Source organism: Argiope bruennichi, chromosome 1 (assembly GCF_947563725.1).
Source record: "Argiope bruennichi chromosome 1, qqArgBrue1.1, whole genome shotgun sequence".
Lineage (NCBI taxonomy): Eukaryota > Metazoa > Arthropoda > Arachnida > Araneae > Araneidae > Argiope > Argiope bruennichi.
In genome coordinates this window covers 49,807,456-49,879,544 of record NC_079151.1, presented here as the reverse complement: position 1 = coordinate 49,879,544, position 72,089 = coordinate 49,807,456, and the positions used below count along the sequence as shown (strand labels likewise).

Genomic DNA, 72,089 nt, shown 5'->3' with positions numbered 1-72,089 from the left:
GGTATTTGAATTAATTTGTAAGATAATCTGTTAATTTTTCCCTATTCAGTGTAATAAAATTTTAAATTTAAATAGAGCCCTTTTACATGAGTTGGCTTTTTTTATATAGCTATAATATTTCTATAAACACGCATTATGTCAACCACCAGGAAAGCAGCGTTTTAGCCGTACATTTTCCTAAGAAAACATATTTCTAAGTTTTGTCAATTTATTCTACGTCTAAGTCAATTTATTTGCCAATAAACTCAATAAGTCAAAAAACAAATTTTCAGAATGAATAAATTTTTCTACTTGATTTCCATTCCAAAATTAAATATTATATATTTTTACAAAATATATAAAAAAAAATATTTAATGGATATAATTTTGCATGAGTTTGTTTCATTTCGCGGAATGCAAAAATTTATTTTTGATAAAGTGGAAAAATTAAAAATTAAAATGACTTAATTTTTTTTTGAAAAATTTATAAGTGATGTATTTCTAATTTTTAAAAACTATCATATATAACTATTTTCAAATGAATATATAAAAAAAGTTCATAAATTTAAGATAATTTAAAAACAAATCTTAGTTGATGTCATTGCTATCCGAAAATGAAACTCTTGTATAATGTAATTTAAATTTCGGTTTTCTTTAAACTGAAATAGAATTTCAATTGAAATGTTATTATTAACTTATACATTTTAAACCAATGAATTCAAGTATGTTAAAATATACTTATTTTTCAGATCATAATTATTTGAAATTGGAAAATTACTGAGACAGTTACTTACTCACTAGTAAGTAATTACCTTCGCATAAGTAATTTTATTTATACCAGAAAATACATATTTTCTTTCCAGAAATACTTTTCTTATACTGCAGTTTTTTGATTTCCTGTTGATTTTTTTTGCATTTTTAAAAAAGGTTAAAAAAAATTATTTGCATTTTTTATCAATAGTATTTTAAATGTAGTAAAATAGCTTATAGTTTGTAATTATCTAACTATTGCATGCTTTGACTGAGTTGATTTCTAAAAGTTTCTCTAGATATTTTTTTTAGAAAAATGGAATACGAATGGGATTCAGTTACCCCAAAATCCACTCGGAAAGGCAAGGTGCCTCCATTTATTGGAGGTAAATCAACTCATTTTTACCTCACCTTATTAGCAGGAAAAGAATCATAAAAATGTTGTTCGAGATCCTAATAATATTGCCCTGTATTAAGAATATCGTGTTATATACATTTTGTTCGAACAACATATATCTTTATATCATACTAATTAGGCTATATAGCAGAAAATGCTTTGGTTCTACAAGATGGTTTTTATATAAAAAAAATTGCTTCTTTTCCTTTTTGTTATGAATTCTGAATTTATTGATATGGGTAATGCATCACGGAAAACATTTAATAAATTCAAAATATGAATTCCATAAAAACTTGGTAAAACTCGGTAATTTCACTTTGGTGTTACATATTTGCCAAAACACAATTTTTTGAGTTAATCGAAATTTGTTGATGTCTCTTGGAATGTTCCTAATGCTTGAATTTTTTGGTTAAAAACGTAGATTTTAATTTTTTTAAAGACACCTTATTAAAAAGTTAATTTCAAGTATAAAAATATAAAGTTTAGAATGTTAATTCACAGTAAAAATATTATATCTGTGTGAGGTAAAATTAGACTACCTCGGATTAGCAGAAAAATCATTGATTTTTCGCAAAATGAAGATCTATTGTTGACGTGCTTTGTCATTTGCTTCTAGTCTACTTTTTAATTACCAATTCACTTGCAATAGTACAAATGAAAGCAATTTCAAAATTGAGAAGCGTTTCCGAGAACCACCTTATTTTTTAGTTTATGAAATTCGACTTATTTGTATTGTAAGAGAAATAAAAGCAAGTAAAACTTGAAATTAAAAAATAATTTTACTAATAAATGTTTGTATGTCTGAATTATCCATAAGAAAGATTATATAAGGAAAAATAAAACAAAATTTTCTCCGAAACAGAAATGTAAAAATTAGAATTATATTTGTCAATAGGAAAATTAAATCGGTCATCCCAAATTTTGTATATCTCCTGAAGTTGTACAAAGATCTTATTTTTTTTACCAATATGCATATTTCTAAATCTTCCAACCCATACTGTAGGTTCATATCAATACCTTTATATATTGTCTATATTTCAGCACAGATTTTTGAAATGACATAACATTTATTTTGGGAGATGATAAATAAGTAATAAGTATCAGGTGTAAATAAAATTGAACCCCTTTTCTCTTGGAGATAGGTGTTAGAAAGTATTTCCTTTTTTTCTTCAGAATATGGCCGGAATATAACTGGAGTTTATCTAGCAAACGCTCTTTTGTAGGATATGTAACGCTAGAAAATCAGCCAGCAGTAAGAGAATAATCAAATGCTTTTCGTGAAATATCTGCATGATAATAGTTCAACTCCCACTTAATAAATAATTTTAATTAATTCAAATAAATTTTCGATTAATAATTAATTTATATTTCGGAAAGATGGGACAATTTGTAAAGAATTTGTAAGAGTTTAATCTGTTAGGATATGTATACACATTTCTTCTATACAAGAAATACACATATTTGATAGAAAAATTTGATTCAGCATATTTTGAATACAATTCTAGAAAACAGTTCCTGAAAGACATAGTTTCATCAATACTAAAATTTAGGAAAGAAATTTGAATTAATATAAATAATATTATAGCTCTTGGTTTGAGGATATGGTAACAAATATTGGAGCCTCTGATGGATGAATTTCATTGTTAGAAAATACTTAAAACTCCTCATGACAAACACAGATTTACTTATTTCATTTTAACGAATTTTCTCGCAGGATTGGTATTGTCATTTTCTATATCAAACTTTTGGACTTACATCCTTTAATCGAAAAAAGAAATGTTAAAAAAGGATTTTTTTTTTAAACTTTCGTTTTTTTTTCTTCAAAAAGAATCTTAATTTCATAACATTAAAAATAAAAAGGATCTAGTGAGCACCTTTCAGTTTTGAAATAGTTTTCAACTTTATTGTTACAAGTAATTAGTTAATTAAAAAGTAGACTAGAAGCAAATGAAATCGCCAACAATAGATTTTTATTTTGCAAAAATCAATCATTTTGTTGTTAAACCGGAAAATCTAAATTTTGCGTGACACAAATCTAATTATTTTTACTTTGAATTAACACTCTAAATTTTACATTCTTATACTTGAAAATAGAAATTTATTTTCTACTAATGCTTTTTCAAAAAATGGAAAAAGTCTATGTTTTTGATTCAAAAATTCAATTTGACGAAAAACATTTTTTCATATACATGTGACCACCTTGACGCCTTTTTTTTAATTCAAATTTTCAATTAAAAAAAAAACGTTTTTTTGTTACATTCGCTACTAGAAATTTGCTTCAGGTATACTTGATCAAGTAAGATTAAATTCACCACTACCATGTGAAGTAATCTTTATATGATAGTAAGTCGTGGATACAATTTTTAGAATTATTTCTTATAAAATGTCGATTAATTCAAAATTGGCCTTTTCTAGGATGTTTTGATAATGCTCTACTGCTCTAATAATATCTTTCCTATGTTCCAGCATTTTTGTTTTTTAGTCACTGGAACAATGTATGTAGTATACAGTCACAATAATTAATGCAAAATTTTAATACTCATTATTGCTTAGAAATTTTTGTGTATTATTCTCTACGAAAAATTTATATAGTATCAATTTGGATATCAGAATTATATATAAAAATGAATTAAATTTATTTTAATAGGGAAATAAAAGAATTATTTTTGTTAGTCCTTTCTTTTGAAATTAGGTATACATTTTGACTGTTTATGATTTTAGAACGTAAGATCAAGCATTGGGAAAAAAATATACTGTGGCTCGAAAACCATTTGTACGCTTTTCAAATTTGAAGAAAAAGAGTTTTAGCATAGAATTGTATTCGAATATGAAGTTCGAGAGTTTTCTATATAATTTCTCCTTGAGATTTCATCTTTCTATGAAAAAAACCCCCATTAAATTTAGCTTGATTTGATAAATTTTCGAATACTGTCTAAACTAAAGCTATTGTCTATTACTTTTTTAATTTCTTCTTTTTCATATACAATCTTTTTGCATTTGTATTCTATCTGTAAAACAATTTATCTGCTTGTTCCGTTGATACTTCAAAATAAAAATGTAGCAAATTTTTTTTAATTCATTTATTTTAAAGTTAAAATATTTACCTCCTCCTCATTGGGAAATTTCGACAATATGTGCCGTTGTTTGTTACAGGCAAAATATAATTAACCTTACTACATATTATTAAAATTTATCAAGCACTGCATTAATTGATTTTATTGTTTACCATTAATTAATGGTTGATTTTGAGTATTCCATTTTGCTGTTTAAATATAGTAGCTATTGCGCCTGTTGCTCTGGAAGTACCATTTTACAAAATACCTTTTTACAAGTACAAAAAAACCTTTTTATCCCACAAGATTTTGAATCTTTAAAAAGTTTTTGGTTAAAAATTCTCTTATTAATGATTTCTAACTGATCATTCTTTCAGAACTTCCGAGTAAAATTTTCTGAAAAATTGTTTGAAATTTGATTAAAAATAAAACAGAAAATACATGGAAATGACAAAGGTGTCTCTGAAAAGCTAGTTGTTTGTTGAATTTCAAGTTGCCATTAGAAAATTTGCATGATGATATCTTTCAAAATTATTAAGAAAAAAAAAGTCTTCTATCTCAATTTCCCCAGAAATAATTTTGCGAGTGCTTTGATCAACTGTATTACATAGACTCTCAGCCCGCAATTTTTGTTGTTGTTAATGTAAAGAATATAAAACTTTGGTTTTCTTTCACCACTTCAATGATAAATACACCTGAAACGTATTGGAACCATATCTTATTTGCAGATGAAAGCAAGTTCAACATTTTGGTTTCTGATGGTCATATAATTTTATAGAGAGAGAAAAAAAAACGAGGAGCTTAATACAAAGAATTTTGTTGGAACTGTAAAACATGACGGCATAATTGTTCTTGTGTAAGGATGCATGTCGGTATCTTTATATTCTATTTTATCACACTCTTTATTTAAATATTTTTAAACAAAATTAAACTATAAGCCCACAATTCGGGTTTTAGAAACTGCTTTTTAAAAAATCATAATAACAATCCTAAGCACACTTCTTTATACATTCGGTTCTGGTATCTTTATAAATGTCTAGAAACACCACCTCAGTTGCCAGATTTAAATGCAATAGAACATATTTGGGGAGAACTAAAAATTAGAGCACCAAAATTAATGCAAAAACCGAACTAACAAAACTAATTTACTCTATGGCCAGACTTCTAAAAGATTTTGTGTATGCTGCAGGATGACTTACTAAATACTATATGACTGAAATATGGCAATATTTATTAATATGCAAATATTTCTTTTACGTATACGGATACTTTTGTGAAATGATTTTTTATTTGCTTTTGCTTATTTATTTTTCATGAAAGAGTGCTTTGTGTATATCCTTAAAATATTTAACGAAATTTTATTCAGAATCAATTAGATATATCATTAAATAATTCGCACTCTAACATATTAATTTTTGATATTGAGCAGAACAGTATGTTATTAAAACTCGTAACTATATGAACTCTTTTTGAAGCTATTGCAATTACTATTTAAGATTCAAATGTTCATTAAAATCATTTGACAAGTATTAAAACATGAAATTGTATTTATTCAATTGAATATTGCAGAACAAATTTGCATTAATTAGTTATTCATGGTTACGAACATTAGCAGTTATCCTTGGTTATGAACGATACTTAAGAAACCATGTTCTTTTAAAAAATTCTATGAATCTTCAGAACGATTTTGTTACTATTTGGCGATTTATTAATTTCAATTGCCATGACTTTCATGAACTCTTCAAATTTCAAGTAATTACAACTTAGTAGCAATTGATGTTTTTTTTATTAAATTTAACAAACTCTTACAACTGTCAAAAAAAATCTTGTAAAAGTTCTGTTTTTTTTCCCATGAACAATTTGTACGGCATAATTCAAGGTTGGATCACAAATAGCTTTGGAACGATATGTTAGGTTTAATAGATGTTCTTTAAAACTGATCTTCAGTGTCAAGCGATTACAAATTACTGTTGATCTTTACTTTTCTCTAAAATTGATTAAAACCCTGGCTGCAGAGCAATCCTTAATATGTCATAGGTTTTTATAAAAAGCTATATTAAGTCTAATTCAAATCTGGATCCTACCTATCAGTTTTTCTTGATTCAAGAAGATGATAGCCCAATAAATATTTACATGCAAACATTGTATTAATTTAATTGCTGCAACCATTAACTAATATTGTGTTTTATTGAGAAACACGTGTTTATTTGCATATATATATTACTGCAAACATTTATTGATTCCATTGATTGATTTTTCATATTTTACCTTTTCTTGTGTATGCCTTTCTCTTCTAATAAACTTTATTAATATTTATAGCATATCTCAATGTTTTTTGCAAGATTTAGTAATCAAATAAAACAAAAAAAATTGCTTATAATTGAAGCAATATAATTTATAAATATTATCATAGAATTATTTGTAAATATTATAATCAGGTAATTTATAAATATTATCATAGAATTATTTTATAAATATTATCATAGAATTATTTATAAATATTATAATCAGGTAATTTATAAATATTATCATAGAATTATTTATAAATATTATAATCAGGTAATTTATAAATATTATAATCAGGTAATTTCTAAATAATATAATCAGGTAATTTCTAAATATTATAATCAGGTAATTTAAAAATATTATCATAAATTAACATAGAGCATAGATAATTAGATGAATCTATGTATTACAGGGTAGCTAAAAATTGTATTCAACTCTGATTTTAAAGAAATGGATTATTTCTATTTCGATATGGTGCGTAGCTCATTTTAGCTAAAATTGTTAATCCACTCTGATATTTTTAGAGTAGTAATTATGTTCTGCAATCATGAAGATAAATTTCTTGAAATATTTACCATCTATGTCAGTTTCCTAATTATATTCTAGAAATATGTCAAAACATCGCATTATTAACCACACCAAAATAACCACGTTGTTTATGTTCTTATTGTATTAATATGTAAGTGGGAAATTTAATTCTTAACAAAATTTTCCATATACTTGTTAAGTAAAATTTTAATTTGAAATTGGTATTTTTATATTAGTTTTTTTTTTTCATACCCATAAAATGTTTAGCAATATATATTACTTCAAAAGCAAGCACAGTAGTTTTTTATGTTACTTTATGGAAAATACAGAAAGAGATAGTACTGTAATCATTAATCATATAGATTTTGTTGATTTTTTTTTGTTTTTGATCATTTGACTGTTAAATTATACAATTTTCAAGCATGTCAACCTATTTATTTATGTACAAAATAAACTAAAATCGAAAAATCGACAAAATGTGTCATGCTACTTTTGCATCAAAATTGACTATTACCTGGAAATATGAAGGAAAAAAAATCCTGAAAGTAATTTTTTCAAAAATATAGTTTACAAATGAACAGAATGTTTTAAAATGTACAGGGTACGCCATAAATTCATTCAAAAGTTTAAACAAAAATTATAATAGAAAAGTATTGTCGAAAAAAAATTGCGTTTTGTAGGAATATGTTCAAAAATTCTTAGGATTTTCCCATTGAATTCAAAAATGAGTGATAGATGGCGCTAACAAGTCAAACCGAGACGGTTTAAGCAAATCAGGATAACTATAAAAAAGAAGGCTAGAAATTGATCTGTCATTTGATATCAGCAACATGCTATCGTTGCTGTTGAACGACATCTTTCGCTTTTGCGAAACCATGTTGTGTATACTTTGCAGCAAAGACATGCATTCCTAGCAGTCATTTTCATGCAGGATGGTGCCACGTCTCACATTGCTTTTTTTATCAAGACATTACTCCTAGACACATTCACTGAGTACGGATTGATAAGGTGAGAATGTAGGATTAGATGACCCTCACGATCGCCAGAACTTACACCAGCGGACTTTTGTCTGTAGAGATACCTAAAGTCTCGTAGATACCGGGATCTCTAGCTACCTTGATGAAACTGCAAGATGTCATTTAACAGGTTGTTGGTGGCACCGATGCCGACATTTAACTGAAATAGGCATAGTTGTGCGCCTCACTTGCTAGATACCTTGTGGTGACGGTCATGTTGAACATCTTTTTATTTAAAATAAAATGCAATGTGTTAAATTACTAAGCACTGTTCTTCTGATTTGTATAAAACCATCTCAGTTTGACGTGTGAACGCCATCTGTCGGTCATTTTTTGAATAATTTTAATGGGAAAAATCTAAAGGCTTTTTGAGCCTATTTCCACATACTGAAATTTTTTTTTCTATCATTCCTTCTTTATTATGATTTTTTAAAGTTTGCACGAAATTATGGCGCAACTTTATTTCTGACAGTGTAAAGTAAAATGAAAAAAAAAAAATGAAACAAACACTCATGGGATTTTATGTTCTAAATTAGAATGTGTTAAAATTTAAAAACAAACGTCTTCGTTTATATTTTTAAAAATATCTTATAAGGCATCTCAATGTGTATAAAATTTCATAATTTTAAGCCAATTATTTAAAAATTATCTCAGCAGAGTCTATTGTTCTTTAATTTTTCTAATCTTTCTAATGTTAACCAAGTTTCAATTTTCCTCCAACTAAAGTAACTCTTTGAAATGAGTAGTTGTTTGCTGAATTTTGCACTTCAAACCAATGAAATTAATGCTCAACAATGGCATGCTAGTGTATAATTATTTTTTGATCATAATTATTTCAAGTAGGAAAATTAAAGGAGTTCACAAGTAATAAATTTGCTTGGCATTAATACTTTTATTTATATTACAAAATATGAGTTTTCTTTAAAAGAATACTTCTCTCGATACGTGAAACAATTGTAATGAAGTACATTTTTCATCTTGATATCCAAATCATTATTTTTTATGCATACACAAGGTTATATTTCTAATTTTCAGATTCAAGTGAAGAGGAATTTTGTTTATTTCTTAATTTTTGGAGTTTCATTGTGAAGGTATTAATATCCCTCTTTATTTCTTCTACTATTCTGCGGGATCTGAAAAAAAAAAGGAAGTATATATATAGTTATACAATTATATTCATAAGAAATCTGATGTAATTTCAAAATATTTAATTTTCTCAGTATAAACCGTATTTAAGCGTATTTTCTAAAAAAATTTAATATAATGGTTTATTTTAATTACTTATATAATATTATTAAATTAAAATGTTTTTTGAAATTTTTCAAAGAATTAAAAGCAGTAAGTGATTAATTTGGAAGAAAATAAGATCTTACGCTCTTTAAAATGTTAAAGAGAAAGTTTATATCCCAAACGCTCTGCCTCCAAGGCAACCCTCTATTTGTTTGGCTAACAGAAGAGTTTATTTCTAATTTGCAATTATATACAAATTTGTTTGGTTAACGGAAATAATAAATATTAAAAATTTTCTTTAAATAATAAATTTTCTTGAGGGAGGTTAAAATTCAAATTTTTAAAATTTGTATTGTAATTTACTGTGGGTTAAGTTTGATTCTTTAGATTCCAAATATGTTACAGAGATAAAAATAAATTCTTTTTTTTTTTTTGCAGAATTAATATATCTACTATGAAATTATAGTGTAGTAACAATTTCATGCATTTCTTAGAACATATTTTGCCTTTTTATTGAATTTTTTATCGTTCATAAATAAAGAATTCAGACAGAAATGTATTAAATATGTATTTATCAAATTCACAGTGTTTATGGAAGACAATTTCTGTATTAAAAGTGGGATTAATTCTAAAGTGTGTTTTAAAAATATACTTTTTACATAGTGTGACGATTAAAGGCAACATAATATTTCAAGAAATTCTTCTAAGGGTTAATTAGAGTTTTAATATTGCTATTTAGTAAAATAATATTCTTCGTTTCATCTGAGCAAAGATCTAAGAATGTTTCTATTTTATTTTAAAGCCATTTGATATACAAAATAAATACGTTCTTTTTTTCCATAGAAAGAACAAAAATCTATTTTTTACTCAAACATGTATTTCTTTGAAACAACAATATTTTCATCTTATTTATACTCTAATTTATTAATTATTCAGGCGAATTTTCGCGGTGCCAACAGTCATTAGCACTCTAGTTAAATTATCATATGGCTCCATAAGAATCTGAACAGCATTCTATGCTTTCGGGAATAGTGAACTCATGATAGTTTTTTAGGGATAATGTAGTACCACTAAATTTCGTTTAGTTCTATTTACATCCCGTTTTAAGCCAAATCTAGGGATATTTTGGGACGGACCGCTAAATTTTGAAATGCTGTCGGATGACGACACCTGAGTTGGAATCCCCCTCATCGAGCGTCCACACCACAACAGTTGGGCCATGTTTGGCAACGGCGGATTTAATATGCACCGGGCCCGCTTACACGATGGTGGAATCGAGTCTCGAACCCGAAACCTTCCCGTTCCGAAGCTGAGACCTTATCACCAGGCCGCCGCGATCCCTGCTACTCAATTAAAAAATTAAGCTTAAACATCTATAGGAGCATTGTTCTTTGGCTGTATTTCTTGCTTCCAAAAATCAGCGCTTGTTGTGAATTGCTTGCATACCCTTATGCACAAAAACTAACGAAAAAGTGAAAGTGAGAAAATTATTTTATCCTGACTGTTGATAGTTCGCGGTGTACAATTCTTTATTTTTCAGACTAATAATAATCAATTTTTGATTTCAATTTCTTTTAAATGATAATTATTTTTCATTGCATTGAAAGAAAGGATATAAATTTAAAAAAAATATTACTTATTTTTTCGTGAATGTTAATACTATTTTTGTTATACAATTCGCATAAGAATCCAGTTTTAGAACATTCATTTTCAAGCCCTGATCCTGTTCATTCATTAATATTTAAATGAATAATCGATTATATTTGAAATAAAAAGGATAGCTTAAGTGAGTTGAAAATGCTTATAAACTGATGTTTCAGGTTAGATTTTGGAAATAGATTTTTTTAAAAAATTATTGTAGCTTTAAAAAAATTTCAGGAAGTTAAAATTATATAAAAAAAATTCCCGGACATTTTGAATGAAGTATCCGTGAAATGGATTCTTTGGAATATGTAATTTCTTCGAATAATTATATAATTTTTTTTTAATTTGAAGGATTTATAAAAAAAAATATAGTACTTACTTTTCTTCTGATCTTAGAGCCTTGATAAGATAATTAGAATTGATCATTAGTTCATTTATTTATTTAGTTATTTATAAATTCAATCTAGTTATTTTTATTATACGCTTCTCATAAAGACTTTGTTTTTGAACATTCAGTTTCAAAGACTGTTCTTAATCATTCATTATTATTCAAGCCATCATTAATATTCAATCAAACCTTCTATTCATATTAGAAATAGATAATATAACTTACTGTGGATGAATTTCTTCAATAGATAGAAAAATACTTATAAAATAACATTTCAGGCAAATTTTTTAAAATAAATTTATTTTATAATTGTTTTAAATAAATTTTAATAACTTAAGGTCATAAAAAAATTAGCAGGCATTTTGAATCAAAAAAATTTCTTAGAATGTGGAATTAATTTATTTGAATAATTATGTATTCATCTTGTTAATTAGGAGCATTTTTTTTAATTATAGGACTTACTTTTCTTCTACTGTTAGGTAAATTCTTTTCGTTCATATCTTCGTCCTTTTTCATTTGTGGAGTATGATGACGTTCACCATAAATGTGATGATGATAATGAACATGAGGGGAGCCATCACTTTGTGGAGAACCATCATTTCCGGAATAAAATTCACTATTTTCATCGAAACTATCAATATTTACATTTAAATAATTATGCATTCAGTTTGTTTATTAGGAGAACTTTAAAAAAAATTATAGGACTTACTTTTCTTCTAATGTCGGGGAGTTATATTCTTTCGCTTTTCCGTCATTTTCATTTTGTGGAGTATGATGACGTTCGCCATAAATGTGATGATGATAATGAACATGAGGGGAACCATCGCTTTGTGGAGAACTATCATTTCCGGAATAAAATTCACTATTTTCTTCGGAACTATCATGACTTGGTGGATAAAGTTTAGTTTTGGTGTCATAATCATAAATTTTAGGATAATGCATAGCATAATGTTGCAAGAAATTTCTGATAAGATTCTTATTATATTCATTTTCATTAGTATCCTCTGCATTTGTTGCTACCCATTGCAAAAGAAAGGTAAAAAGTAAAATCTCCAAATTCATTATCCTCTGTAGTCTTCAAAATAGCAAAGGGAATGATGCTGCACAATATAACAAAAATTGGGAAAAAGCATAATCAATATTTACATTGATATAAAAAAGTAACAATTATATATAATATTTAGAAAATATGAATATTAAATGGTAGAGATACTTAGCAATCAATCTCTACTAATTCGAAAATATTAAGAAAATGTAGTGTAAAAGTCTGAGAATTTTTTCAGAATTAGGTAGTCAAATATTTTTTTTCTAAAGAATTGAACCTTATTCTTAAAAATATACTTGATACAGAACGAAAAATGATAAAATTTGATGTTTTTAAGTTTTATTTATTGAAAATGTATATAATTAGGACTATAAACTTTTATGGTACAGTCCATAATTAAACTATTGTGGATGGTTATTATTTAATTAATCATATAACGGTAAACTATTTGACGTTATTTTCCTAAATAAATGTGGTTCGCTCTTTGTAAATATAGAATTTAAAAAGCTGGTCTTCATGTTTTATAATGAAATTATTTTATTTAAATAAGACAAAATATTAAAGAAATAGTTACATTTTTAATAGATAAAAAATTTGAATGATTCAAAATTAATTTTGTTATTAAAGTTATTAAAAAATTCTTCATTTAAACCTTTTTTACATTAGGGAAAACAGTTCATAATTCCTACCGAATCTGCACACAGAAAAAAAAACACTTTTAAAGTCATCGTTGAATTGAATTATAGACAACTTTGGATTTTTGTAGAAGAAAATTATAACTTAAAAACTATAACTTAAGTTCTTCTTAAATATTAAAGTTCAATACATTGATGACAAATTGAATTATATCATAAATATTAGTTTTTTTTTTTTTTTTTTACTAAATTGAATTAAGAAAATTTGGCTGTAACATGAATGAGTAATTGGGAACTAGAACTAATTGAGAACGATGGCTATAGAATCCAATGTGAGACCTCAGTTAACTGAAAAGTATGTGCTTTGATTGAAAAATTCTGGAGGAAGAAAAAAAGAACTCTTTTGTTTTTCGTACTGTTATCTGATGACATTTATTTTATTTCATTGAAACTGTTGTAAAAAATGAAATCAAATCTTATGTAAGTTTTATTGTCTGTTTCTTAATCTAGCTATATTTTTATAATAAATTTAAGTTATTTATTTCTTAGATGCATATGATATAATGTTTATGAACAGACTTCAATTTTCTTTTTCTGAGTTTTTTCCTGAGACACAGGCTAATGTTTTTAATAAAAACTTATTCGCCGGTTAATTGGAAAAAAGATTTAATATGACAAAAATCAGCATTTTTTCTTCTTTGAATTTTTTTTGTATTAAAAATACATGACTTAGTGAACTCTGTAAGATGTGGTTATGCTCTCATAAAAAATATAAATCTTTTCTTAAATTCATTTTATTTTAAATATAAAAAAAAGACAATATCTGCATAATTCTTCCCCAATTACCTTAAATAGATCTTCTTGTAATGAATGCATTAATGAAAAATGAATACTGTTATAAAAAGTAAACATTTTAAAGGCAAATACCAATAAACATTTTTCATTTCTTACTGCTTTAAGGAATAATATAAAAAAGTAAAAAAAAACTATAAATAAATTTAATAAATAATATAATTATAATTCCAAATAAAATATAATCATTTTTGCAGTAATTTTAGTAAATAAGTTATTTTAATAAAGAATAAAGCAGTATTATGCGATAAAACTAAAATTGCAACTACTACTGTAGCGATTATGCAATTTTAAAAGCAGCAATTATGCAATAAAACTACAAACTAAAAGATAAAATTCAAATATAATTTTTTAAATGAATGAAAAATTTGTATTGCTCCTTTGACCAAACTTATTTTGACTTTAATGTCCCGCAAAATTAGAAACCTTAAAATCATTCACTTACTATCATGTGGACAGTCGCTATAATAAAATATATTAAAGAAAATAATTTTGAAATGTAACCAATCTTTAGAAGGTTTTAGCTATCCCATCGAATTACTCAAAATTAAATTGAATTTTAAAAGGCATTTTAATATTATTTTATTAGAAGGAAAAAAATTAGATTTTCCTGAATTATTCGAATTAGCTAATTGCAATAAAAAGAATTATCAATGAATATTTTGTCGAATACGTATAATTGGACAAATAGATAATAGCTTATTTCTTGAAATAAACACTTTTTAGCATTTTCAATAACATATTTCATTTCTTAGCGAAGATTATATGAAAATCTTTTTTGAAATTAATCATTTAATTTTTTTATTGCATTTAAAATTTTTTTAAGGAATTAAAAGAACGGGGATTTAATTTTTATTTCTAAATCTCATTTAATTTTCATGGTAAATATTATATAACTCAAAATTCGCTACACTAATTTTTTTTTTTGGGGGGGGGGTTAAAAAATTGAAATAGTATATTATTTTTATCTATACTATCATTGAAACGAGTATAAAATGTTGAAAAAATTATTAGTAATTCTTTTCTATTTTTATAAGACTAATTTTAATTTATTATCAGGTAATAAGAAAGCAAAAACTTTAATCGTTGGGAAGTTAAGGAATTGAATGTGATAATAAAATCCAAATGTAGTGTTTTCAATGCATACATGAAGCAGTTCTTCAAAATCCCTTTGTTTTCTAATAAAATAAAACTTGCAATATTTTTAAATTACAATATTTTCAAAAACTTATTTTAAACATCTATCTAAGAATAAAATACTTACGGTATATGAAGTAAATTTCTAAGCAGTTCTAAGTTTTAAAATCAGAAAGGAAAATATTGCAAGATCCCACTCCTTTTTATCAGTTTCAACTTTTTATTTATTACAAAATTGAGATTCCTATTGTTAGTTTTTTTTTTTGCAGAGATTCTGAAAGAATACGAAGGGATTATGTATGTGGATTTTAAATTGGCTTCAAATATTCAATCAAATATTTTAGGCAATTAAATATTGAATTCGGATTTGAAATTGCGTATGTTTCTTGGAATTAATGAACCGCCAATTAATATTATCATCATCAAAGGAATATATTCACATTTTAATGATGCATTTATGCGTTAATGATATGTTTTCCTTAATAATGTTTGAATTTCTTCAAGAAAGATTTTACGCAAACATGATATTATTCTTCATGCAGCGTGTTTTTCTTTAAAAAGACATTTAATGAATTGTCTTGAAATTTGAATTAGTTGACACAACTCGTAAGAGACGATTTAATAGAATAAAATCATTGTTAAACGGTTTAATCCATCCTGAATCAGAAGAAAAAAAAATTTTGGAACTATATCAATATTGGAAGAATTTTTTCAATCGAAAGTTTGTCTACCAATCCCTTTGGATACATTTAAGTACGACAGCTTAAAAACCATAATAAACTGAAAAATTGAAATATGGCCATCAGTTTTATTTTTAGAATTTTAAATCTATATCATCGTTTGGATGAAATTCATGTATGGTTTGAATGTCTGTCATTTTTTTTGTATTGAATGCGAGTTCGTTAGTTTAACAAAGGAGTAAATTAAATAAATGTAACTTAGAAAAATTGTATATGCATTTAAATTTTCTAATAAATGATATTATTAGAAACAGTTCCAAATTCATTGTGGTTTTTTTTACTATTCTAGGAAGTTAAAATAACAATGCATAATACTATGTAAATATTTGAGAAAGGCGATATGAAAGCAAACTTGCTGATTAAGTTTTTCCATTTTCTGTTGTCTATGATTGAGCGGAATGGAATTTTACCTCAGAAAATAATTTTTGGGATATTTATTTATAAAAAAATGGATGAATCTGAGCTTAAGACAGGATTGTTTAAACGGTTATTAGCAATTATTTAATAAAGTTTTGAATTTTTACGCTCATAAATGTGCAAATATTAAAAGTTCTCTAATTGTTTTAGCCTCTTTGATGCTTCATAATAGATATATATTAAAATACATTTGTAATAATCTTGTTAGATTTTAAAATATAATTCATTTTAATCTTATAACACAATGTATGCGATATATTTTTTAATTTCATTTTGAGTTTCTTACTTTGAAAAATTCCTAAATTTTGTGTTGTAGTCAGTATTACACAATAAATATTCCAACAAAATTGTTAAACGTTGCATTCAGCTTCAAGGGTAAAGACTTAAGCTAATTAGCAAATTGATTAAATGTTTATTCTAGCGAACTGAACCAAGGAATTAAATATTTACTTTATTGATAAAATGTATCTACATCGGTCTTTATTTTGTTCAGACAATTCGCTGAATTATTCACAGTGATTTCTATTGGTTTAAGTATCTAGCGATGCAAAAATTTCTATCTAGTAAGAAAGCAGCAAAAAACACAAAAGCTTTAGTTACAGAAATATTTTTTTTATTTCATATAATGTAGTTTTATAGTTGTCGATTATTTGTCTTAGATCTGTTTTTTCTTGTAATTATATTTGTAATAATAGATTCATTATATATACAAATATTTATATAATCTTGATATCTTTCTTCATTGTTGATACATTTTTTAAAATTTTAGTTCTTGAATTTTACCTAAAAGAAAAATAATTATAATTAAAAATATCTTATATTGGGAAACAGAAATGTTGAAACATCCGTATTAATAAACTACATTTAGAATATATCAGAAAAGCAAAGTGAATAAGATTTTGATTTTAAATTCTGAATTACAAAGCAATTCTTAGAATATTTAAAAACAATGAAAAGTGAATGCTGCTTTTATTTAAAATTATAATTTATAATCACTATCATGTTTCATGTTCGCAAAGATGTAATTTTTAAGATGTAATCGATTTTACATTTTACTCTCGTTTCCAAATATGCCAGTGTTTCAAGTTTTCTGTTAATTTCTATATTTTTGAAGAAAATTTACAATTTTAATATTTTCAGAACTTAAATCATCAGTTAATCAATTAGCATAAGTAAATAATGATTTCCCTATCGCGTGGTTATTTAGATGCAAATTTGTGGAAAAATATATTACAATATACCATATTATTTATAACAAAGACTTAAAAATGAAGGATAAAAAGAAAACGGATAATTTTTAGATTTAAAATTCTTTTTCAATCTACTTATAAAAGTGCATTTTTAAAACCTGTTTCTATACTGTTTATATCATTAATTCTTATTTTATGTTTTGATTATCAATGAAATTAGATTTTTCAATTCAGTAATAACAATATTTTTAAGCAATTATATTTGCTAGAATTCGTGATAGTAATCTATTTCCTTATCAATAAAACTGAATTTTAAAGTGTTTTTTACCATAAAAAAGGAATTATTAGATATTTTAAATTATAACTTTTAACAACAGAACGGTAAATAGAGATAACTGTTAACTGAAGCATTTTAAAAATACAATGTTAATTGAAAAATACAAATTCGAGACTAATAAGGCATGTTTTTTACTTCTCATATATATTTTCATTCAATTTTCTTACTATTTTTCATAGGAATCTGTAAATTTATTAATGATTAGATTTAAGCAAATTGTTTTAAAATTAATTTTTAATTAATCTAAGAAAGATTCAGAAAAAAAGCATTAACAACAATATGTGTAAACTTTTTCAAATTGGAAATACTCCACTGTAACTTTTTAACATTTCCGAACTCCCATAATACCTGCATAATCACAAAGTGTTTATTCCAATTGTAATATTGAATTCAGGATAATCGTTAAAATGGTGACTGCCTAGATAAAAGACAAAGATATTGCTAATAAGTTCATTGTTTCTTCTTTACCTCATACATATTTGTTCATCTCCAACTATTACTAAATGGTTTTCCGATTGTGGTAAAGACGATCGTGCCTTAAATTTATTATCGCCAAATTTCCAGTAATTGGCATCGTGCTCGAGTCGGGGAAAAGATGAAAAAGCAAGTATCATCTGTGTTATTTGGTTGCGGTTTAATATTGCGAGGTTCATTACAAAATAGTTTCGATATTTCTACAAAAAAGAAACATCAAAATAACCAAACCTAAATTAGAAATTTCTTGGAACTTTCATTTTGCAGTTGTAAGACATCAGCCAAAATCTTAAAACTTGAAAAATCAGTTAAATTTTTGGCAACAGCGCTTCATGTACTATATGCCTGCTCTTTGCGCCTGTACTTTATAACATTGGGAAATATAAAAGCCTGTATTTTATATAGCCAGATGCCAATTTATCTCGACTTCTACTATTTCTGATTACTTATCTTATACTCATTACTTATCTTCTTATATTCTCAGAGTTGATTGTTTTTTAACTTTTTTTTTATTTGTTAAAATTATTTTTTTATGTTTATTAAAGTTATATTTCATTATTCATAATGTATTGAATAGGTTCTTCAAAATCGTGAAATATGCAGTATTCACGCAATTGCCATGACTAGTTTGTAGCCCTTGCCTGTACTCTTGGATTGAAATGTGTTCACAATCTCCATTGGTATACAGAATTTATTATGGGATATAAAGATATGTACTCACAACGGTGACTTCATGAATTACAAATATTTTTATAAAGCATCTTCAGAAAAAATCCCTTGTCATATATTTATAGGTATAGAAAATTTTACAGAAAAACTTATTCAACTTAACTTAAAATAAACAACTCACTTATCGACATGTATGGAAATTTGCTGTTAAATACTTACTATTTTTACATACTCTTTCGCATTCTTCTTCAGTTTTGAAATTATTGTCATTTCCCATGCATCCTCCATAAATAAAATAAACGCATTCATTTTTTTCATGATCGAAATAGTATCTTGGAAAGGACGCTTTGCAATATCCGACTTGTTTAGGAAGTCTGCATACATCTGTATTGAAAAAAACTATGCAGTAGAAATTATAATCAGTTTATAAAGGATGACAAAGTATTACTGTCTTTTACACTGAGGTGACGAAAGTCTTGAGATAGCAGTACGAAAATATACAGTTAGTTATAGTATTGCTTGGAAAATGTATAAATGGGCAGTGAATTGGCGGGCCTTTCTATTGTATCCAAGTGATTCATGAGAAAAAATTTCTGACCTGTTTAAGGCTGCACAACGTGGATTAACAGATTTTGAACACGGAATGGTATTGGAGCTAGATGCGTGGCTGCATTCCATTTTCAAAAATGTTATGGAACATTTAACATTCCGAGATCCACAGTATCAATAGTATGCCGAGAATGCTTAATTTCAGGCACTTCTACCATGGGCAAGGGCAGTGGCTGACCACCTGCAGTTAATGACGAGATCAGGGAAGTGTGCAAATAATTCTCAGTGTTATCAAACAACCAACATTGTGTGATGATGTATCCGTTAGGATAGTGCTGTGGTATTTGATTTTTGAAAGGACTGTAGTAGCAGAAGACCGACTCGAGTGCTTTTACTTACAGCACAACATCGCTTGCAGTGCTTTTTCTTGGATCTTAAAAATATCGATTGGACCCTGTACGACTGAAAAGCTAACTTGGTCGGATGTAGGGATTGCAATACCGGTATACCGGGATACCGAATACCGGTATTTTGAACCATTTGTACAATTTTGTAATACCGGTATTCACAAGTTTAATACCGAAAAACCGGTTTTTCAGTATTTACTAGAAATGTTTTAAATTGTCTCCATTATATGTTCAGTCATCACGAACATAGCAAAATAGTATACGTTTTTGTTTTTATGTCTCCCTAACGGGTGAAATTAATTAGCTAATTAATGGCTTAATTAATTTCTTAAATCTAAATTAGCGAAACATGGATTATCCCTTAAAGAAAATATTATATGCATAACGACTGATGGAGCAACAATTATGAAAAAAGTTGGAAAGTTGATTGGTGCAAATCAGCAGTTGTGCTATGCACATGGAATTCAATTAGGAGTAATAGATGTATTATACCAAAAAAATAAAGAACAGAAGAATCCAAATACTGGGGATATAGAAACTTCGGATTCCAACTTTGAAAAGAGTAAGAGTGAGAGTGATATTGACAATGAAGATAATGACAATGTAATTGTTGAAGAAGATATTGCATAGCACAACTGAAATGAAATATTAACCTATCAAGAATTGCTTCGTATAATTTATAAAGTTCGAAAAATTGTTAAGATATTTAAACGTTACCCTATAAAAAGGATATATTACTTAAATATATACTAACTGAAAATAAAGCAGAATATCTGTTAATATTAGATTCTAAAACACGTTGGAATAGTTTACTCCTAATGATGGAATGATTTTTGAAACTGAGAAATCCAATCCAAAAAGCAATAATCGACTTAAACCTGTCAATTAATTTTTCAGATAATGAATTCTACTTAATATCCAGAACTATATCAGCTCTACTTCCAATAAAACTGACTATTGAGGCATTATGTCGGAGAGATTGATTTATTAACAGCTAATGCAACTATAAATTTCATGTTGCAGTCACTGAAAGAATAGCACGCATCACTATCTGAAGAATTATATATTACATTGAAAAACCGCACAGAAGAAAGGCATACCGAAATAGAAAATTTCTTATGGTATTTACATAATTATATGATTTTAAAAATAAAATTAAAAAGAAAAAAAGAAAATAACCAATTTGACTAAGTTTAGAGCAAATTTTCTTAAAATATTTTACCCACAAACTTATCCACATTCAGAAGAATTCGATTCAATTATCGAAGATTATGATGTCACTACTGTCGAGAGTGAAAAGGAATTGTCTCTTGAACAAAAATTAGAATTAGCGATAAATAAAAAAAATTTCAACGAACCAAAATACAATACAGAAACAGCTATATCCAAAACCATCGGACGAGAAATCGATTTATTTGAAGATGAGGGATTTAGAGGTAAATACTTGGAAAAAATATATCGTGCATTGCTAACAGTACCACCAACTAGAGCGTTTTCGATCGACAGCTGGTCATTTTTACACAAAATTGCTTTTCAGGCTTAATGACAGTACAATTGATGCATTATGTTTTTTAAGATCACATTTCAAAAATTTGTAATAGTACCACAGACTGAATAGTGATATTTACACCTTTTTTGTGATTTAAATAAATAAGAGGCTTCTTTACTTTTTTGTGATTATATACTGTTATAATTTATAAGTTACAAATTATTTTTTGTGATATTTACACTCCCTAACAAAACTGGCAAATAAAACAAAGAAACACCTGTATTTTCTTTCCTTTTCTAAAATTTCTAATACCGGTATTAAAACCGGTATCCCGGTATTAAGATTTAAAAAATACCGAATACCGGTATTGAAATTTTGGTCCGGTATTGCAATCCCTAGTCGGATGAGTCTCGATTTCAGTTGGTAACAGCTGATGGTAGGGTACGAATGTGGTGCAGACTCTCCGAAGCCAGGGACCAATGGTCAACAAGACACTAGTAAGTGCCTTGTAGACAATTTGACAAGCTGATAGTAGTTCCATAATGGTTGACGGCTGCTTTTACATGGAATGTACTAGATCCTCTGTGCAACTGAAGCGATCATTGGAAATGGTTATGCTCACTTTTTTTGGAAAATACTTGCAGCCATTCATGGACTTCATGTACCCAAACAACGATGGAATATTTATGGATGACAAAATGCCATGGCACCGGGTCACAAGTGTTCGCGATTGACTTGAAAAACATTTTGGACATTTCCAATGAATGATTTATCCACCTAGATCGCCTGATATGAATCCCACCGAACATTTATGTTACATAATCGGGAAGTCAATTCGTGAACAAAATCCTGCACCGGAAACACTTTTACAATTATGAATGTCTATAGAAACCACATTGGTCAATATTTTTTCTGGGGACTTCCAACGCCTTGTTGAATCCATGGCATGTCGAGATGCATGGACTCACTCCGTCGAGAAAAAGGAGGTACCGCACGGTATTAGGATAAATCACATCACTTTTGTTACATCAGTGTATAGTTATCGTGTTATGCACTAAGTATAACACGATAATTATGAATATTTAATATTTAATAAGAGGTATAGTTTTATATAGTAAATCAATACTCCGATGAATATTTTAATCTTCTAATGATTGTATTTTTTACTTCATATATCCTGAAGAATTCTCATATTAAACATACATCAAGAAATAAATAATTAGATAAATTTTGTATAACTTATATACAAAATATATATAACAAAGTATATACACATTATAACAAGTATATAAGTATATATGCTTGCATAACTAACTATAATTATCGGAGAAGTCATCGTTAATTTATGCTAGTATGTAAATATCAGCCTATTTTGTCTTAAATTTGTAAAATAAAATTCTAAATTTTAAGAAATCTATTGAAATAGATTCAAAAATTAGGTATTTTAATACGTTTTTAATATAAATACCACGGTTATTTTAAACATATTTTATTATTTTGTGAAGTCCAATTGCATAGACTATAATATATTATAAGTTAAATAAATCCTTGTGCATAACTTATATTTACACTACTATACATTTTCTTTTGATTATTATTTTATAATTTTGTAAATAACTGGTGGTTTTATGATTTTATATTATAATGGAGAAATAAGTTTTTTTTACAAAAATATACACATATTTTTTATCAAACAGTATGCATATTATTAAATTATTAATTTCATGAATTATTTAAATTTAAAATTAAAGAAAATTTAGAATCTAATTCTAATTAAAAAGCACGTCAACTGCTGAATATTTCTAAATTTAATACACAGATAATTTTTGTAAGAAAAGATTTGGACGAGAATTTTAGAAAAGCTACGGTAGGTTTATACTCATATAGACCGTGCCTGAGATAGTCATATATATTTGAATAATATTTAATAGAAATGAATATTTATTTATATAATAATATCATTTCAAAGCTGTGATATAAACTAGGTAAATAAGTAATCAATCATGTATACAAGTATGTTTTGGTTATTATCTAATAAATATAATTTGATAATAATAGGACTTCGGTAAAGAAAATATTATTTATAAGATTGATTAAAAGCTAATTACGTTTTCTTTTCAATTGACTAAGGTTCTTTGAGCGCAGCTGAGAACTAAAGTCAAATTCAGCCTTCGTTAGCCAACAACTAAAGATATTTACAGATATCTAAGACAAATCGATAGAAAAGTAACAGAATGAAAATTAGTGTAACTTCAGATACCATAACTGAGTTTAACTATCAGATCGGAGGAAATTTTTTTAAAGAAAAATTTAATTTGCTTTAATTAAATTTTAATTTAAAATTAATTTAAGAAATTTGCAAATTCCTAGCACATACTTACCTTCCTGTATTATTGACATCACAGACAATATTGCAAAGAGCAAAACTAAAATCCAAATCACTGAATTCATTCTACTGGATTTCGAAAAGTTAAAAATTACGAAGCTCTTCCTAAAATAACCCTAATGTTTCAATTAAACGGGACGTAAAAATAACTAAATTAAACCACCATTTCGAAATTAAACTAAATAAAACCACCACACAAAAAAGAATGCTGTAAGATATCATTAAATGATATTTCAAAAATAAACAATATCATAAAAAAATTATTTTTACTTAAGAAGCTAAATTATCTGATTCAAGAACAATTGATAAGACGTATTTAAAGGCTATAGCATTAATTAAAAATAGTAAACTTCCTTCATATGTGTTGATTAACTATTACAATCATAATAAAAAAACTGATAAAAGCACGTGGTCTTTATTTATAAAATTGGCATGGCAATACATATCAGTCATTTAAGTTTGAAATGAATCAATAAATAATATATGAATCACTTTAGAAAGAAATATAAAGGAAAGAAGTGATTCATTTGTTTTTCTGAGAATTCTACAATGAATCATGCTTTGAATGTCATCGGAAATCTTCAACTTTCCCCCAAATGCATTTGTTTGTTTTATTAAAACGCATTTAATTAATATCTATTCTCTCTATAGACATAAAAATAATGGAATCCTTTAATATTTCATTCAATTTGAAAAAAAAATTATAAAAAATGCAATATTAAAACAAATATTTGCAATTATTTAATGGTATTTCAAAGTATGTATCTATGTTTATTTAAATGTGTTTCCTCTTAAATCTATATAAATAGAAATTGCGTTGTTTTATTTTTAATACGGTAGCTTCTATAATCTAAAAACGTGCTAAAAGAAGCTGAAAATTTAGTCGATTCTCATATATACTCATATATTACAGGCGGGGAATTCAACTTTTACTTTATTTTAAATTATCTCTAAATTTCAACAAATTATATTTCTAGTAAACAGAATGAGATTCTCATTTTTTGCTTTACATAAGAGCCACAAAACAATTGTCAGTTTTTATTAAGATTTTCAGACAACTGTAAATAGTGAAAAGTTAATATTTTAATTATGTGATACATGCCAATAATTAACATTAATGTTAATTACTTGATGGTAAAGTCAGAGCAAGAGATAGAAAATGTAATTGTGATTAAAGTACATAAATACCAGCCTGAAAATTTATATTAGTACTCATTTAAATTTATAATTTACTATTCCTGACATTTTCAGCGCTTTTTTGCTTCTTTTCTAAGATTTCGCTGGTGCTTTATAGATACATATTCTTCCATCATGTATTCTAATAGGCAGACATTTCTAATTTTTTTAGTGCGGTTTTAAACCAGGAATGGGTTACTCCCTTCTTGCCTAATATCAAGGGACATCAGAATAACCGTCGTCGTAACAGTACTGCGCAAAATTAACTTCTCACGTTCGGAATGCATTTCAGAATCGAAAGTAGGGGTAATTTGCTCCAACACCATTGGCATTAGAGAAGTTAAAAATTGCTTCTTTCTTGGAACTTCTCTTCTATGATGCCTTCCGGTGTATCTGGAGCGATTTTAACTCTATGAATACGAAAAGGCTACAAACGCCTGTTCAACAACACTATGACGGTTGCCGGAGACGCCTAGATATCAAGGTGAAAAACCCTAGACTCAAGCTATGTTCGGTAAAGATGTTTAACCATTTGAATTTGATAGACAAAACTTTTTTTAGAACACTCAAAAGATAGGATATAATAGAAGAAAAAGTTGTTCATCGGTACATTTACTTTACTCTATAATCTCTACAATCATCAGATTAGCCGGGTCTTCTTTTGCATATCAACTCTTTAAGAACTCGGTCTTGAGAAAGCGAAAACACACACACACACACACACACACACACACACACACACACACACACACACACACACACACACACACACACACACACACACACACACACACACACACACACACACACACACACACACACACACATATTTACCTTTAAAACAAAAACTTGAGTATTTCATTATTCTGAGGGGCAAGAACTCGAATGAGCTTAGGAATGAGACGGTTAAATTTACAACTGCAAAACAAGCTTATAGACCTAGCTTCGCATAATTTTTTATTCTCTCCAGCGTTAAAGAATTTGCTTTTCAAAAGATGCTGAAGTTTTGATTCCTGAGCGGTATTTCTTTTAATTCACACACAAACACGGAATTGAGAAAGTTTGAGCTTCCCAAAGAGAGAAAAAAAAGTATGTTTGGTTATACAAAAGCTCTAGATGAAACTTCAAGAAATTTTCGAAATATGATGACACTGATAGCAATAAAAAATAATTGTTAAAAATGCATATCCGAATTCAGAATTTGAAAAGTGCGTGCCTAACAGATAAATATAATTATCCTTTTTATGAGTAAAAATGTGTTAATTAAAACCAATGAATAGAAATACAGATATGATGATATTGATAGTAATAACGAATAACGTTGCAAACTATTCGCTAATTAAAAGAAACTGGTGAAAGTATTGTTTCTTACCTAACTGGCCTCCTACTGCTCAATTTGGAGCTAATGAATTGAAATGTATGTCGAAATCATTGCCAAATAATTAAAAAGTTTTTTGACAATTTCAAATGCATCTTCGAGATTAAGCAATGCAAAGTCTTCATATATCTGTCTATCAAAGAGTATGCTGAATGAATAAAAAAATTATAATTTTGTTTAATTTGCATTAAATTTGTATTTCATCGAATGCTGTTTTCAAGTTATTTTAAATAAAGCATATTTTTTAAAAGCTAGATGTAGAAAACAAATGAAGTAAAAATATAAAGTTTCAACCTAAGTCATTTCAATCGTTTATTTTTCATTTTATGATTTTTGTTGCATTAAACATTTATACATTTTTTATAATATACATCAAGTAACATTCATTCATTCTCATAAACAAAATGTTATTACTTGAGTATATAATTCGAGAATCAAAGAAATAAAAACGATAAATTCCATCCGTCAGTCACTCTGCTTCTGATTGTTTTAATTAAAATCGCCAAGTCGCCAATCTTAGTTGGCAACTCAAAAAATGTCGCCAATCTTAGTTGGATCGAATCTAAAACTACACAAAACATTGATCAATGATTCAGAATATTACCACATTTTTTGTCTCATTCATTGAAAAGGAAAAACAAATAATGAAGCAATCCAGGATGTTTCATTATAATTGGAAATAAAGAGAAAGGCAATTATTCCAAGAAATAACTTCTCTGGATTTACTTTAAAAATACGTTCATTAGGGATAATCCCCTAAATTTGGCGTCAACCTTCATTGTATTCCCAGAAAAATAAAACACACGTATTGCTTAAAAAATTCTAAATAAACATTATATTATAATGGGGCTTACATGCGTGATTCATCTGATTTGATTGCATCAACAGTTGCATTATGTGCATGAAATTTTCCACGCAATTACAGAAAGATATTGTCCTTGCGTCTAACTATTTATCTTCTTAACTTGTTATGAAACTTTGCTCTCATTTTCTTTATGAGTGAAATAGTTTCATATCCCTTATTAAGATGTTACAAAATGATTCTTTTTAAATTTTATTTGTATATTAAATATTACTTTATTTTAAACGTATTGTCAAGGCATTATAAAATAGTATTTTGTAATCTATTCCTATAAAAAATTATTTACCATATTTTCCAAATAAGCCATAATAAATTTTTAAATTAATAATAAAATTTTAATTGAATATTAAGGATGTTATTTTTCTTTTATTTTTATAATGGAAATATTGTTATAGATAAAGAAAAGGAACAGTTAATTATTTTGAAATCTTAAAAGCCATTAAAAATCAGTTTAAGATATAAATTGTTATATCTTAAACTGTTAATTAAATACTATTGGATAATTAGATCTAAATATTATGCATGGAATCATGCTCTTGAAATCAGCAATAAAATTGTATTAAAAATTAAATGAAAACATCCATATGATATTCAAATAAATAAAGAAGTGGTAGCAGTTATGCAATCATCATAATAACAGACTACGCTTGATGAAATGATAAAACTTGGAAAAAATGCGGCAACATAAATTTTATTAAAGAGTTTTACAGGAATAACTATATTTCAAAATATGTAGTTTTGAATCAGTTCTTAGTTGCATCACTCTATTCATATATAAATATTTTCTTGTTTAATAATCATTGTTATTCAAGCTAGTTTTACACAAACATATTTCATTTTTTTAATATTGAAACAAGGGAGTTTTTTCTTGAATTAGTGTATATTGTTGATTAACATCAGCCAGTTGTTTTAAAGAATTTTTGCAAACTGCTTTTTTAAATCATCGAAATTTTTTTTTTTCAACTTTTAAATGAAATGTATCTGCAAACAGTATCAACATTTTGTTTATTATGACTGATGACATCGAATCCAGATCGAATAATAAATTATAATTTATTAAGATTTCTCGATTTTAATGATTGTGCTGTTTATACGTGAATTTAATATATATATAAAACAAAGGAGCATATATATATATATATATATATATATATATATATATATATATATATATATATATATATATATATATATATATATATATATATATATATATATATATATATATTAAAAATTGTGAAATTGTGCCTGCTCCTTTGTTTTCGTTATGAGTTATGACTACAATTTTCATCGGCGCGGACATATGAATAGTAATTAAAATATATAGCACTTTTTAAAAGTTCGTTTTCTTATATATTTTATATTTTTTTATTAATTTTTTTCGTGAATAAATATGCGTATTTTTCTGTTCTAAATAACAGTGGGATAAAGTGCAGTATAATTATTACTATATTAATCTATAATTTTAACAACGTAAAATATCGTGAAATATTATATAATCCATTAAAGACCACATAAATCTATTTTTTTGTATCAATAGCTTTCTCCAAATAATTTATTTTGCTCCAATCTAAGTATTCTAATAATTATTTATTTAAATATCTCAAACTGCATATAATGTATAAAATAATAATTAATCTGTCTGTTATGAAAACAGTATATTAATAAAGATGGTAAATTAAGTATTCGGTCTTTTCAATTGCTTTATTCTGGAATGTTGAATTGTTGGTCTTCTTGGGGTTGGCTTGCTCGTACGTATGATACTGTCTCACCAGATTTTTCCTTATTCCTGTCCTTTCGCCATTTTTGACACAACTCCCAGAAGGAAACTTCATGAAAGATCTGAAAACATAAATTATATGCTAGGAAAATGCTTTTTTCTTTTTCTAAAAACCAAAATCCTTATCCGTGTTTCAGATTAACAATTTAAGAATAGTATATGCCTTATTAATATTATATTAACAAAACTTTATTGAGCTTGGAAAAATAATAAAAATACAATTCAATCATTATTTTAAATCTATTGATTCTTTTTAATATTCCCATTAATTTTAAAAATGTATGAAGAAAGCTTTTGATATGAAACCTTGCTATAAGCTACATTTGTTTGTTATTAAAGATGTAGAAATGTTTAAAAGTTCTTCAATAAATGTCTTTAATTGTATTTTCAGGTAAGAGTTTTATTCAATTAAATTTTTATATCAATAATTTTTTTTCCATTATACTGTGAATAAACTATTAAAGCACCTACATTTTGTGTCCATTAAAGTATTTCTTTCAAATGCCACTTAAAACCCATTGAATTAAAAATATTTTTCTTGAAAGTATGTATATCAACAACTGCTTCCTATTATAATTGTACTATAAAATTTCTCATCTCCTTTATGATCAAACATTGTATAATTTACAACTAAGCAATTTTGGTATGACTCTTATATATAAATTGCACTATAAAATTTTCAGATCTCCTTTAAATCAAACATTGTACAATTTACAACTAAGCAATTTTGTTACACATTAATTTTTAATAATACTTACAAAAAACAGAGCTACATAATACGATGTTAAACTGACGCTTATAGCGAACAGGATCCTCAATTCTTTAGACTTTTGGTTCAAGGCGAAAAATCCAAACAACCAGGTCAAAACTAAAAAGGAAAGAAATACAAATAACTTATTTATAAAAACTTAGTTTTTGAGATCTTTTATATAGAGAAATATGTTCTTTAAACGCTGATAGTAAAAGTATAGATTTTCTTCTTATTATTTCTAACAGTTAAAAAATAATTAATCTTCTATTAACAAGTAATCTATACCGAGATAGAATTCGACAATAAAATAGTCAGAACATGGTAACTGGTTTAGATTTATTGAAAATCATTTAATATTTCTAAATCTACATCAATTGCTTCTTATATTCCCATCACTTAATTCAGGAGATAATTAGATTATTCAGAGCTCGGTAATTGGTGCATAATATCATATCGAAAATGATTAGATATGATTACATACGGATTCGTTCCTGCTTCCCAATTTTTAATTTGGCAAATCCATTTGAATCGGAAAGAAATATGTGAAAAAGCAAATTGTTACTATTATGTTTCAGAGAGAGCGTACGAAAAAAATGGGATTTGCAATAGAAGAAATTAATTCTTTTAAATATAAAATTTATTGCAATTATTCATTACTTTAACAAAGTTTAATCCTAACTAATTGTATTTTTCGAAATTAATTTTACTTTTATTACGTGAGAACATGATGTTGTTTTAGTTTGGGGTTTTTCAAGTCTCAAATTGCATTGGCCATTTATCGCTTTTGAGGTATCAATTTTCTGATTTTAGAGTGATTAGAAAATAATAAAGAAGGTTGTAACATTTGGTGAATAATCGTCAAAAACAGGTACTGCTTGGCGCGAATGCCCGCCATGTACCCGATTCTCCTGTCTGGTCAATAAAGGGAGGATCCTAAAAAGTTATCGCACGAAGAAACATATTCAATAAATGAATAAATTAAAAAAAAAAGAACATAGATTTTCTAAAAGGCGATGATTTTGCGATACAATGGTCACGTGATCATTCCAAAGAAAGAAAGAAGAAAGATCATTCCAATCAAAGAAAGTTCCAGTTTAAATCGAATTTTCACACAAAAAAAATCTTAACCTCGAGGTAAAATTTTGGAATTGGAATGATTTTGAGATGCAGGCGAAAAAAAAAACATAGTTTTTTCTAAATATCGACACATGTGTAATCTGATAGTCATGTGATTGTTTCAAACCAGTTTAAATTGGTTAATGACTTAAATTAATTAAGTTAATCAATGAGATAATAATGTAACATATATTGTTCTCACATGATGAATTAAATTAAATTTTCGATAGCAGATTTTAATTATATATTTTTAAAAATTTATAATTGAAGTGAATTAGAAATTCAAAGTTCAAATTTCTTTTGTTCAGTTTTATAAAGACTAAATTTGTAGATACAACACTGATCAGCAGCGTAAAATTTTTATAATTGATGTTAGACGAAATTAATGATTGACATTAGATGAAATTAATGGTTGATATTAGATGAAAGGGAAAAACAGTCCATTAATTTCAGTCCTCATATTACTTATTTCACTAAATTTCTGATTATGTGAGTTAGAATTCTGAGAACAAGTTTAATCTTCCAATATACAATAAGTAATTTTAAAAATTCATAATCACAAAGTATTAGGATTATCTATACAGCATCAAGAATCTGTATGAGGCATGGATGAAATGTATGTCTGAAATTTTGTGATGGATTATTAAACTAACTTCCTGATGACATAATTATGTTCCATTTTTTAGTAAAGAAAGATTTTATGAGATCAAACGGTAAACAAGAAAGTGAGTTAATAGTTCATTGTCATTAAATTATGAACTATTTTTAAAATTTTAAAACTCTAGCTTTTCGCGAAGTTAGTTTAAAATCCATTTCAACACCAAACAGATACATAGACATAACAGAAAGCGATTTAATAAAAGCCTATTATAATAATAATAAAAAAATTTTTTGGACTCATATTTCCTCATCGCATCCATTAACTGAATTTTATCTTGCTATGTTTGAACAAACTGCTTAAAGGCTCCTTGAAGTGCAATTAAATATAAATAAAGTGTTTGATTCTTAAGAACATGATAGAAAAAATTATCGCATAAATTAAAAGAACTTTTACTTACCAAAGAATAAGAATATTGTGACAGCAACTCTAAATTTCACAACAGATTCTTTGTAAATCGAGTTTCCAATTAAGAAATCCTTCTTAAAGCGGCATGATACTGCGTAGATAGCGCACATGTTCAAACAAATTGTAATAAAAATGATTACTACAATAGGAATCACGGCAGCATAAGAAACTTCCGATATTGTTTTCCAGCAACTGAAAAAAAATATGTTTCAGAACTTTATTACATTAATAAGTAATATAATAGTAAACTTAAAAAAGAATTTTTAAGCAGTAATTAAGAATTTAAAAATCAGTAAATAAAGCAAAATGCATGTTTAAATTAAATATGAGCATTTCAATTTCAGAATAATATATAGATTTAATTTTTTTTTAAATCCAAAAACTATTATTTTTTTTAATCTTAAAAAGGATTTGAAATATCTTCAACTTCAATTACAAAATAATATACGGATTTATTTTTTAAAAAGAAATCTAAAAATTATTACTTTTCAGTCTAAAAAGGATTTAAAATATATCCAGTTCATTCTATTTACCATAGACGTACAATTTTTCTCTTGTTACGATATTTTATAAAATAATAAACACGGAAAAGTGACGTGTGAAATATAAAAAAATTCTTTAATTTCCCTTTAGTTACGTCGATATTTATTACAGAAACTAGAAAAGAGTTCCTTTGATACAGATTTCGCAGTTTTGAAACTTGGTCAGAGTAAGATACTGGGATCTGCAATTTCGTATCCAAATTTATAACCTGTTCCAAAGGAGATACTCATATTTGACTGAATGAAGATTAATACGTCAAACCAACACCCTCCAACCTTTTTGTTGCATTTTGCTTTCTGCAAGGATTCTATAAAGAATGCTAATTCTTAGGTTTTTATTGATGCCGTCTAGCAAAGGTCATCAAAATGAAAGAATAGCATTTTTTACAACCAGCTGAAATGATTACAACAAACATTGCTTGTATATTTTCTAGTAAATATATTATTCACCCACTTCTCCTTAGAAAAAAATTTTCAACATTGATTAAGCCGCAAGTACCTTGTACAGCATTGGTGAACAATAGTTAGGAAATAATGATTTTTGATGGATTTTGCATGTTTACAGAATCTATTATTCAATATTTGGCGATTAATTCCTGGCATGCGGTTACTGTTACTCAAAATTTCAATATATATTTTGAACACTTTTTTCGGACAAATTAAAACCAAAAGTTGGCATAAAACTAAAATCATAGTCTCAAGATCCCATACCAAATTTCATTTATTTAAATCATTGCGTCTTTTAGTTATTGCATAGCATGCGAAAATAATGACACCCAGTGAAAGATTTGATTCCAAATTTGATAATAATTTACATTTTACATGCAAAATCTATGAACCAAATTTTATTTACCTAGCTCTTTATGGTTTGTAGTCATTGCATTCACTTGAAGTGGGACAATCAGATTGGCAGACTACCTCTGAATAGATTTCATTCAAAATTGAAATTTTAATTTCATCTACTATTTGGGTTCAAATATATGTACCACATTTCATTCATCTAGCTCAAAAGCATTTTTGAATCATCATGTTTTAGGCAGACATTAATGTATTTTTTGGATTAAAAAAAATTGAAATTTTTAGACTTGTCAAAATTTTGAATTTGATTTTTTTAAACAATTACAATAATTTATCTTTGTATACATCAAATACAAAGAAGTATAAATGACTTTTGTAAATATGGATAGAATATACACATCTCTTAAAAAACATGTCTATTATTGATTGAATTCATAACACAAAAAAATATAAATGGAGAGTTAATTTCAAAAAATCATATCTATGGAAGAAATGAATATATTTATACTTGGTTTAATATTCGAAATGAAAAGCTATTATTTTTCAGAGTATTATTATTTTATGTTGTTCCGTTTTAATTATTTAATTAATTTTTCTACAACTTCTAAAATTACATTTGCAGCTAATAAAATGTGGTAAAATAATACATTTTCCTCTATAGCACCGATTTGCTATAAAATCTGTTTGTAAAAATAAATTATACTTACTTATTATGATCTTGATAATGGTAATCTTTAGTTAGCCAAATAATGATCATTATGAGAATCGGCACACCTGAAATATTTAAAATGAGATCAGATTTTTTTTATATATAAATATAAAATTCATCATCATTGGAATAATTTCTTAGCACAGATAGGAAATAAAATACTAATAGTTATAAATGGTATAAATAACGCTAGTTTTAGCATATTAGAATCGACTTGCAAGTTTTATTGCAATAAATCATATTAGAATGTATGATTATGCATTCTAATATGATATCATATTAGAATGAACGTTAGTTTTAGCATATTAGAATTGACTAGTAAGTTTTATTGCAATAAATCATCTCACACAAATGCAAACAAGATGCCAGAGTCCTAATTTTGTATATTGCATAAACGAAATTTCTATAAAACAGTACAAAATAAATAAGTCAGATAAGGCTAATAATAACTGACAAAATAAATAAGTCAGATATTTCGAATGTGATAAAAGAAAAAAACTGCATATTGTTTTTTTAAATACGTATGTTTATAAATGTCACTAGAGCTAAAAGACTCACTCTTGAATTTGGTTTCTTACTCCATTTAATTATCAAAACAGAAAAGAATACCGTAATTTCTGATAGATTCAGTATTTTTAGACGTTCTTTAATAATCCAATAAGCCATATGATGTAATTTTCATTTTATCAAGATAATTTAGAATATGATTTTGGTATAGGATGATTGGTGTCATAGGCTAATACATTCACTCATTTATTTTGTTTCGTACTCAATATAATTATTAAAATGTTAAAGAATATCACAAATATTCGTCATTATTTCTATTTATATAAAACGTCAAATTGGTAGCATATCCTCACTAGAATTGTGCAAATTATTTAACAGATTCAAACAATTTTTTTCTGAGAGAAGACTAACTACATTCCTAGTTTTTAATATTTTTCAGTAATCCAGCAAATTATACAATGTGCTATTTTTTTTTCATTATGAGAATTTATAATCTATACCTGAACATTTGTCTAACTGACAAAGCAGAAAGAAACTGTTATCTAAATAAGACTCCACATTTTTAACAATGGGCGCTTTGTGGATCACATTAAATATAATATTAACGTTAGATTATTAAAATTAATATAAGTTTCGGATTTAATCTAAAAAAATGATAAAAAAGATTAAAATTTAAGCAAGCGCAAGAATAAAATTGGCAACTGACAAGACCTAAAGCGTTATCAGCATAGAAAATATATTGAAGAACAGTAAAATAGTATTAAATAATCGTAGCTTAAAATTCTTTCGCTGGTTTATTGTGCATGGTTGCTTTGTTATAATAAAAACAAACTCTTTACCAATTTATTTTCTATCGGCATATCGACATTAAACGAATGTAATTCTTTCAAATCTGTGTTTTGTTTAAGTTTTTCTAGTGTTTTTTTACTAGTTTAAAAAATCTCAGAAGATATGAGCAGATATCATTTTTACATCTTTGTGCAAGATGAAATCAAAATAAACTATGTCAAAAGTATAAATTTCTTTATACAACTGTTAATTAACCTAAAATTATCAGCAATATCAAAATTAGCAATTAGATCGACATGTATCTCAGTTTGTAAAGACGGAAATCGTAATAAATTTTTCACTTATTCCTGATTGTTCTAAAGGCTTGCAATTTTTTAATCATATGCATTTTCGTATGTATTTAACAATAAATTATTATTAATTAATTATTATTATTTTTCAGAACATTCTAATCAGCAAATTAATTAGTTAAATTTTGATACCATGTAACGAATATTTTGTTTCAATTAAATTTCAGAACAATTAAAAAATTTCATTATATTTTTTTTAAATATCGTCAGATAATAAGGATGAATGTGTGTGTTTATGTGTATTTGTGTATGTGCATATATTTGTACTCTATAGATCGGACCGTTTGACACAGAGATAGGAATTTGGCACATATATACATATGGAGGATGAGAAAGTGTACCTTGGAATGATATTTACCAAATTTTAATAGGAATCTTAATTAATTAAAAATTGAACTGTACTTGGTTTTTTTCCCCGAATGACTTACAAAAATATTATTGCACAAATATAAATTTTATACTGTTTCAAAATTTAAAAATATTTCTTTTTAATAATATTAAATTAATAATTTTACAATTATTTTCCTGTATTTTAGCTATTAAAATTTTCTTGTCTAATTTCGAAGGATAGATTAGATTATTGCCCTGAAATTCAAATCGTTTTGAAATCTTAAGAAGAAGGATTCTGTTTATAATATGTATAATTTGGAAGGTGAAAAAATAAATGAATAAAATAAAACGAAATTTAGAAGATAAATGAACCGCACAGATACGTTTTAACAGGTGCTATGTTGTTCTGGGGCTGATATTCGTTACTAAGGTTAACGAACGCAATGAACAGAACAACACTTCATTAAAATTTGATGGACAAGAAGTTATATCTAAATTATTTAACTGAAATTAAACATAAATTAAATATTTATTTCCAGGGAACAATTTGCCACCAAAGACGACTAGTTTCTATAATAATGAATTATAAAATTAAATAGCAGGAATTATTAAAGTAAAATTATTTGTTTTTTATTAAATTAATAAAAGTGCTTCACAAAAATTAAAAAAAAAATATTTAATCTGAAAAGATTTCTTAAAATATTTCCTATGCCTTTATATTAAAAACATACTTTTTTTTAAACAAAACAGAATTTCTAAAACATATATCCTTACTCCAGACACTCAAGAAAGCCTTCAAGAGAAAGTGAGGCACTTCGTCCATGTCCGTTTTGTTTGCAAAGCGCAGTCTATTCATCACAGCTTGAACGAGCAGCCAGCCAAATGTCACAATTATGAAATAATGCAACAGCAAGCTCATCAGCAAACATCCCGGTTTCCATTTGAACTTCATTTCACTGACGAATATGAGTATTATACAGCAAAGTAAGCTTACAGCCAGCCAGAACAGAACAGAATGATCAAGAGTGCATCGCCATATTCTGAAAGAAAGAGGTTTACAATAAAGTTTACAAAATTTATTGGAATTTTGATTTCTAATAAAGTTTATTTTATATATAATCATTTTGCTGTATACTAAAAATATATACACGAAATTATCAAAATTTTATTGTTTTACAGTATATAGAATTGTATCGCAATCACTGTATGTTTTAAATAAGAATTTAATAAAACTTTATAAATTCCTCGGCTAAAAAATTTTTTTTGGTTTAAGAAAAGAGGAAAATATTCCCTTTCTTTACACCTTCTGTCAATACATTTTCACAGATTCAATATTTGAATATAATTTTCTTTTCGTTTCTTCTCGTTTTTTTTTTTTTTTTTCTAAACTTGGATTTATTTGGGTTCCTTTCAGTTAAATGGGTATATGCGAAAAAATTTATTTGAAAAGAATGTTATATGTGGAAAAAAAAACTTATAATTTTCGTCTGATGGACACATTAGAAGTACGCTTTGAAAAACAATTACCAAAAAAATTACTTTTCTAAACAGTAACCATATGCATTAATGAGATTAATTTTCCTTGGCCATTAATTCTTGTAATGGAGAAAAGCTTATAGACTTTCTCATAGACTAGAAACTTATAGACTAGAAATGAACTTATAGACTAGAAATTCTCATACACTAATAATAGTGCGAGATGCACCGATTCTATTAAATTGTAACGAAATGTGACAATATAGTGAGATCGGTCCTAGCAAGAATTATAGCTAGCAAGAGCATCGCTCAAGCCTTCATCCCTCTATAAAAAATTCTAAAAGCGTTTGCTTATATCTAAAAATTAACTTTAAATTACATCTTCTGTCCACACAAATTTGCCTTTTATGAATATAATAAAATCAAACAATTTAAAAAGGCTATTTGATGTTCTAGGCAATTAAATTGCTTTTTACAGTGATACCATATTTTTGGTATATACCTACATAATATTTTTGGCGCTTATTTATACCAATTCTTGCATAATTTGCTCTAAAGATATTGCACTTCTTTAATTAAAGATTTGCCATTTTTTTAAAGATAGATATCATTTTCCATTGGCACTTATTTACATTTTTTCTCTTGAGCTCTTAAGAAGAACTGGAAGATTAATATTTAAATGCGAGTAGTTCCATATTAATTTTTGTTGTTGTAGTAGTAGTTTTTCCTAATGGTACTTGTCATAGACAAGCAAACTGCCTTTAGAAGTCAGTGATTTAGGCATCTCCTGTTTTTTCAGTAGCGTCAATTAGGATCAAGAGTACGACTTAGCTGCATGCACGTCAGAACCCTTTTTACGGGACGTACTTCATTCATACATTTCATCCACAGATTGTAATTTAGATCTGAATCAGAGAACGATCACCCCTCATCCATTACTCCCAGTGTTATTACACTCGATATGGAAGACTTTGTGGCCGCGACGGATTCACACGGGCGCCAGCCACCACTCACACACGGAGAGTCTTCGGCCGGTGGGGTTCGAACTCGCAACCCAAGTGACGCGAATCCAGCGCCCTACCATCCAGGCTATCCCGCCACTGAAGTTTGTTTTTAAAACTTTATACTTATAACTTTTTAGCTACCATTTTAGAAATTCATAAAGACATATAATGATATTTAATGTTAATTAATTACAACTGTTAATGTTAGGGAATCGTTTTTACAAAGTCAAAATTAGAAGGTAATTTTTAATGAAATTGTACTTCAAATGACGCTGTTTTTTTTAATTCTCCTCTAGAGATTTCGAAACATTCTTTAGAGTATTTGCTAATTAAAATTACAATTTATGCCGGCGGCCTGGCATAGGGGTAGCGCGTCTTCCCCGTGATCTGGGCGTCCCGGGTTCGAGTCCCGGTTTGGGCATGGTTGTTCTGTTGTTCTATCTGTGAGATGTGTGAATGTGCCCTCCTGTAAAAAGGGGTTGTGCAAGCGAATGAATGATGCGTGAGTGGCAAAGTCGTACTCTTGGCCCTAGTTGGCGCTGCTATAAAAAATAAGAGACGTCCCCCTCAGACTTAAATCGCTGTCTTCGTAACAGCGGGCTTGTCAGTGGCAAGTGCCATAAGAAACAAACAATTTATAATAAGTTATTGCTAAGATATTTTACCTTATTTTTAGAAGAATGATGCAGCATTTCATAACATACACTTACTTTGATAAGAAATACAACAGGATGGTAAGTGACAAAGCAACAATCGATGCAGCACATCCGACATAAACAGATGTACCGAGGCGAAAGTTGAAAGCACTAGTATCATACTTTTCTGACTGAAATAAAGAAGAAAAATACATTAGAATTGTGAAATTGTTAAAAAAAAAAAAAGTCTTTTCATTATTGTGCACAAATAGGATGCTTAATTTCTAAAGCTTTGAAATGTCACAATTACCTTCAGGCTATGACATTTTTTTTGAGATATTATTTTTTTAATTATATTATAGAAGCGAATTTCCTTTTACATATAAATAGTACTGAAGGATACTTTCTCCTTTATTGACCTAAAAAAGAAAATATAACGCTATTCAATTATCGAATCTTTCTAAATTTATTAATGTTGATCTTCGGTAAAGACTGATTTATAGAAGTTTAAATTTCTTGGAAGTGATGTTTGCATAGGTTTTCTCATAGTATCAGTTTTTTTACCATCGTAACATGAAACATGTAGTTAAATTGATTATGATACAAGGTATAAGTTACTGATTAAGGTAAGAAAATTTTAATAGCATGACAGAAATTGCTGATTTACTAATATCGTCTGTGAAAATATATGTCGTTTAATGGTATGAAGATAATTTCTATTTAAATTGCTTCAATTTTTTCAAAATCTTTTGTGTTTTAAACCAGAGCATTTTAAATTTTCGAAGTTGCCATTCATTCTTGCTCACTCAAATATATATACGCAAGCAGATGGGAAAGTCAGAAGGAATGGCTTCCTCAAGACTTTACTGTTTATTCTCGTATTAAGCTTTTATACCCCCCCCCAGTATAAAATTATGGACTTTGGTAAGGAAACAAATGCCTTGCATGGCATTCATGTACAGGAAGTGTGAAATATAGTTCTTTGACGTGAATTTATAATTCTTATTTAATCTATTGTGCGAATATTTATTTCGAACTCTTTTTGGCGACCATTTGATGCGGAACTACAGTTGTAGTCATAAGATAATATACCGAATTTCACTGATTTAAGATTTTTCTTGTATGAGTTATTGCAATTATATGTATGCGAAAGTACAGTTTGACAGACACTCCCACCTTTACACATTTTGTACAAAATTTGACAGTATTCTATATTTTAGATGCTAAACCTGTGTAACAAACTTTATGTACCCAATTCTTTCAGTTTGGAGTTCACTTGTATTTTATATATATATTGTTACAAACCTGTAATTTTGCTTCCCAGTACGACTAGTGTCATCGTAAGAAAGACGGGATGTGCGATCAGTCCAATGCGTGCTGAGCGTCAATGAACTCAGAGCTTGGCGACCATTTGGCGACTTGGCGATGAATTTGGTGATTTTGGCGACAAAATGGATCATTCTGGAAAGTTCGAGAAGTTTCACGATCCATCCAGTAGGAACCGAGATACACCCAGAGACGTCCTGATTGGTCTGGGAGATTCTAGACCCGCCCCTCCCGCAACTATAAAAGACACTCTCAAGCTGGTACTCTGAAGCTGAAGAAGTCGTGGTGTAAGTGAAGTCGTGTGAGAAGTAGCGAGTCGGCAGCAAAAGCGAGATGTTCAGCCATTGGGGAGATGGTAGAGCGAAGCTCCGAGGAACCCCTCTCCTACTGGATTATGTCTATCCCCTTCGTGTGCTGCAGTCGTCTACTGTGTTCGTCTCCACTGTACATAGTTGTCGTCTTTGTGCTGTTCTGTCTTCGTGTAAATAAACGTCGTTGTTTTTTTCTACTGACGCCTGCTGATTGATAGTTCTCCACAACATATCACCATCCAAACGAACCCGGAAATTTCGTAACAATATATATATATATATATATATATATATATATATATATATATATATATATATATATATATATATATATATATATATATATATATATATATATATATATATATATATATATCAATTTTTCAAAGTGAAATAAAAATAATCAGCGGAAAATTTTTAAACATAAATATACTTATCTTAACTGGATTAATTTAGACATCCAGTTAAGATCATGAACTTCATTTAACTTAAACTTAAGAATGTAACTTTTTTAAATATAAAGAAAAGAGACTTACTAAGACCACTGCAAATATAGACAAATGGCGACAACGACATATATAGAAACCATCTTTGAGTCCTCCGTACTCGCATCCTTCCGTACCCCATCCACCGTCCTCATCATTCACTCTAGGGTCAAAATTCACACAGACGGGTTTCTCTATTTTCTTGTCATGCTAACGAATTGTAGAAAATAAGCTTAAGTGATAATACGAAAGTGTCTTTATGTTATAAGTTATAAAAATTACTCATGGCAATATGTTCTAAGAGACATTTCTTTATAAAGCACGTTAAATGCTCCTTATTCTAGAAATTGGGATTAATATGAACCTCAAAGTTCATCAAAATTGTCTATAAAAAATGTAGTTTTAATGAATTCTTATCTATACCTGAATGAATTCTTATCTATACGTTATCCACGTTATTCTATATCTTTAGCGTGCCAGAACTTTTCTCGTCGTCTGTCTTGGATTTACGCATGCTATACCTTGCTTTTTATAAGTACAGTAATCGTACCAGGATGCCCATTGTTGCTTTTATCTGTGGCAGAAAAAATATATGCATGCTACCTTTTAATTATACCAGATACGATGAACGTTGCTTGAACTGTTGCTTTTCTCAGAGGTAGAAGGAAAAGGCATGTTTCCCTTTTTGCTACCAAGTATGTTCAACATGTTGAGATTCTAACTACCATAATATATAACTAAATAAATATTAACTTAACAAGCTACTTATTTTGTACTACTGTTTGTTTGTTTGTTTCTTATGGCACTTGCCACTGACAAGCCCGCTGTTACGAAGATAGCGATTTAAGCCTGAGGGGGACGTCTCTTATTTTTTATAGCAGCGCCAACTAGGGCCAAGAGTACGACTTTGCCACTCACGCATCATTCATTCGCTTGCACAACCCCTTTTTACAGGAGGGCACATTCACACATCTCACAGATAGAACAACAGAAGAACAACCATGCTCAAACCGGGACTCGAACCCGGGACGCCCAGATCACGGGGAAGACGCGCTACCCCTATGCCAGGACGCCGGCATTTTGTATTACTACATCAGCAATTAATTTTGGCGAAATAAGCATTGGAACTTTTCTGCGAACTTTTAAAGAAAACCCGCTCTATTTCAAAATGCTTAGAAATTAACTTTTATTATACAGTTATCTTCAATTCTGATATGAAATTAATTCAGTAATTCTATTTAAAAATTATAATAACTATCGATTTATTTGTAATTAAAGAGATATTACTTAAAAACTGTTGTGAACCAGCGAAGTATTTAAACTGTTATTCACATAAATATATTATTTTTTTCAATTAATGTTGATTAATATTAATAACAAATGTTAGTTATTTTTAAAAGCTTGCTATATAGTTATCATATTATAAAAACCTCACACATATGCGACTTTTTTTTCTTCGAGAGTGCTATGTATTTCTCTTGTCTTAACATTTTTCTTAATCAATTTTGTTTACTCTAGACTTCTATCCAAATTTTTCTTTTTCATCACATAAAATTAAGAATATATTAATTTTTTGTATTTCTGTTCGATGTTCTTTTGATTTAGCACAGTTTAGAGATATCTGGATCTTCCGCCACTAACCCTAATCAATTTTGAACTTTCCTATTTCTGAAAATAATTACTTACTGTATTTTTAAAGTACAAATGCACTGGAGATGACAAATTCCAGGCCGGTCCACCCGACAGAGAGACGTACATCACAGGGGTTGGTATAATTCTGTAATTTCTTTTATGTAACACCTCTGTGGGTTTTGGAAATAAAGACCAGTCTTTGAAAAGTACTACATTAATCTGACAGGGGTATTCCGAAGCTGTTTCTTTTTCTCTCTCTATGACCAGCTCCGGTGGCAGCAGAAAATAAGCCAAACTGATATCTTTTGGATTATTTGAACTGGTCGAGAGGAATTTGACAGTAGAATTTTCTAGAGTATTTGCATGGCCTGAAGGTAATACGGCAATTCCAATAATGTGATCTTCTACATCGGTGTTTACTTTGGTGCTCTTAGTATCAACCAGGAAGCCTTTTTTACTCACAAAAACTTCTTTACTCTTTTCAGTTGCAAACCTCAATATGTTATCAATTACTCTCAGCAATCTGCAACCAAAAAAGTGATTAATATTTATTTTTATCAGTTTAAATATCGGATTATCGAATATCTAATATTTTTATAATTTTTTACTCACCTGCTTGTAAATTTAATCGTTCCTTTTGCTGATACCATTTCACTTTCGTTCAGACTATTTATTCTGTCAATCACAGTAAATGTTTCATCTATTTCCTATGAATAAAATAACAAAAAAAATACTTTAAACTAAACAAATTTAATCAGATGTGAGAATGTTTTATGTCTTAAACAATATTTTTTATAATATTGCTTCAGGGCATATGGAAAATAGAAAATCAAATCTTTTTTTAAAGAATCCTTATAAGTTAAACAAATTACTGAGTATCAAATTTCAAAATATTTTATTGCAATTAAGTTAATTAACATTCAACGATATTAAGAAATAATTTTAAAAAACTACCAAGAGAATTATATGGAATTTGGTCACTTAATTTTTCTCTATGAAACTGTAATGCCTCGAATATTTTTGGAGAATTTTATAATAAAAACGTTGCTGTTAAGAAATAAAGAATACATTTCAGAACAAAAGATACTAAGGATACATTTATTTTATATTTTAAAGTCTTAATATGTCGGTAAGATAGCTGATACGCCAAAGTTTATAATCAAAAAGAAAATAGAATATTGGTAAGTTTTCTAAAACTGAGAGATCATATTTTTCTAATCTTAGTATATTGCGAAATTTATATAAATAATACATTTTTAAACATAGATTTCGAGATAATAAAAAAAATCTATTTAGATTCTAAGACATTTTTTCTTTTTAACAATCTCTTTATTGTTTGTCCAATTTATTTTTAATTAAATTTTAACTTTTTATAGGATTTATTTTTATTACATCCGATATTTAGAATGCAATAATTTGTTAAGTATTTCTTTACTGTTTCAAAGATTATATAATGATATTAATTACAGTTTTGGGTTCAAAATGCTTAGATTTTTAAAAGGAAAATGACGATGATAATTTTTTTAAGAAGTTTTCAATATTAATAATTACGATATTAACTGATGATTTCTTATATTCTATTCCATAATTGAGAGGAAAAGTTTATTTTAGAAAATTAACTTTAAGCATTCATATTTTCAGCTGACGCTTTTTATAAAAAGAGGCCTACATTTATCGTAATTTTGTAATATGAAATATTTTGATAAAATTAAAAATTCATCAATTAAACAAATACTGTAAACAAATTTTATATTTTAGAGCATTACAAAAAATATTTTATGTTCATTTTAAATATTTACTTATAAAACATATTTACCTATCGTATGGGAAGTACTATTTTTTCTTGTTTTAGCTTAGCCTTTTAAAAAAAATATCTTCTTAATATTTTAAAAGATAATAAAATAATTATACCCAGCATAATTTACTATTGCTTGATCATTGATTTTTCAGCATTCATTTTGATGACAAAATATGCTCTGTACTTTTCTACCTGATCAATAGCAGTGGTTTGGTAGTGGGAAAGTATTTTTAATATTCCGATAAATTCCGATAATTTGAATCCGATCATCCGATTTGATTTGAATATATGAAAAGCTTTCAAATATTGATTTAAATAATACCAAATGCAGCTCAGGTATTAAGAATACGATTCGCTATAATGGATAAAATTATAACAACATGCCTATTTGAAGACTTTTTATATTATTACCTCAGATGTAAGTTCCGGAACCGCAGATAGTTCTGTTAGAATATCAAGTATGATGTGCACATCCGGGACTGTCAGCTGAGTTACATTATGTGTCAGATTTTGTAATCCATGAATATAAGTCGGCTTAGGATCGTCCCCGAATTTCTGAAATTCAGAAAAAAAAATTAATTAATTGAACTTAATTTCCAATATTTTTTAAAAATGCATTTATTTCTATAGATGATATAATCCTTCTTTCGCCTCATATGCTATTTCAAGTTTAAATATATGAAATATCTTACAAAGTAATCTTATGCAATTACAATATTTAATTGAATTGAAAACAAGAGTAATGAAAAGAAAAACAACTCCTTTTATTCATGGTTTTATCATTTTTTTTTCAGATAATTTCTTCGAGAAAAACACCAACATTTATTTTATCTTGTTTAATTAGATTTGCGTCCAATTTCTGAAGTTACTATTTAGGACTGTTTTATAACGGTAAACTTAGCAAAAAATGAGAGACCAGTGTATATGCTACATCTCTAGACATTATCACGGCATCCGAAAATGCAATGTTCATTATTTAGGTTTTTATCGCATCAGAATAAGGAGACAACATTTAAAGATTATTGATCTTGTCAAGATGCTCTCGACCAGCTTCACTTGCATTGTTGTTATTTAGTCGGATCTGTTGAAATCCCGGCACATCTTTTAGTCTACCATGGCCAATACATTAATCGAAAGGAACAGAGAATTAAAATTCACAATACTAGCGATAATAAAATTGGGTTTCAGCCTTTATAAATCTGTCATGTTAGAGAAAGATAACGATTTTTCAGTTATATTTAACAACTTTTACAAATCCTTCCATTCATGAGTATGATAATGATTTTCGCTCATCTTTAACACCTTTTATTAATCTTTCATATCAGTGAGAGACAAATATTTTTAATTAGATTTCATGTAATTTTTTTTCGTTAGCAATGGCAGACTTTTTGCTCAGACTGTCTAATTGCATAGTAACAGCAAAAGTTATCAAGACATATTCATTCCAATATCGTTGAGTGGTAAAAACAAAGTCAAGAGAGAATGGTAAATAAATAATGTCAATTTTTATTAAATTGAATGTTGGAAAATTTTTGAAAACTTCTATTAAATTCTGTTCAAGAATCCCCCCCCCTCCAAAAAAAAAAGAAAGATGATTATTTCTATTTCTAAAAGATTATCTAAATTACCAATAAATTATGGTAACTAATATTGCTTATAAATGTTTCATACATTTCAACTAGCAAAAATGCATGTAAAGGAGGAAAAAAGCAGTATTTTTTTTCAGTAAAGGGAAGTTTCAAAATTTTTTAATTCATTTTTCTTAAATTGAGGAAAGGTTTTAGTAATAATAATAATTTAATTAGAAACATAAATCTAAAAAAAAGTTTTCTTTGTTTAAAAAATTTTAAACATAGAAAATAGAGAATTGATGTATTTAAAGCATTTTATTTCAACAAATTAAGAATTTTTATGAAGAAACATTTCAAAGTAATTAACACAAGTATAAAAGAAAATATTTTCATTGGGCTTTCATTTAAAATGAATTTGAAAATAAGTTTTGTAAAAATAAGAACTTACAAAAACCATAACATTCATTCATAACATCATGGCATAATTCTAATGAAAAATATGCACCATTATATTATAAGTAAAAAATATGCATAGCATCATTATAAATATTAAAAAATAGTCATTTTGGCGTTGAAAAACAACGTGATAATAAATTCTTCGCCAAGATATGCTTTAATATATAACTAAGTAAATAGTCTGATGACTTCACTAATTTCTCAAATTCCTTCGAGAAAAATATAAAAAATAAATCAAAATTCACTTTATAAAATAATTATTTCAGAAAATTTCAAATCTTTACTCACGTCATATAGCTCCTTCAATGCCAAAGTTAGTTTGGAAGGAGACACTTCGCACTTGCCATATGGATTGCCCCAACGAGCGCCAATATAAAAATTGCCGCCACATAAGCGCGTCACTGCCAATCCATCTGTCAAATTGATTTTTAGGAATATCGTTTAAATAATTATTAGATTACGGGATATTTTAAACATTACTTTTTGTTTCAACTATTAAAGTATTTAGAGTTTAAAAATGAAAGCCTGATGATTGTTGAAACAACATATTTCCTAAGAGAAATTAACTCTTTTTATACAATAAGAATCATATCCTTTTGAATCATCTATATCTATACTTATAATAAAGCTCAATGTGTGTGTGTGTGTGTGTGTGTGTTGGCGCTCTACAGGCCAGACCGTTTGACATACAGCTACCAAATTTGGTACATGTATACCTTGGACGTTGGGAATGTGCACCTGGGGTTTCTTTTTTCGAATTTTTAATTAGAATTTTAATTATTAATTAAAAACTAACTTTCCCGCCAAAAAAATCTTCCATTTTCCCCACCGCCAACTTTTTCGCCAAAACAATCTTCCATTATCCCCAGCGCCAAACGAGAAAGGCTTCAGTTTTTTTTCTCCCAACAGTAATGAGGCTAGGGTTAAAATTTTTCGGCGGATTATTTCAATCGGTTCTGTTTATTTTCTTAATGTTTGATGCATTTAAAATTAAACATTGTTAATGAATCAATCTTTCAGATTCATTCTGAAGTACTTTTGAATTAAAATAAAACAGAATAAAGGAAATTAAAAATTTCTAATCCGCATAGCGTTACCCCAACTGGCGTAGAAAAAATCACGTATTTGCGTTACGTAACCGGCGAAGAAAATTCACGCATGCGCATTCTGTTCTGATTGTTGCCATGACAACGTTATCAATGGATGATTTAAATTATTTTTGGGTTAGTTGCATGCTTTTGTAAGTAAATTGTATTTATGTTTGTTATATATTTTTTGTATACGCTTATAGTTTTAAGTACATCGTTTTTTAAGTAGTTTTTTTAAAACCTATTTTCAACCGTTTATTTTAAACGATTCGTTTTATTTTCTTAGTGTTTGATGCATTTAAATTTAAACATTGTTAATTAATCGATCTGCTCATAATGAATCTAAGAAAATTTTGTTGACCAACTCTTGAGATATTACATAAATTAAAAAAGATATTCTTTAGTGCCCATAAAGTTTAAACGCTGAGTGACTCTATTTTCAGTAATCAGATTATAAAAAAATGCTTTGTTTCAGTAAAAAATATTATTATATTAATTGAAGATAAATTCTTTCCACTTTAATTTAAAGCATAAATTCTACCGCTTTCAACCGTTTATTTTAAACGATTCGTTTTATTTTCTTAGTGTTTGATGCATTTAAATTTAAACATTGTTAATTAATCGATCTGCTTATAATGAATCTAAGAAAATTTTGTTGACCAACTCTTGAGATATTACATAAATTAAAAAAGATATTCTTTAGTGCCCATAAAGTTTAAACGCTGAGTGACTCTATTTTCAGCAATCAGATTATAAAAAAAATGCTTTGTTTCAGTAAAAAATATTATTATATTAATTGAAGATAAATTGTTTCCACTTTAATTTAAAGCATAAATTCTACCGCTTTCAACCGTTTATTTTAAACGATTCGTTTTATTTTCTTAGTGTTTGATGCATTTAAATTTAAACATTGTTAATTAATCGATCTGCTTATAATGAATCTAAGAAAATTTTGTTGACCAACTCTTGAGATATTACATAAATTAAAAAAGATATTCTTTAGTGCCCATAAAGTTTAAACGCTGAGTGACTCTATTTTCAGCAATCAGATTATAAAAAAAATGCTTTGTTTCAGTAAAATATATTATTATATTAATTGAAGATAAATTCTTTCCACTTTAATTTAAAGCATAAATTCTACGGGTGCTAACAGAAAATGAGAGAGATACATATTACGTTATGACTGAAGGCCTTTATAATATTATGAATGAATTATATGATAATCAAAATTTGAAGTTTTAAAATATTTTGATGAAGAAGCTATTAAAGTAGAAATTGCATAAAATATTTAATTATTAAAATTTTAACGAACATTAAGATTGGCGAACCGGCTGGTCGCCAAAGGCGGCTAGTTTGTAATATTTCAAACATTGAATAAACAGTTACAATTTATTTCATTCATCTTTATTTTACCTTCATTCATCAACGTTCTTTAATTCATTTAGTAATACTTACTTCCAGATAAACTTCTTCATAAATTGAATCATTGCTTTAATAGAAATTTAAATGAGCTTTAAAAATTTTTGAATCTTAAAAACTAAAAAATAGTTTGGAAATGCTACTGATTTACTATAAAGATACTAATTTTAAAATATTTCCTTTTTAATAAGCTTTGAGAGAGCAAGCAAAATTTCTGGAAATTTCGCTTTCACTTCTTAATTTTATTAAAAAAATATCTCTTTTCAAAGAAAATTTCAATAACCCCATTAAAAGAATTTAGAATCACCATTATTTTTTAAAAAATAATAACAAGTTATTCATGAAACTGATGAATTATGTGATAATTAATTCTCTAAAAACTTCTACACTAAGTTTGCGTCGCTAATTTTGATAATCTCTCAGTGTAATTATATTTAAAGAGAAAATTCAGTTATTTGACAAACGCCCAGAGACGCAATGCATAATATAACGTGTTAGGTAAATTAATGATTAAGAAATATGGCTAAATAAATAAATAAATCTTTCATTAATAAATCACAACAAATAAATAATTTTTACAAGAATTAAAGTATGTAAGATAATTGAAAAGCGCCCGTAATTAAACGCAAAATACTGATAAAGAAAAAACGAGATGGCTGTCTAATTAGAGATATAATTTCAAATCTAAGTAAAGGGAGTAACAATACTTTTAATCAAAACAAAGAATATTATAAATACTAATTTGTTGCAGAAATCAATATTTTTTAAATATTTTATATGAAACTGATGTATTCATTGGCAAGAGGAATTGATACATGATCAGAATTAGCATCAAAAGTTTCACATTCTGAATAAATTAAATAATGCAGGAATAATGGTTGGAATCGTTGAGTAAAATACTATCAAAGTGATTTACTTACAGAAAAGGGCAACTGTTATATATTCTTAAAATTCATTATTAATGAGAATACTTGTTATTAACAAATGAAGTACGTAATAACAGTACGAAATGCTTTTTTTTATTTTGTCAATCGCACCTTTTCTGAACACAAGACATTAAGCTGTATATTTAAAATTTTAGACTGACTTTAACGTTTCCCAACCACATTCTAAGCTCACTTAGAACTGGGTTGCGAATTAAATTGGTATTTTATTCATAACGTCAAAGTGAAGAATAAAATGGCCAATTCTTATAGGCCTTAAGAAACGGAGAGAAGTTCTTTACTTAATGCTATATTTGGATCGCCTGATAAAAGTCGTCACAATTAACGAATAAATTGTCATTAAAATTATTTATTTCGAGATATTCATGGAAGAGAAAACGAATGAAACAGAATTTATTCACTTTTTGAAGAGCAGGCTTCATTAGGAATAACAACCTCTCCTAAGCGTGCAAAAGGCCACGAAATTTCTCTTGGCGGCTCCGAATGGCTTTTCCCAGGTATCAGAGTTTTATCTTCATAACAACCCACTACAAGAGAAAAAAAAAGTGAAATCTATGGTAAAGAGTATGATATAGGATTAGATACACTGTGTGAAATGAATCAAATCTTTAAAACGGTAATAAAATGTATTATAAACTTGTTTAATAAATGTTTTCTCAATTTAAAAAAATATATATAAATTTTTATTCATTTTCAATTTAAACCTAGTTTTAGACTTACAATAAAATAATTAATTACAAAATTTTCATTATTAAATAATTTTGGTTCATTTTTATTCATATTCGTTTTTTAATTATAATAAAATAATTTGTACAATAAAAATTTTTAAAAAATGAAATAAATATTTTATTTTATTTATATTTTTAAGAACAATAAATAAGTATTTTATTGATCTGATTACTTGAAATATCGAACAACTAAAATAACTTATCCAAATTCAATTCAGTTTTAATTATTTATTTATTAGTTATTTTTTTTATTTTATAGTTATTTTTAAATTTAAATTGTTTAAATCTGTTTATGTTAAATTTTCACTAACACAATACAATAAAAGAAGTTTCTTTCAATCGGAAGGTTTCAAAAAACACATACTTTGATTTTATATTTTAAAAATATCCATACAAAAATAAACTAATATGCAACTGGGATTATACTGAATATTTCTATATTAGAATTAAAATCACTTAATATATTTCCTAAAATATCTTTATTTAATTTGATACTTTATATTTTATGAGAGAAAAAAACCCAATTCACTGTCAATTGATGAATTTGTAAATTCTAAATCTAGAATGCTCTTTTTCCAAAATAACAATTTTCTCATTTAAAATTTACTTTTATTAATTTTTAAAAATTACTTTTAATTTTACTAATTCAACTTTAAAATAACATTACATTTCCAAATTTTCTTTGAGTAATATAAATTTTATATTCTAAGAAATATTTTCAACTCAGGTTTAAGATAAATTTGTTTAGATTAAAATTGTCCCTCTCAAAATATTCCCAGATAAAATGCATGAGAGTATGATAATTAGATATTTTTGTATGTATATATTCAAATGAAATTAGGAAACTGCATTAAGGTTAGAGATTTTTTTTTTACTTTTAAATGTTTCCTTTCAGTGAAATGGAATTCAGTAGAGGCATAGATTTTAGCATGAATTTAATGCAGATTCCCAGACAGAAAAAAAGTTAAAAGTTCAATAACTTAATTATATCTTGCATTTAGAATAATTTAACATATTGACAGAAAAAATACCATTTTAAATGAAAAAATTACGCTATTCCTTAGGGATCACAAACAAATTTTAAATCAAGTACAACCGCTGCATTTTTTTATTTCATATGGCCATAAAAAAGATAAGTATAAAGAACAAAATTGATTTGTTATTAAAAGTTATGTATAAACCTGGTTGCTTTTCGACATAGCCAACATGAAAATTCACACATTTACATGTCGATGGACCAGGTTTCAAATCCCCCTTTCCAAAGAACGTTGCCACCAATGATATGAGGTGAACCTTATCGTTTCTTTAAAGCTTTTCCTTTTTTATTTTTTTTCAAAAGCTTTAACCTTTTATTGAAATTTACAAATCATAGAATAAATGGGAAATCATTCGGCTCTAAGTCTTTTTCTCGATGAAGCATGGCAGAATTTCAATTTTGAAAGTTTAATGTTTAACATTCCTTTGCTATATTCTTTTCTTAAAATAAGCTTAAAGAATTTTCAGATTAATAAGGAGGTTGAAATAAACATTAAGGCATAACAGTGATAGCAAAGTTCTTTTAAGAAGAAAGCCGAAATTTTTGTCTACACGTGTAAAAAATGTCTAAATTTTAACAGCGGTAATGTCGAAAAATTGCCATATTTGTATAAAGCTTTTAATAAAAAATTTATCTTGCTCTGTATTCTTGTATATTTTGGTCCACAGGAGGAATACCAATGGCACTCGTATTAAAAATTTCAATTTTGATAACATTGGCTATTTTTAATAAGAGTATTAAAATAGTCTAATCTTAATAAGAATCTTTAAAATAGTCTATTATCATTTCATCTAATTTTTACTCAAGGTAATGTAAATAATTATGATTTTCTAGGATATCATCACAAGGGAATGAGAAATAATTGCCTTCTACTGCTTAAGATGAATAAATTTAACATTTGAAAGCATTGATTGTATAACGCAGCTTATTAACTTCCTCCCAAAAGCTGGATTTCCTCCAAAAAAATTTAATAAATTACATTAAGAATTATTAACTATTATTTTTTAATATGTTACTGGAGAAAATCTTACAAATTTAGTGAAATGGATTTTTTATATATGCATTTCCTAATACCACAAAATGCTCTATTTAAATACTATCTTTATAATATTGAACAGAACTCAGAATGTAGACAACATCATGAAGATACGGTACAATGTCTTATATTAATAGTTATCACCTTCAAGAAAGTATAAAAATAATTTATTATTTATGAGAGAATATTGCTTAATAAAACAAATGTTTTAAAGGAAAAATAGGAAATTTAAACTTTGTAAATGCCTGCTCAAATTTAAATGGCTTTTTCGAATGCCATCCTTATGTCTATAAAGAACTTGCATATTTTTCAGTACTTACATGTGCTGTAGATAACACTATCTACAGCACATGTATTTCCTAATAACACAAAATGCTCTATTTAAACACTATCTTTAAAATATTGAACAGAACTCAGAATGTAGACATCATGATGATACGGCGCAATGTCTTATATTAATAGTTATCACCTTCATGAAAGTATAAAAATAATTTATTAATTATGAGAGAATATTACTTAATAAAACAAATGTTTTAAAGGGAAAATAGGAAATTTAAACTTTGTAAATGCCTATTCAAATTTAAATGGCTTTTTCAAATGCCATCCTTATGTCTCTGAAGAACTTACATATTTTTCAGTACTTACATTTGCTGTAGATAACTATATTCGTTATATTTATTCCTCTAAAAGTTTTTTTTATATATGTATTTCCTAATAACACAAAATGCTCTATTTAAACACTATCTTTAAAATATTGAGCAGAACTCAGAATATACACAACATCACGAAGATACGGCACAATGTCTTATATTAATAGTTATCACCTTCAAGAAAGTATAAAAATAATTTATTATTTATGAGAGAATATTGCTTAGTAAAACAAATGTTTTAAAGGGAAAATAGGAAATTTAAACTTTGTAAATGCCTGTTCAAATTTAAATGGCTTTTTCGAATGCCATCCTTATGTCTCTGAAGAACTTACATATTTTTCAGTACTTACATTTGCTGTAGATAACTATATTCGTTATATTTATTCCTCTAAAAGTTTTTTTTATATATGTATTTCCTAATAACACAAAATGCTCTATTTAAACACTATCTTTATAATATTGAGCAGAACTCAGAATATACACAACATCATGAAGATACGGCACAATGTCTTATATTAATAGTTATCACCTTCAAGAAAGTATAAAAATAATTTATTATTTATGAGAGAATATTGCTTAGTAAAACAAATGTTTTAAAGGGAAAATAGGAAATTTAAACTTTGTAAATGCCTTTTCAAATTTAAATGGCTTTTTCGAATGCCATCCTTATGTCTCTGAAGAACTTACATATTTTTCAGTACTTACATGTGCTGTAGATCATTATATTCTTTATATTTATTCCTCTAAAAGTTGTCCAGTCAAGAATCTGCTGATAATGCACTTCGTCAATTGCAGAAGTGTCATTGTTTAAGTACTCCAAAATAAACTGCCATTCAGCCTGGTCTTCTACAAGTTCGTTATCAAAAGGTTGCCGAGGATGTAAAACTCGACGAACGTACAAATAAAACTGTACTTGCAACCCATTTCTGTTGAGACAACAAAAAGAAAAAATGATGCAATTATGAAAGGATATTCTTTTTGAAATGACAATTAGGAACAAGGAAATTAGAAGAATGCTGAATTACAATAGTTTCTAATTTTCGATGTGCAATGTATTACAAATATGTTGTGTGATTTTGGCTAATTCTCACACATTAACATAATAAATGCCAATGATTCAAAAAGTGATAATAAAGTGCATATATTTTGCAAATTAGTATTCTTTTTCCAGATATTTTGAAAAAATTAAATACAAAAGAAAATTTTGATATTAAATTTTATGTATGTTTCTAACATTTCATATAAAATTTCGACAAAAATTTTAATTTAGAGTTTAAGAGCTCGGATTACACTTCTGAAGAATTCAATAAAACTCAAGCAAAATTTCCTAATATAAATATGAAAATATAATTTCAAAAAAAATATTATAATAGTTTAATTTTAAAAGAACTCGACAAATTTATAGATAAAATTATATTTATACTTCCTAAAGTTTTATAGTTGTAAAAGGATACTTTGATTAATATTCTTTTTGAAAAGGAAATATTTCATACAATTTTGTTTATCAGATTTGAAAAATTGTTTAAATAGCCAGGAATGTTTTTCCTTCCCTGTTTATAAAATTTCGCTTTCGATGCAAAACATTTCAATAGGAATTTCTTTATAGCATAAAACAACACTCATTACAGCATTTCTAACAGCATTCTTATTACAGCATTGATTAATATTCTTTTTGAAAAGAAAATATTTCATACAATTTTGTTTATCAGATTTGAAAAATTGTTTAAATAGCCAGGAATGTTTTTCCTTCCCTGTTTATAAAATTTCGCTTTCTATGCAAAACATTTCAATAGGAATTTCTTTATAGCATAAAAACAACACTTATTACAGCATTTCTAATATTTTGACAAATTTCTAAAAATATATGAAGATAAATCATTCACATTTTCAATTCATAACTTTCTAATTCGAACTACGTAACTTCTGATGTAACATATTTCCTTAAGAATATTTTTATAACATAGGGTAGCCTATTCAATATTTTGAAAATTAACCCTTCGAAAACGATTGGCATTCACTGACTTGTTTATGACATTCAGTGACATTCAATTCGAAGGCATTTCACTGACATGTTCAAACCGAGCATGTTCTAGTGATTATACAATTATTTTGAAGTCTTTAAAAATTTTAAAAATGATAGATCTCAAAACTCAAATCTTCCAAATTTCTAAGACCATTAGAAGCTTTTCTCGTATGTTTTCTTTTCTAATCTTCTTTTTCATATTGAGAACCTCTAAAAAGTTCTTTTGCACAAACGTACTTGGAACAAATTTAAATTAAATATAAATGGAATCATCCATAGCGGATTGAGGGATTTTTTATAACTTTGAAAGTAGATAAACAGCAATATATTTTTATTATATTATATAAGAAATTTCTCTTTTTGAAACTTGCATCATAAATCTGCATAGGGTGACAATTACAATTATTGCAGCACTGTATAGATGGTGATTTAGAATTAGTTTTTTGACACTTCTAATTTACATATAGTTTAAAGTGAGACATTTCTAGCTAAGTAAAAATCTCAAATTATGATTTTTTATAAATTTTGAGATTTTGATATGTGAGATTAATGGATAGCAGGAGACAAGCTTGTTATTTTTACATGGCGTACAGCATGAAGTTTTACCTGACTGCGATGTACAATTATTTCCCTGAGATTTCTTAGACAAGAAATTTGCAAAATAGAAATTTTGCAAATATATTCTTTTTGTAGTAAATATATTCAATTCATTTTGAATATATTTACTATAAAATTTGTGATTAATTATCCTACTTGTAAAAGCAAACTTAAAATTTTTAATTCATATCACATAATCTTAACTCTGTATTGAATTTATATTAAATTGCAGAGCATATCTTGAAATTAATACGATGCAAAAGTTTCAAATGATTTATTATTATTGTATAGAATAAAACACTATTTAAAGTAAGATGCTTTACTTTCTGTAAATTTCATTAGATTTTTATCCATTGCATTTGCCATTTAATTTATATTTTTATCAATTACCCATTAGTTTTCCAAACAAATATCCATTACATATTAATTAAAGTTACAAAGCAATTTCAAAAGAAATTTTTTTTTATCCATGGTTAAAAAAACCAATATAAAACATTCAAATCATTGAATGTAGAAAACGAAAGTGAATTATAGCATAAAAAATGTGCGTGTTTAAGTTCTGTAAAAAAAAAAAAAAAAAAAAAAAGCACCTGATTTTTTTTTCTAAACAGCTTCGAAAGAATCTCTTCTGGTACAAGTACAAGCAAACTTATTGTGTTAGTAAATGCGAGGTTACTTTAAATTCATGAACCAGTTCATTGACATCAAATTTCAATTTTTCATTCGTTATTTCTTTTCATCATTTCTTATTTTAGGAAGAACTTTTTGACTCCATTATTACTGATTTTGGAAAAAAAAAATCTAAACGTTATTTTAGGTTTTCGACTTTTTAATAGATTATTTCAAATAAATTTGAAAATATTAATGCATTCTTTAGAATGCAAAAAGATATTTATTCTATAGAATGCTTCAATTAATCTGACAATCAATATTATTTAACAAAATCTTATGTTCAACAAAATTTTAATCAATCTATATAAAAGTAGTGATATTCACAAATAACTGGTAACAAAGATATGAATTGAAAAAACCGGTTTATAGGATGATTAAATTAATATCAAATATTAAAATGGAAATTAATATAAGACATTTGATTGCTAAATTACTATCAATGTAAAGTAACTAACAAACATTTTTAGAAGAAATGTCTTCTATGTGATGTATGTGTAAATAACAAAGAAATTTACATACTTTCTTTTTAAAATATCTGTCACAAAATTATTTGGCGACGCTAGAAAACCAAAAAGTATTTCTTGCATTTCTTCTTCGTATATTTTCTTCTTAATTGCTATTTTTGCTTTCAAACTGAGAGTGTCATCATCTCCAAAAGAATCTTTTGTGGAAATAAATTTCCCAGCGTATGTTTTGATTTCTATAAATAGAAAATGCAAATTACTTAATTAAGCATTTATTCGTGGATTATAACTGGGTTAATATTAATTTTTTCTTAATTAATTTAAACGAAGAGCTAAGAACTGACACATTAATTTTTTTCTGTATCGAACTAAATAAACTACATAGTAGAAATATGTTTAAGAAAAGTTGTACAAAACCTTTTTTTTCCCGCAGTATTAAGGATATTTCGAGATTCAATGCCTAATTTTAATCCACGATGAGACGACAGTTAGAAGCAGAAAGAAAATATTACTTGTCTACATTTTTTTAATTGAATATATTATTGAATGTTTCTAGCCAATTTCTAATTTAATGGATTTTTAATATAGTGATATGTGAAAACTCTGGTGTTATTTGGTAAAATGATTTAATCGAATATCATCAAGAAGTAATATATTAGAACTTTTAACGATGAAATAACAGTGGAAAAAAGAAATAAGAGAAAACACTTTATTATTTTAAGACTATTCTTTTAGAAAGAAAGCTAAGGCTGTTTTGGAATTCAATTACTATTTTGAAACCATAATGAGATGATGTTTGTAAAATGGAAAATTTTATTAGATATAAATACTGTTACATTGTATCATCAATTGCTCTCAGTAAACTATTTCATATATTAATAAAAAATTATAATATAATTACCAGTTGCTTATATTTTGAACATGGATCATTTTCTTCATTAGTGGAATTTTTAATGAGATACAAAGAACTTAAATCCAATTTAAATTTCAGTACAGATATTTTTGAACAAATTTATCAGAAAGTTAATTTATTTCAATTAAGGAAGATCAACGTTTTGATTTAAGACAGTAAGGCTATTAATATTTTAGGATGTTGAATTCTGAACAGCCCTCAGATAACAAGGATGGTGCTCGAGCTGGTACACTGATAATCAAATCCTGACAGACATTATCCTTTAAGAAGCTGTGCAATTGTAAAACTTGCGGCTTATATGGTTCGAACCTAAGGATTTTCAAAATACAGAGGAAACCCAAAGAATTTAAGAAGGAAAAAAAAAATGTATAGAAAAAATGAATTATAATAATAAAATGAGAAAAAATAATTCCCTAATTAAAAAATAAAAAAGTACATTTGAAAATAAGAGGATCTTTATAAAGCCCAATCGAATATATAAATCTTTTATAATAATAAAAGAGAATGGGTATGTGTATCTGTATATTTTTTTTGTCACTATAACACATACTGATTTATATAGAGTGCAAAATTAGGACAAATGTAGCTTGAAGGGTTGGAAAGTATCTTAAAGAGAAAGGTTTTATAAGGTTAATCAATTTGGGGCTACTCCTAGCACTCATATGGTTAAAAAAATCTGTAGCAAATGCTTTCTCGCTTTTAGATTTCTTAACTTTAAGTATTAATTCAATAGCGATCCTCGTCATCTTCACATTGTTTAGAATCAAGAGATATGAAATATAATTTATGATGTAGACCTTGAATAGTTACAAATGGAAAAGGGAATTTAACAAAACGGAACTAAATTTCAACTATTTAAATTGTATACTAGAAAAGAAGTTCCTCATGGTATAGAAGTTAAATTTCAGAAAATACCTGCAGTTCAGAAAATAATTCATTTTACAAAAATCATTGAATGTATACAATTAATTATTTTTGTTCTACAAATTATTGAAAATTCTGTAAATTATCATCGAATAAAATTAAAGAAATATATTTTTTTGCGATTACCTGCGATTCTAAACAAGTATTTATGTACCACAGAGGCATTTATGTAGTCTGTCTCACACCAGTAATATCCTTGAAGTTTTAAAGGATTATCAAAATGCAGTTTGGACTCATTTTTTAATAAATCACTGAGAACTAACATATGGCTAGAAAAATGAGTCTTGGGACCTCTCTGTACAAGTATGTGGTCTTTGTACCATCGGATTTCTTCATATTCAATATATTTTGTTCGGCAAGTTAAAACAGGAATGTTAACTGGAAATCCCATAGAGTGATCCAACATCCAAGTAGATTCAGTGATCTCCGTAGCTTGAACTGAAAAGAAATGAACGGAAATTCATGTTCATTAATTTTATCTAAATTTTTCAAGAACTCAAGACTTTTTTCTCTTATCTTTCTTATTTCTAAAATTATTCGAATTCAGGTTTCTTAGAACACTAGAAAGCCCGAGTTTTTGTTTGTAATGAACGGAATGTAAAATGAACTGAAATTCATAACTTTAATATTATCTAAATTTTTCAAGAACTGAAGACTTTTTTCCCTTATCTTTCTTATTTCTAAAATTATTCGAATTCAGGTTTCTTAGAACACTAGAAAGCCCGAGTTTTTGTTTGTAATGAACGGAATGTAAAATGAACTGAAATTCATAACTTTAATATTATCTAAATTTTTCAAGAACTGAAGACTTTTTTCCCTTATCTTTCTTATTTCTAAAATTATTCGAATTCAGGTTTCTTAGAACACTAGAAAGCCCGAGTTTTTGTTTGTAATGAACGGAATGTAAAATGAACTGAAATTCATAACTTTAATATTATCTAAATTTTTCAAGAACTCAAGACTTTTTTCTCTTATCTTTCTTATTTCTAAAATTATTCGAATTCAGGTTTCTTAGAACACTAGAAAGCCCGAGTTTTTGTTTGTAATGAACGGAATGTAAAATGAACTGAAATTCATAACTTTAATATTATCTAAATTTTTCAAGAACTCAAGACTTTTTTCCCTTATCTTTCTTATTTCTAAAATTATTCGAATTCAGGTTTCTTAGAACACTAGAAAGCCCGAGTTTTTGTTTCAAAGGTAAGAAAAATTCTGAACACTCCTTCAAAAAGCGTAGTATTAGATCGTGTTCTTAAAAGGCTAAAATAAAAAAGAGGAATTTGCTTAGTTAACGGCATTTAAACAAATGAATATTCGGACTTCATTTGAGTGTTCTCAGAAAGTCAACCTGTACCGTATGCCGAACTGATCGAGCGTCTTTATTGACCAAAGCATACATTTCGAGTATTGAATCTATCACATTTAATGGAAAGGGTAGAAATATCGCATTGATATACACGTCTCAGGTATATGACACTGTATTGATAGAGTTAAGATGGGTGGCATATTATAACCATACAAATATAGTATAGCATCATTCTATACAATAAGAGGATGAAAGTTATTCAAGATTTTAGAATTTCTAATTTATTTCCTTTTCACACGTTCAATACCAACGTGACGTGAAAGATTTAGGCATTGAGTCCCAGCTACAACATACATTTTTCAATTTAATTTCCACATTCTTAAACAATGAACGGCGTGATCGTAGTGCTTGGCACACTTTTCAAAAATCGCCAACTCGACTATCAAGAGCTTCCGCCGTGTTTTCCTATGCTAGAGAAAACGGGGGTTCCCAGCTTTGGCTCGTTATCGCCAACGGCTAAGAAGGGGGTTAAACTACGATTCACCCCTGAACTTCAAGTTAAGGTTTAGTTCAATACTCTATGATACCCATAATCAAGCTTTGATATGCAGGCCATATCATTTTAAAGAGTTGCTCCCCTATACATCATTCCTTAAGAATAGAGTTTTGTTTCAAATAATGATCCACTAAGACCGAATGTGAAATAATCTTATATTTTTTATTGTGAATTGTGCGGAATCGAATTATGTAGTCATTTACAGGGTTTCTGTAAAAATTTTAAGCAATGTAGTCTGCGTAATATTTCTTGAAGCATAATTCTGAATTGAAACAGTTAGAACTTATACAAAAATTTTGAATTTACAACTCTTTGTTTAGTTATTAAGTCTTTATTAAACGAGAAATAATTATACTACTGGTTTGTTCATAATTCCTTTTCTTTTTCTTTTCAATTCCTACTATTAGTTCACACTCTCCCTATATAAATATATCTTGTTCAAATTTTCAATCGTTAATAAGCTACTTTTTATTCATCTACTCAAGTTCAAATACATTTTTTTAAACTTGTAGTGGATGACACTTGATGTTAATACAGTTTTTTTTCAAATATTAATTAATTAGTTAAATTTGTCCAGTAATTTCTATTTGGTTGCCAAAGTCGCCAAATCCGTTGCCATGTCACCAAATGGACACAAAGTTAGTCGCCAAGCTCTGAGATTACCGACGCCATACCAGATCATAAATAACATAAGATATATATATAGATAATATAAGAAAATAAGTAGGAATTGACTTAATTTTTTTATATATATTACTTGTTTTGGTTATTTCAAACACATTTTAGAATTAAAAACATCAGTTTCCCTGTCAATTCAAATACCATTTAAAAAATCAGATATCGAGAAAAAAATCATTGCAATTATTTTTTTGCTGAAAATGACTGTTGAAATATTTGTAAAGATTATAATAACTTTTCATCCTAAAATTGAAAATTATTCAAAATTGTTGAGTTTCTAGAATAAACAATTTAAATGTTTCTAAATAATTTTAATCAATGGTAAATATTCATATTTATGTTTCATATTATTTGTTTGAAGTATTATTATTGATCAGATATGACTTTCTAATGAGAGAGGAAAATATTAAAGCTACCATAACCATGCATTTTATAAACAAAATTATAAACAAGGAAATGAAATAATAAATAAAATAATTTGATAATACAATAACAGATATTTATTTATTATTGTGTTACATGAAAATGTGCATGCAATAAACATTTAAATCTAAATTTTTGATGTTTTTAATATGCTAAAGCTGGTAAAATTGATGGTCTGATATTTTCAAATTAGCAGATGACGCTAACTTTCGACCAGAATAAAAGTTTCAAATATTTCAAAGATAAATTCATCAAAACGTTTTCTTAATTCAAAATTAAAACAGCAGATAACAATCTTACCATTGTTTAGAACAGCTGACAGAATTATATGGACAATAAAAATCTTTAATATCCGAAAAGTGTCAAATTTCAACTTCGACATATTTATCACTTGGTCATTGCTAGAAAGAATGAAAAAATCCTCATTAAAGTGCTTTAAATTAGTGAAAATAATAACATAACAAATAAAACCAAGACAAAAAATATAAATTTATTCATAAGATTTTCAATGATTTTCAATTGTTGAGGCATATTCTTGCAATATGAGAAAACTTAATAATTTATTTAAATATTAGAGAAAACACTTTGTATTATGCAAAGCATTGCTTATTTTACTTTAACTTGAAAAAACATAATTTTATGTAAATTACAAAACAATGTCAGTATTATATTATTTGTAATTGCAAATTATCATAATTTATTATTCCAATTATTTTAGCATGATTTGATTTAATTCGTTCACGAAAAAATAATAAAAACTAAGGAAAGATCTTTTTTGAAAAAAACAATTTAAGAAAATATTAAACTTGATTTATCTTACTATAGATATGATATAAATGATTCATTTAAAAACTAACCAGATTATATCAAATAATAAGCATGAATCAAATCATTCCAATTTATCTTAATAATTAAAAAAAATAGTTCAAGTCAAATAGATAATAAGTAAATAGCAATAAGAAATATAAATCATTGTGTATATACTATTGTCTGCATACTTACAACTTCAACAATTACATTGATTTGTCACAAATCATGAACATTTAGCTTAATAATCTTAAAACTTATTTAATAGCAAATAATTCTCAATTCACTTATTGAAGCATTTTAATTGTCAAACTGAAAAAACAGTGAATCCAGACTGGCTGAACATTTGTAATAAATTTCCGTAGAAGTCGAAAGATCCTTCCGGAAGTTGCTAACGTTTTGCATCCTCTTTTTTCCTTGAGCGAATGACAGGAATAGGTTTCCCTATCCGGTGCAAGATAACAATTCATCTGCATGAGAAATGTATGAGATTATTGTTCAATGAAAAGGCATTATTCCTACTTTGTCAACACAATGCATAAGAGATGTTAGTAGGGGCATGAGTGGATTTTATGTGGAAACAGTGAATAATAACAACTAATTTTAATAATTACATATTTCCGTTTGAATCTTACGTTATGTTTATAAGGGATGATGTAACGAAAGTTATTTAACTTGTATAGAGGTGGTTTCCTTTAGATGATTAATTTCAAAATAAAACTCTCTTAAATTTATTTTTAAATATTCTAAAAAAATCTAGCCATTACAACAAGCTACTTGGTATTCGGCATTAGATTATATTCGTCATTAGCTTTTTTATTTACTTATTGCTTTATTGTTTTTACTTATATTTATTGTTTACATTACTTTTTGGTTATCATTTATTCAATAACTAATTCTGAGGCAATATTAGAACTAAATCAAGTAGAACAAAGTTTTTCTTAAAGAGAAATTAAATTTCTAATAAATAAAATTTATAAATGTATTGAAATCTCTCTTGCATTGAAAGAAAATGCTGATTATTTTTTGAAGCACTGTAAAAAGCTGGTATTTGATTACCCAAAATGCCCAATAACATTATTGCTATATTTTCTCGATATTGGCTGACATTCAGATTATCGAATAACATCGCGGAGATATCATACAATATCCTGTGCTAACAGAGTTAAGTAGTTTTTAGAGTTTGAAGAATATTGTGTTTAACAACTCCGTAATATATATATATATATATATATATATATATATATATATATATATATATATATACTAAAATATATTTTCTAAAGGGATCAGTATATTCTTCATATAATTCAGTGAAAATATGAATGTATTTATGTTTCTTATTATTTTGTTTCCAAAATTTAATTCTGAAATCATATTATTTCAATATTTCAAGAATTATAAAGAAAATTATTTAATTATGGCATACTATTTATGCTTTATTTTAATATATTTATGTTTCACTTTTGAAAATAATGTTTTTCTACTATAAAAACAATCACTTCCAAAAAGTCTTCCTTTTAAATACAAATATTTCTCAAAAATATGAAACTTCATATTTTTGAAATTACAAAGTAAAATTTATTTCGACATTTCAAAATTTACACCCTCTTCCCACAAAATGCGTTTGTCTGTCAACACAGGCAATGAAAACACTAATAGCAACAACAAAGACCGACTGAAGTATTTTTTGAATTGATCTCAAATGCAACCCAAAGTTTTGCTTTTCTGTTTTTCAAAGTATAGAAACTCATAATACTTTTGTTGTATTCATAATGTAATATCTTCCATCGACTATTTTCCCTTTATATTTAAAATTACCTTTCATATTAATCTCCATTATAGGGTCCATGTTTCATAAGCGTTCGAATTACCATATTTTCAAACTTTTAAGCAAGTCCGCTATAATTATTTGGAATCCATAAATATCAAAATCCATAAGTATCAAAAATAGTTTTGTAACTAAAACAATCTAATGGCATATTCATGAAGCAAAACAAATAATCTATTTAGATAATAGAGAATATATAAGAGATTAATAATGAAATATATGTTTAAAAATTTTAAATCTCCTTTCTATTCAGAATTTATGTCTTCAAAATTTATACTATAATTTTTCAGTATAAAATAAAAAGTGTCACTGGCGTTTGTTTAAAAAAAATATATGTTATTTTGAGATTGTATACTTAAAAAAATCCTGTGTGAATATTTGTAAAGCATGCTCAAAATAAATAATGGCATATAATATAGATACTTTTATGAAAAGGTTTTAAGGTTACTTGCATGAAAAGGTCTTAAACAAGTTTCCCAAACAAAAGATAAAGCTTTGGAAATAAAGATAGATATTTTAGAAAATGAATCAATAAGCAAGAATATAAAAATTAAATGTTTTTGTAAAAAATATGCATTTGTAGAAAAAAAATAATGATACGAATCTAACTTGGATTTTTTTTTTTTTTTTTTTTTTTTTTTGTGTGTGTAAGTAATAATACTGAATTTACCTTTTACCATGACGGATGATTTACATAAAGAAATTTATTAGACTCAATATTGAATTGTAATAACACTGAGTAAAGAATTGCTTACCATGGAATCCATTATCAAGTATCATTTTGCTATTATTTGATAATAAGACTTTTTCCAGTGATTTTTAAACAAAGAATTCTTTTATTACTTAATTACGAGAATTATTGAAGAGAAAGAAAATTACATTATATTTTTTCTATATGTTCTACTGCTTTGCTTTCATAAATTATTAATTGTTTTCAATTTCACAGTAATTAACTAAAATACTGGATTTCCTCTTAAGAAGTATTTGAAATATTAAATTTCTGCAATTCATTACCATAAAATTCCAATAGATGGCAGCATGGCAAAAATGGAAATAAATTTAACGAAAATAAACAGTTGGGGCATTAGAAAATAGATGGCAGCACCTCCTTGACTTAATATGAGTGAAAATTCTTTCTTTTGCTTTCCTTGCCTGAATGTTGATATAGTTGTAATTGTTCTGAAATATTTTGAATCGGTGTAATCGGCTATTTGCTATAAAATTATTTTTAAATTAAACGCGAGCTAAGATAAATATTTTCATATCTGCACGTACCAGTTCAAAAATAAAATAGAAAGAGCGTATCCTTATAAAAATGCAATCACATTCTTCATGTTTTTCTCAGAAGAATTATTTTTTTCTAGAATGTAATTCATGCGAAAACAAAAGTAGAGAAAGCATTCTTATAAAAGTAGAAAATATAAGTAATAATTAGGATATCGTCTAAATAAACTTCAGAAAAATCAGTCATAAAATGCTGACTCAGGGAGACTTTTAAGATTTCTAAAGATTAAATATTTTCGTTTAAATACTTTTGTAGTATATTCTCGAAATAGACTATACATATATCTTTTACTAAAAACTTGACTTTAGTAAACGTTCTAAATAGCCAGATAAGTAAGGATGGCATTTTTTTTTTTTTTTTTTTTTTTTTGAGGAAATTTCTGGAATAAGAAATTTTCGAAAATATAATAGAGAACAATTTTTTTTTCAATATTTATAGTATAAGTCTCAGCTGAAAATGCTGTTTTAGATCAATAATTTTATTCCAACCTTGAATTGAATCTTACGTTTCAAAATGGAACCAGTTTAAGAAGTGGATTGCTTAATAAATAGGCTCACAATTATTTCAAAAGTTGTTGTAAAAATACTGTAGATGATATGCCAGAATATAAAAAATATTCGTGAATTCACAAACATGTATTGTAAAATCTTAGTCATCAATCATACAAAAAATTTTTTTTAAAATTGTTGATGCAATAATTTGTTTACAGTAGAGGAACTTGCATAATACAAATGATGATGGAAATGCAAGTGTATCACATTAGTGGACGGCAAACTTATCCACAAAAAAAAAATCCACTTATAATAAAGGCGAATATGCATATATTTATCTTTGTGTTGGAGCTCTACAGAGCAGGACATTTGTCCTACAGTCACCAAATTTGGCACATATTTTACTTGAAGGCTGGAACGTGCAGCTCCGAGCGATATTTTTGAAATTTTAATTAGTTAAAAAAATGAATTTTTGCATTTTTTGAAGATAATTTCCGAAAATAGTTTTGAGGAACAAATGATTTTTTTTCACCTTATCAAAAGTTTTAAAATTGTTCTTTTCATTACAATTTAATATCAATTTAGTAGTCCTATAAATTTTTCCTAAATTTTAACAATTTTTAAAAATATTTTTTGTTTAAATTCTAGGAAGTTTTGCCTTGAAATTCAAACCATTTTCTTTGTTTAATTTGCATATTTAATTTCATGATTTTCTTTTATTATTAAAATCCAAGTTAATAGAAGTACAGTTTACAAGACGAATAAAAAAAACGAAATTACAATATAGCGAAAATTAGGAGATATATGAACCGCACATTAATGACTTTTATAGCGCTATGATATAATAAGATAGTTCTCCATTAAAATGGTTCATACACAATGAGCGGAGTTTAATATGAGAATTAAATTAACTTTGCATTATGCTTGACAATTTTATGGAATCAGGGACAAAAAGTTATATCTAAAAAAGTAAATTGAAATTAAATATAACCAATACTCCTGTCGAGCCAACTGGTAGTTAAAGGCGACTAGTATGTAATTAAGTTGGTAATTTTACATTTGACAGCTTCTTTCCTCTTATTACGGCCGCCTTTTGACTTTAGAAGCAATTCATCAGTCGAAACCAATTACTTAAGGATTACTTTTAGATAATTTGCATAATGTTTATTTCACGTAAATTTTGCTCCAAAAATGGAAGGCATATTTCAAAAGATCCCCAGCTTCGCGCGAACGTGTTTTTAACAATTTTCATCTACCTCTTGCAACTCAAAAAAGACCTTCGAGAAAATAACTAAAAACAAATGAACTACTTCTTCAAAGGACGTGAAATACGTCTTAATGTCTTGCACGATTGCCTAATTAATTCTGTGGTTTCTATCAAATCCTTGTGTGCATGCAGCGCTCTTAATAACACTCTACAAGTTGTTAACGAGTAAGAATAGATTTGAATCGTTATACCTTGAAAGAAAATTAGCGAAGGAGTGCAAGGAATAAACAAACTGAGGGTGGTTCGTATTTAACAATGTATAATGAATGAGTTTAAATATTTATACAGTAAACATCAATTAAGAAGGGAATGCTGAAAAAATTGGTAGTGGTTTATCTAATTATTATTTTAATTATTCTTGATAATTCTTATATGTTTAAGAAGTTCAATTGCTATCTTGGCAAGAATTTATATGCATTGGTAGTAAAATGGTGGTCAAAACAATATTTTAAAATTGTAAATAATTTTTTTCAAACTTTTTTATATGTTTCCTTATTATTACTTTCTTCTTTTACTATTTACTTTTTTTCTTGCTCTTTTTAGCAAAAAAAAAAAAAAAAAAAAAAAAGCCTTTTTTCTGCAACAAAACTGTAATGAAAAATCCTCGAAATAAAAATAATTCCTCCAACATGTGACCAGGTATGAAGGATAAAGTTACATGGACCTAAATGACACAAGAGTTCGAAGATATGGAATAATAAACACAAATATGCGGGCACCATCAAATCCATTTAATCTGATAAGTAGTTTACTTAATCATGAAGTTAAAGCAGTCGTAAGTGCTGAAAGAAAGTGTTATTTTTCACCAATGAGTCATTTCTTACTTGTTTGCGTCCAACTTTTTATATTATTAAAATGATTTCAATTAGTTCAAATTGATTTTAAAATGTCTTTCTGAGGGTGTTCAAAGTGTAATGCTTCATAATGGAATATAATAGTAATAGTACACAAAGTCTAAATTCTTAATTAATGCAGTTTCTTCTACCGATCAGCAGAAAAAAAAAGAATCAATGATTTATCAAATATCGATTAGATATATTCAAAAGTCTGAAATTAACACGTTGGAAAGGTAGATAATCAGCATTTTATTGTAATTTATGTTTTTATTCTTTATTAATATTGTAGATGAAGGTTTATGTGTGTATTTTGTATTCTAAATGACTGTATGGCTTAGAATCGGCATAGATAGGTTTGGGAGGTTTGGAGAATGCATGCTGGGGCAATTTTTTCTAAAATTTCATTTAGAATTATAATTAATTTTAAAAGTTAAGGCTTATTTTAGTATTTTTGTGTCATATTGTACAAAACTGCCTTTATGTCATTTTAAAATTTAAAAGTATTTATAATGAATAATGGGCATTTAATAATAGCGAAAATTTCGCCTAAATTATGGCATTTAATTATAGCGAAAATTTCTCCTAAATTACAGCAATTAGAAATTATTTTACAAAAGTTTAAACCATAAATTTCTTTGTTGAATTGATATTATTTTTATTGTTCTTTATTTTTAATTATTTTTTTTTGTTTAAGCACATGAATGTAATAAAAATATCCCTATTCATTTTTTCAAATTCCTGTTTTTTATTACAAGTGGTGATATTTTTAGTCCGAATATGAAAATAAGAGATTAACATTATTTCTTAAAGCACATGCACGGGATAAATCCAAAAGATTCCTTTCTTCACGGTACATGCAAATGAAAATTATATAAATGTAAAAATTCTCTCATTATCCAATAAGATTTTAAAGCAAATGAGGAAAGAAACGATGAAAATGTAATACCTGCAGGAAAAAAAAAAACTATTCATAGAGCAGTAAAGAAACCATTAAAGTTTCATTGAAAATATTTTGTTGGAAATAATAGTATAGCCTTGATTTGTATAAATAAGAACTATTTCTTTTGTGGAAAATGATAGTTTTTTTAAGCATGATAAGTCGAAACAAATATAAAATTACGAATATTTACAGAAATCAGGAGCATTCCTAAATTTCTATCTTTTTTTTTTTTCAATTTCGAGCAAGTAAACTTAAAAACGAATTCTCGAATCACCGATAGTATGTAGAAATTGCAAAAGAACAATAAATTCTAACTTTTAAAACTAAGGATACCACCATATTCCAAATATAATTTCAGGTACTGATAAATTACATTTAGTTATTTTCTTGAATGAATTAGAGACAGGAATATTGTAAACGTTGAAAATTTCAGTAACCTGTTTCATAGCCAACTTCCCGAATTCAGTAATTAAAAAAGTAATTAACCCTTAACTGGGGAGGTGAAATTTTAGGACTTAACTGGGGAGGTGCGGTCTTCGAGACCGCATTTCATTTACACTCAAATTAAATTTTCTAATGAATGTATTAGTACGAAAAATTGCCAATATATTTTGCAGATATTTTTCTTGATATATAGATATATTTTAGAAATTTTCCAAAATATATTATCATTGAAAATGTAAAAGCGTTGGAACATACATTTTCTTCTCAAATTACATGCTATGATAAATAATATTCTTGAAAAAGCATATTACTTTTTACTTTTTAAATCAAATTTATTTTTACAGTATATAAAGGTACATAGAAGACAATATAAATTAAAATTCAACAATTATATGAAAAACAAAAAAATTGACAAATTGGACATATTTTTATCGGCTTGTGTGACTTTCACAGCACGGTTTTCTAGGGCATTTTAAATATACAGGTTAAGAACTAGTATAAAAATCAACCTATAAATTCTGTATATATATCTCTTAGTATATTAATATATTTTATAAATTTTTCAAAATATATTATCACTAGAAATATTTAACTTGTTTGAACATACATATCAGAATCAGTTGAATGCGAACTTTCACCGAAAAAAACTCTTCTTTACAATTATCCTTATCTCTAAAATTACTTTATTCTTCATTTAAAAGTGTCTGGAGCACTGCTTCATAACAGGACCAGTAAACTGGAGGTTATTTCTGGGCCCAAGTTTCAGCGCCATCTGCTAAGCCTTGTTTATCACTGGGACACTAACAGGGAGATGCGGTTTTAAAGACCGCGCTCGAAGAAATAACTGAATTATTTTTAAAAGCATCTGCTTATATCGGTTGAAAAAGTGCACGTGTATTCAAGGTTATAAAACAGGAAGCTACAGGGTCAATCCATTCAATTAAGCTAAAAATAGAAAAGGGGAGACAGAAAATCCATCGCTAGCGGTCTCACAGACCGCACGTCCCCAGTTAAGGGTTAATGTATTTTATCAGTGATTGGACAAATAATTTGCAGCAATAATCAGGATAAAAATACTATAGTTGAGAGGAAATGCATTTAATTTCACGAATTTCTGTTTATGGTTTTATATCGCGTAGAAGTATCAAATTCATGTACGGGTGATGTGACTTCTTTTAACTTTTTACTTAATGCTCAGTTGGATTCTCATTTACAGTAATGCGTGGTTGTTATTGTTGTGATTTATGACAATTTACAAGTTATCCGAGTATCCGATTATCCGATTTAAGCCGAGTGAGCGTCTTTTGTTTTTTTCAGTAGCCCCAACTGGGGCAAAGAGTACGACTTAGCTACTTTATGCGTCGCATTCGCTTGCACAACCCCTTTTTATAGGGGCGCACATTCACACACCTCACAGATAGAACACAGAAGGAGAACAACCATCCCCGAACCGGGACTCGAACACGTGGAAGACCCGCTACCCCTATGCCAGGTAATGTGTGGTAAATAATACAATTGTGTTTCGGTTAAGTTATTTATAATGATTAGTGAACTGCAGCATAGGAAGTGATTAGAGTTAAGTAAACTTACAGAATGTAGGAAGACCTTACAGTAATATATAATAAAGCTCTGAAAAATATAAAAAAGCGTTGTTCTTTCTCTTTTTCGAGCCAACTGATGTCAGATTATTTTATCTATATAGAACACGCATCCCATATCCGAGAATCAAACTTTTGTTGCGGCAATATCGTAAATAGGTCGCTTTACTAAGTTGGAAAGCTGAAATAATCCGTATCTACTTTCAGATATAGAGAAATCACATCTCTATCATCTGGAGTTTCTTTCTATTTTAAAGGTGCGTTTACGCCATTCTGAAAGAATAACTATAACACGGAGGCGAAAAATAATACCATGCCACTGGTGTCATTTATATTTGCTATGCTACAATCGACCGCAGGATAGTTCGAAGATTAAATTATATACCTTGTGTCATCTACCCATCTGATTTCTCTTAAAAACTATATTATTTGCACCTCACATTTCACTTTTTTGTCATCTTGCTTTTACTTTCTTATGGCCATTTTCTATACGAAGATCTTCATTAAACTATAAAAATGTGAATGTTCAATCATTCTTTATCATATTGAATGCTCATTCATTCTTTGCATTATTCTTTTATACGCGATTTATGATAATTTATTATCGCTTTAAGTATTAAATACTTCATTAATTTTATATAAAATGTGTATTTAATATTATTTTTGAATATTTAAAACGAAACGAAT

The 72,089-nt window shown here is 27.1% G+C and overlaps 3 protein-coding genes across 5 annotated transcripts; all 3 read right to left on the bottom strand.

Moving 5' to 3' along the window:
* Positions 1–8,891: 8,891 nt before the first annotated feature.
* Positions 8,892–15,145, bottom strand: LOC129980890 (uncharacterized). Of its 3 annotated transcripts, none has more exons than XM_056091347.1 (4): positions 15,068–15,145; positions 11,981–12,371; positions 11,734–11,902; positions 8,892–9,142 (listed from the first exon to the last, which is right to left on the bottom strand). In XM_056091347.1, exons 2-4 carry the CDS (start codon positions 12,331–12,333, stop codon positions 9,104–9,106), a joined length of 561 nt encoding a protein of 186 aa, XP_055947322.1. In that variant the 5' UTR covers positions 12,334–12,371; positions 15,068–15,145; the 3' UTR covers positions 8,892–9,103. The 3 variants fall into 3 exon arrangements, with proteins under 3 accessions (XP_055947322.1, XP_055947332.1, XP_055947341.1); XM_056091357.1 differs by having other exon boundaries at positions 11,734–11,887; XM_056091366.1 differs by lacking the exon at positions 11,734–11,902.
* Positions 15,146–16,744: 1,599 nt separating this feature from the next.
* LOC129955638 (PI-stichotoxin-She2a-like) lies at positions 16,745–23,707 on the bottom strand. Its single transcript, XM_056068242.1, has 3 exons — positions 23,594–23,707; positions 18,987–19,151; positions 16,745–16,880 (listed from the first exon to the last, which is right to left on the bottom strand). Exons 1-3 carry the CDS (start codon positions 23,661–23,663, stop codon positions 16,855–16,857), a joined length of 261 nt encoding a protein of 86 aa, XP_055924217.1. The 5' UTR covers positions 23,664–23,707; the 3' UTR covers positions 16,745–16,854.
* Positions 23,708–28,585: 4,878 nt separating this feature from the next.
* On the bottom strand, positions 28,586–63,064 carry LOC129955219 (adhesion G-protein coupled receptor G6-like). Its single transcript, XM_056068209.1, has 17 exons — positions 62,906–63,064; positions 62,204–62,304; positions 59,067–59,378; positions 57,159–57,339; positions 54,053–54,273; positions 50,299–50,424; positions 46,735–46,859; positions 44,831–44,974; positions 43,234–43,328; positions 42,676–43,144; positions 41,041–41,199; positions 38,943–39,058; positions 36,527–36,792; positions 33,775–33,841; positions 31,720–31,919; positions 29,553–29,662; positions 28,586–28,856 (listed from the first exon to the last, which is right to left on the bottom strand). The coding sequence occupies exons 2-17, from the start codon at positions 62,283–62,285 to the stop codon at positions 28,719–28,721; spliced, it is 2,811 nt and encodes a 936-aa protein (XP_055924184.1). The 5' UTR covers positions 62,286–62,304; positions 62,906–63,064; the 3' UTR covers positions 28,586–28,718.
* Between the last annotated feature and the right edge of the window lie 9,025 nt (positions 63,065–72,089).

What these genes read in the sequence shown, in the direction of transcription:
- LOC129980890 (XM_056091347.1), bottom strand. Translation starts at nt 12,333, where the DNA reads ATGAATTTGGAGATTTTACTTTTTACCTTTCTTTTGCAATGGGTAGCA. An exon ending in TCCCCGACATTAGAAGAAAA is followed by an intron (nt 11,903 to 11,980) that starts GTAAGTCCTATA and finishes AAATATTGATAG; the next exon opens with TTTCGATGAAAATAGTGAAT. An exon ending in TACCTAACAGTAGAAGAAAA is followed by an intron (nt 9,143 to 11,733) that starts GTAAGTCCTATA and finishes TTTTTTTTTCAG; the next exon opens with ATCCCGCAGAATAGTAGAAG.
- LOC129955638 (XM_056068242.1), bottom strand. Translation starts at nt 23,663, where the DNA reads ATGAATTCAGTGATTTGGATTTTAGTTTTGCTCTTTGCAATATTGTCT. An exon ending in GATGTCAATAATACAGGAAG is followed by an intron (nt 19,152 to 23,593) that starts GTAAGTATGTGC and finishes TTTTCAATACAG; the next exon opens with ATGTATGCAGACTTCCTAAA. An exon ending in CGAAAGAGTATGTAAAAATA is followed by an intron (nt 16,881 to 18,986) that starts GTAAGTATTTAA and finishes TTTTTCTTTTAG; the next exon opens with GTAAAATTCAAGAACTAAAA.
- LOC129955219 (XM_056068209.1), bottom strand. Translation starts at nt 62,285, where the DNA reads ATGTCGAAGTTGAAATTTGACACTTTTCGGATATTAAAGATTTTTATT. An exon ending in GTCAGCTGTTCTAAACAATG is followed by an intron (nt 59,379 to 62,203) that starts GTAAGATTGTTA and finishes ATTTCTTTTCAG; the next exon opens with TTCAAGCTACGGAGATCACT. An exon ending in GGCTTTCTTGAGTGTCTGGA is followed by an intron (nt 33,842 to 36,526) that starts GTAAGGATATAT and finishes TAAATATTTCAG; the next exon opens with GTGTGCCGATTCTCATAATG.